At 29.6% G+C, this 72,089-nt stretch overlaps 1 protein-coding gene across 2 annotated transcripts; it reads right to left on the bottom strand.

Moving 5' to 3' along the window:
• Positions 1–13,969: 13,969 nt before the first annotated feature.
• LOC132751167 (uncharacterized) lies at positions 13,970–51,769 on the bottom strand. Of its 2 annotated transcripts, none has more exons than XM_060741303.1 (3): positions 51,252–51,769; positions 14,873–14,965; positions 13,970–14,483 (listed from the first exon to the last, which is right to left on the bottom strand). In XM_060741303.1, the coding sequence occupies exons 1-3, from the start codon at positions 51,382–51,384 to the stop codon at positions 14,365–14,367; spliced, it is 345 nt and encodes a 114-aa protein (XP_060597286.1). In that variant the 5' UTR covers positions 51,385–51,769; the 3' UTR covers positions 13,970–14,364. The 2 variants fall into 2 exon arrangements, with proteins under 2 accessions (XP_060597286.1, XP_060597284.1); XM_060741301.1 differs by lacking the exons at positions 13,970–14,483; positions 14,873–14,965 and adding exons at positions 41,616–42,116; positions 42,543–42,635 and having other exon boundaries at positions 51,252–51,766.
• Between the last annotated feature and the right edge of the window lie 20,320 nt (positions 51,770–72,089).

Here is a 72,089-nt window from a genome sequence, read left to right as displayed (position 1 = left end):
TCGAAATTAAATTTAATGAAATCTTACAACTGTTTGGCCTTTGGCAATTAAATAAGGCTACACATCTAATAGAGATAGGGAAAGAAAACTCACTTTACAGCACCAGATATACGATAATGCTGTTTGTTGTATTTAAATTATCGCGACTAACGAAGTGACTTTCAGATATTAAAATGGATTGGTCTGCAATGGGCACATTTCCTATAAAAATACAAATATTGAAAGGAAAATCAACAACATTACAAATGTATCATTTGGTTATTCTTATAAAATATTGCTAGAAACAATAGTTGATAAAGTTATAAGTGATATAGTGTAAATAAATAATATTTGTTCTAGAACATTTTAAAAACAGTATTCTGCTTAATATCGGATCATGTATTTCTCACTTGCAACAATATCCATATATAATAAGTTCATGGTCTGTTGTTATGTCTGATACTAAATACGATCAACGTCATCATTTATTATTTGACAGAATATCCATTATGTACAAATTTACTTTATACGAAAGCATATATATCGCATCATACATGATATTTAAATCTAATACTAAACGATACTTAGTACAATGTATGATTTATACAATTACATGGTATATCATTGCGGTCATAAAATTAAAGGTAAGTTAACAAAATGATTGTACAAAACATCAATATAGATGTTTGTAACAGTAATTTTCGGTTGATCAAAAGAGAGAAAAATGAACGAGACATGTTTTAATGTATATTAGGAAGCATAAAGTTGACCACAGAATTAGATATTAAACAAATGTTTTTTGACTTTGATAATTTGAAGCCTGCTTATTATGAAGGGTTTGTTCATATACTTATATGTTTCTCTTTATTTTTATTCTACAATATAGCTCATATTAAGATTCGCATGAATATGTGTTATCCAAGACAATAAGTTGCTTATTATGAAGGGTTTGTTCATATACTTATATGTTTCTCTTTATTTTTATTCTACAATATAGCTCATATTAAGATTCGCATGAATATGTGTTATCCAAGACAATAAGTTCGTTATGTAAATATACGTTCATGGAATTCATACGGAGAGAAAAAAACAATGAGGGATAGAATGAAACAAAGCATCAATAAGGAAGGAAAAACGGATAAAGTAGGAACACGTTATAATTGAAATGAATAAGTTAATTCGAACGGTCTTTAAAACTTTATTTACTTATACATTGTACTTCAATGTCTTCGATTGTCAATGATCAATTACATACTGCTTTTTTTATAAGTTTATTGTGATAATACACGATAAACACATGTTTCAGTTAAACCTCCTTACTAATGGTAATCTAATAAGTAAAATGCTACAATCAAAAATTTAAATATTTAAAAGCCGAGTTTGGTCATTGGTGTTGTGTTTGAATTACTCTCAACAGAAATCAGCGCTCAATGACTTTCACTTTTGGCTAATATTGTTTTAGTATTGAAACAAAGACAACAGGAGGTAGGTCACTTTCTTGTACACTCAGTCTTTATGACCAAACATTTATCTTAACAATTATTACATTAAACTCTCACTCTTAGTACTATATTTCATAAAACAGCTCTATAAATAGTTCATAATGATATCAAATGTTTTATCAAAATTTTATCTTATTTTATCGTGAGAACATTTACTCATATTAGGAATCTATGAAAATAAATCAAACTATGAAATAAATCAAATGCAATCAAATATGAATTATTACAGAAAATATGCTCGTAGATAGACATATCCCATTTTCATTTCATATTGAAATTGATTGTTAGTATGTGCCAATTAAGTAATAGAAAGAGCATCGAAACACGAGGCTATCTGATTTCTACGAGGGGCGTAGCCCCCGAGTATTAATCAGATTGCCGAGAGTTTTGATGTTCTTTCTCTTTTGTGTCATAGTCACACGTTCCCTATTGTCACAATATGAAACCCCCCAAAAAAGTAACCAATCAACGTGCATCTGAATATGATATTTCGATCGCTTCCCCTGTCTCTACCGTCACAAGATGTAAATCCCAGCAAAAATGAGTCAATGGGCATACTCTAGAGTGCAGGTAACTAATACCTGCACTCCAGTTAACGTGCTGTACAACTGTGCATGTATATGTATGTATACGATTTAACTCTGACACATTTTCAACAGAAAGTTCCCCAATATGATACAATGATATGTTATTGTTGTAAAAGTTTAGCATTTTACCTCAAGTCAGCTGTATTTTAGCCGTCAATCAATTTGTGTAAACATAACAAAACAACACTGATTTTCCGAACAGATTAGATTATACTTTCATTATTTATTACAATGGCATGTATATACTGACTATCTGATACACTTACATAAGTAATTCACGCGAAGCGCATATAAAGTACAATTTACAGTTATATATAGTCAAAGTCTAAAATTTAACTCACACAAGACGTCAAAATGACTGATATATAGTAATTGCAAGTCAATGCAATGAGAGTGGATGAAAATGATACTAGCTAAGACAAAAACAAAAACTGCAGAAGAAACCGCATCCTTTTATGTATTACAATATTTTACTTTAAGTGTGGTAAAGCCTGCTCATGTAGATATTTGAATGATATTTATATCGACACATTCCGATTAGACTTAAAGCATAAGCCAAGTTTTAGGTAAGATATTGTTGTTGTTTTTTCAGTATCACAATTGTGTACTCTCAGAATATTTTGACTCACCATGATAAATGAACCAATTTTGTGTCATACAGAACGGAAATTACATTAATTTGTCGCTCCTCAACCATGCAATTATTTGATTTGACGTTTTCTGGATTTGTAAATGTGCAATGCTTATTTACATGATAGGTTCAATAACACTTATTTAGGATAAGCTTTGGTGGATACAGATAAAATTATCGTTCGACTAAAGTAGTTGATGATTATTGACGTAAGATAAGAAAAAAAAATCATTCTGCTTGCTGACGCAAATTGTTCACATTTGTTTAAATTTGTCTCCTAGTTTTCGCACACTTTGTTTGTTCATTATCAGTATTAACATAAAACGTCGACTTTACATCACTTGCCCCTCGCCTTTTTGGGTTTGAATTCAGTCAAAAAATGTCGGCTTCTCTCATGTAAAGATGTAGCCAGCTATCTTACGGATTGTCGGTTATACTACTAAGGTGTTCCTGTGTTTATTATTTCAGGAACTAATGGGCACCTGAGTTGAACAACTAGCCTTTCATACAGACCGTCCTTCACCAGTGAAGTTGAAAAGTCGCCGTATGACCTATACAGTGTCGATAGGACTTTAAATACAACCATGACAACAAAACAAACAAAGAAACTTTCTCAACATTTAGAAGGTATGTAAGTTATGTATTTTGTGCCTAGAATATTATATACCAGTAAGCAGCAGTGGAAGCAGCAATAAGACAAAAACAACGAGATAAAAAAAACAACTTATAAACAAACAATAAAATTTTCAGACAAAAAACAATACAGAAACAAACCCCAAAGTCAAAAACCAAATAAAAAAAGGAAAATAAACCTATAAAAACAACAACAACAAAACCAGCAGAAGGCATAAATGTTGTGATACCACAACGCGTGATTTATATCTGTAGCAAGAACACTTTATTTGGAATTTCATGAATGAGTGGATTATTTGTAAATGTCAAAAAGAATTTGTTTTCTGATCTTTACGAGCACGAGTATTACGACTGATTAAAACATAATGATAATATAAAACCTCAAAAACCCGGGATTTCAAAATATGAAATATTGTATGATAATATTTCAACAATCATGTAAAATTAAAATTATGCAACGAAGTAACAAACATACAAATATTCTGAGGATGTTTCATCTCTCATTTAATATATACAACACCGGGTTAATTTAAGTGAAATTGTTTCCCTCTGAATATAAAACACAAATATTTAAATTTTTGTTATTCTAAATTTGTTTGTGAATATTTTAATGAAAATCTAGTCCAAATAAGTTTTCCTTCTGAGATGTCAAGTAGACAACTTGTCTATATTGTTTCACAGTTAAACTGTAAACGTTAATCTTCAAAAGCGTTTAACATTTTGCCAGGTGTGAAAAAACGTGGGTTTTGGATAAGTTTACATGTTTTTTTTTGTCAGGGTTATGTACAGGTCTGCTTACAAATGCTAAATGTCTCAAAATTCATATTGAATTGATTGACAAATAGAAGTGCACTCTCAATTTATTGTAGCTTTCTATGCAACACGTTCTTTGCATTCTACAGAAAATGCCTTTTATAACGAATCAGCAAATATCAAAAAACTATTTTGCAGTACGTTTTTATCATATTTGTATTAACTCAGCATTTATATGCTGAATTCTTTTGGTGCACTCGTCAAGCTTTATTAAAGATGTGCGGATATCTAAATGAAAACAGAAAATCAGCCAACGTTATAGAGCCTGGGTAGACGACATAGATGTGCTAGCTTGGCATAGACCAATCATTGTAATTTCCAGCAGGGAAATGGTTAAAATCTTTGGATTTCAAGTAGTATCATTTTGTATCATTTGTGATTAAATAGAATTGTAACATGTTTTCCGTGGAAATGCATATTAAATGTATGGTTAAATTTTATCATAGATTTTCGACATTTTCAGAAGAATGTCCATTTTGCATGCGTTTTTATACAATTCAAACAAATTTTTCATGGTCAAACATAAAGAATTAAATAATAATTATATAATAATAATAATAATTATCTCTAATATTCCAACTTTAACTTCCAACATTGCTGAATCTAAGGAATAAAGAATACTTGATATCATTTGAAATTACAGCACATATCGTTCTAAAATTTAGAGGTTTGTGCATAATATCTGTTTGCGATATGTTTAGTAATTTTCTCTTAACACTTACACAATATAATTCAAGTATGTTTTCTTGTTTATTTATTAATATTTCTCCATGTTTAAATGTATATTTATATTATTGATAAAAAAAGGAAAAAAAACGAAAGAAAAAGCAATGACAAAACTTAAATGAGACAACTTTTTCATGGTTTCGTTTTCAATTACATTGTGTGTATTTTAGTTTATTTATACCCACCACCGGTTGCCCATATTGGCAAGTCCTCAAGAAGAGTATTATTCATTTGATATATTTATGAGGAAAGTGCAACATACAGATACAGAAAGATGCCCAAATTTTCAGAAGCTTCCCCTGGTGGTTCTTTAATGTCCCAAGTGTTTAAGCACGCATACACAGGACCTCGATTTAAAATCTCATCCGAAAGATTGATAAGTAATTTTAGTTGGCCAGCTCGGAAATCGAACCCAGAATGTCTAGATAACAAGTCTCAAGCTCTAAACGATTGAGCTATGCGGTTACACGTATGCCTTTATCTTTGTTTCCTTTTTTTCTTTCTAAAGAATGTATCAAAGGTAATTATTGTTATCAATTTATTCTTCAACATTTTATATCATATCTAAATATATTCGTATCTGTTTTCCTTTATTATTATTTATGTTACTATGCAGAATGGAACATTACATGTTAAATTATAACTTATAATACCTAAAACACTGTTAAATTTATCACAAACACAAATGCTTGTTTTCCAATCCATATATATTGTGATGTAAAATGGTACATGCTTGTAAAAGATTAATAAATAAAATATGTTTAAACTAACATCCCAATCATTTCACCAAATGTGAATGATGAACTTTGATGAAAATTCTATATACTACCTGCGGATATTACTAAATTCAAAATTTCACCATTTTCATATTAAAATGCTTTGAACAGGCTCAATCAAACTGAGCCTGCATCATTTTCAATTTTGCCGATTTGGACTTTCTTTGTGGATTCTTATTTGTCTTTATTTTATGAAATAATACAAAAAGGAAGGCACTTAGCTTCACCTTTGTGCAAATTATTACACAAAACACACATATTTTTCTATTGTTTGCCAAGATTAGTTTCTAAATTCCACTTATCAATAACAAACAATACAAATATGTTGGATAATTTACAAAAAAGTCTACACAAATAACTTTATGTAAACAACTACAAAGACAATACGTTATAAACACGTACTTATGACTCATAATGCGCTGTAAGAAACAGTGTGCATATTACCAAGAATATAAGATCACTTATATAATAATTTCTTTAACTGTACCGTATATTTTCAAAGTAAACCTTTTGACAAACATGTCCCTTTTTCGTATAACATTTCCTTTTTATTTGACGTCATTTATAAATACATATTGATATTGAGATGGAACCTTGAATTCAAATTGAATTCAAATTGGTAATACCATTATAATATCAGGAACAGTGCACTTAAAAAATTGAAAGCAATGACCTATTTACTACAGTATGTACAAACTGGTGCGTGCAAAACGAGAACAAGTAAAATGGTTTCCTGCGGGAACCATTTTTAATGATATAAAGATATTTCATTTAACTATTTTCAACATTGTTTGGGGAAAAAATAAATTAACGTTTGTATCAGGAATATAGTTGAAAATAATCGATGAATAGAAGGAGGTCTATGGAGACTGGTGACCGTTAAAGACCGGAGGCCGGAGAGAATGTCGAACATAAAATTACGGTATTTCTTTTAAAAAAATTGATTAAATACCATTGTATGAATAATTCCGTTCAAAATTTACACAAATTTACGCAGAAAATATCTCTATTTATTATGGCAGATGCCACTACGAATGTTTTGTAGATTTTCACTATATAAACAATTTATTGTTTGTAAAATTCGAGATATATATTAAAGAAACATTGATCATTGATAATAATTTTTTTTCAAACACATCATGCAAGATTTTCCACCTTAAACGGTAAAATAATTATAGAAAATTGGAAATATCACGTAATGGTTCTATGTTCTTAATCAGATGTAACTCGAGGTAAATCTGTAAAGTCCCGGCTAACGGTATTTAGCTAGGTTTTCGAAAATGTCAATTAACCAATCATGTACGGTTAATAGATCACATGCTCCTCCATGTACCGAAAACAGGTCACGTGCTCCTCCATGCATCAAAAATTAAACGCGTACCAATACCCTGCGGGCTCCGGCCCGCAGGGAATAAATAAGAATTCTACACAGCAAGCTCAAATAAGTCCCAAAGCCATTAAAGTTATTGCCGAGTAACAAAATTTATCTTTATCAAAATATCCAAGTGAATAAAATATGGCAATTTCAAGTCACTGCCTTGATTGTAAATAAAAATAAGAGCTATGAAGCATTAACAAATAAAAATCAGACGAAACGTATTTAGCTATCTATTTCTTTCTTAAGTTTGCGGTTAAACTTCAATTATTTATTTGAATATAATGACATTCATTTGACCCTTTACAACCATTCCACCATTTAATATACTGTCTTTTCTAACGTTTGGAAAATGAATAATAAAATAGTTCAGTTTAAATTTCCCTTGTTGAGATGAATATGTTATGCTTTAAGAATCTGGCGAATCATGGTACAGTATTGAACAGTGAAAAAACAACTAGAATGTTTCTAAAGACTACATAAAACATATTATCTTGAAAAAAGAAATGATTTATCTGAAATTTCGTATTTGATTTTAGACAATTTTTGGACAATCTCAAGTAGAAGTTATTTGTGTTATTTGTCATGGTTTCGTTGAAAGAACATAGTTTTCAATACTTCGTCAGATTATACTCCTGAAATATCCGGTAGTAAAATGTTTTATGATAGCAGTATTTTAAATTTATATTTAAGTCAGTCAAGGAAGGGAAATAAACTTGATTATTCTGAAGCCGACATTTCTGTATACACGTAACACTAGTTGTATAGTTATGGAAACACGAAGCTCGAACGTAAGAAATCTACGATGTAATATCAAACTAGAGGCTATAATATAACAGTGTATTATCAAACAGGTATAATACTTCAAAGAAAATTTAATTGAAAATTGTGATGCATTTGGCAGTGGTACGAACAAAATATATATTCATAAAATATGTGAACTTACTTTAGAGTTTCTTTCTGTACGTACTTATTTAAAGTAGAACCTGAGACATAGAATGTTCGTAAAAAGGAATGATGGTTGACTTTTATTAGTATGGGTAAGTTTTCATTAAATTGACAGACAGGAAATTCCACCCACACACTTTGTTATCCATATTGTTATGATATCGCTTTGCTTTCATTATAATTCTTTGAATACAAAAAATGATGAATTCAGTAAATCAATGACACTATTATTCTTTTTTATTATTATCATTTTTGTTATATGCTACATTGTTCCACTCATTTGCCATTTTGGAGTATATTTTTCTTATGTAAATCAATACAGTAGTTTTAAACACATTTTATAGACCAGAAAAGAATTTAAGTGAGAAAAATATCAAACGAAATGAAACGCTGTCAGTATCATACAAATAATGCTCTCATTTGAAGTTTGTAACATTCTCTAAAGAAATTGAACGTCATTATGTTTATTAAGGTTCAAATATATCACCGTATCAAATGAAGTTATTTGATATCAATGCCTTACGATATATAAACGCATATTACATCAAAAGCCTTGTTCATATATCGAATAAAGACTAGCGGAACAAATCAGTGTATGTTATTTATTGCAGAGCTGCATGACTTGCATATTTAATTCCATACAGCATTTCTTTTAGTAACATAAGTTACAAAACTGTAATGAAAACATTCTCGCATTTTACAATAAATGTACTTAATTATTTTGGCATCTCTTTTCTGCATAGTAAAGTACATGTAGTAGATCAATGACACATGCCTTTTTATCAGCAGAATCAGCGAAATACCATTGCGGCCAATGAAAAGGAGCTTAGTTTTAACATAATTATCTTATTCCAGAACATACACAAAACATTATGAACATTCAGCTATATACACTGTGGAAATGGATTAGAACGAAAGATATCAACTCTTGTAAAGTTCGTCTCCAAATAGATTATAGATCATATGATGACATCGATTTACCGGACAAATGAATGTATATGGCAAAAAGTGAAAATTTAAAGAAAAATTATCTTTAAATTAAAGTTCAATAACATTGATTATATTCAAATGTTTCTTACAATTAGTTTATATTAACATTAAAATAATCAAAAAATGAGATTGTTATAACTTTAATTAAAGAAAAGTAGTCTAAAAATTATTTTTACAGAGGAATTAGTGAAACATTTCTGTTAACTGTTTCTAACATCATTTCTTTTATTTATCATACGAATACATTGATGATCATATCGGTAAAACGTATTATATATGATATAAATGATATTTAATAGGAACCTTAGAAATAAAACTGCGTTGATTTGACCTTCAGTACCCTAAATCAGAAATAATGTGGGAGTCGTAGTTTCGCTTGACCAACACTATCATATTGAAATTTCAATATTTTAATCGTTGTATTTGTTGAAGGAGATGTGGGCTGTAAGCGAAGAACATAATCAAGCTGGGAAGGGTAATGAATTGAAATTCAGGTTTAATATAGTTTTGATCTGTTTAACAAGAATGTTATATAATTTTGGAAAAGCTCCTGGGAGCAATGAAATCAAAAACAAACAGAAATTTACAGACTCGATTTTTATGAATCTGTTCATGGGAGATTTACAAGCTACAGATAAAACATCGGAAACAATAGCCCAAAAGGACCAGAAAATATAGATTTATTTTATCAGGAAAATGCAATTATTAAAACACATTGCAATGATTTATTTTATTTTTATATATACGTAAAGTCATTAAAAAGGAAGTAATCATAATATATAATGTCTTCTGTTTTAGCATATTATTATACTGGGCTGACCAAGGTTTGGTTTGTTTGATCAGCTCAATGCTTATGTTCTATAATCCACTAGCACTAGTTCAAAAGTAAAATGTTTACTTTATATATACCGGGAATGGATAATACAATGGAATTTTATAAAAAAAGATGTGTCAGATGTGTTTATACCACATTGAACACGTAGTATTTAATGTGATATTATCTTGATTGTGGTTCCCATTAAAAAGGGAGTTTATGTGCACTTGTTATGAGAAAAAAAAGAAAATTAGCAAAACATTATTTTCAGTTCCGTAGCGTTTTTTTTTCTGAAATGTTATTAGTTCTTGGACGAAATTTGTAATTTCAGTATTGGTAATTCCCATGTAATGCCGACAATTTGATTGCTGATTTTTTTAGAATATTGTTTTCATTCTCATTTTAAAATTGTCGAAAACCTTAAAGTTTCATGGAAATCGGCAGGTCCCTATTAACACATTTTGGTTCCAATAAAAAAAGTAAGGTTAATATTTTTATATAAATTTTAATTAACTTCCGAATAAAAAAGCAAAACTCGTTATGTATCATTTTAAATATAGTATAATTACACAGTCAGCAAAACATATTATATTATAAGGGAGATGTACTGGTTTGAGGCTTTCCGTACGTCAGGATGATTGGCTAACATTATGGGATTAGTGTACGTTCTCATACATAACATATTGCAGTTATTGGAAAAAGTTACATAGTTTGTGAAAATTGTTGCTGCTGAGTTTCTAGAGAAAAACTCAAAAACATCATTGAACTAGTTATAATAAAACTTGGAGAAATTTTAATACATCTTCTTGTGCTTAGTGTGAATATTTTGATCTTGATCCACAAACGACATTGGTTTTCAGGGTTAATGCCTTTGATTTGATAAAAAAATATATTTGCGTTGATATTAGATCTTGGCAGGAAATATATCTTAATAATGTACATAGGCAAAATACCCCGGGCCCAATTAGATGAAATGCCTTTTTATTGTAGTAAATATTGCAAAAACGACAAAACAAAGAAAAGAAAAACAACAAAAAGATAATGAAAAAAGAGAAAACTTTAAGTTTGTAAAATGATGTCATCTAACCTTACATTACATGAGGAACAATTATAAAGTTTTCTGGCATCGGGTGTAGGTAGTTTTATTTTATATTTAGCGTCAATGTACCGATTGCAAGCATACATAGCGTCATAAATAGCAACACTATTCAAATTTATTCAGTACTTTTAAACTACACTGCCTGATGTAAAATTCAAGTTGACATTATCAATCGTTAAAACAGCTGCGGTAAAGATTTAAGAAAATTTAACCGAATGTGTTTATAAAACATTACTAGGAAAACAATCAGAACTACCATTATTCCTTTACTTATTTTCCAATATTTCATTTCATGCAGAAGGAAGTATAAAAACATGATTGTCTCATTTAAATTTGCTCTAAATGATCAATGACATATATTTAACGTCATTTCTAAAAACATTACTTTCGAGTTAAAACCAGATGCAAGAAGCATAGTTGAGAAATTATGTTCTGTTCAAACCAATGTTAAATAAGTTTAAAAAATATGATGTTTTAACGCACGCTGTCCTTTACCCTATAATAAGTATGTTATGTTGGTTTGTTCCAATCATGTTTTTATAAAATGATTTTTTTTTCAAAAATGTTCTCATTTGTTAGTTTCTATTTTTTTAAAGAAAAAATGTTCTTGATATTAAATAGCGCAACAATTCATTTTGCAGTTTCTGAACGCTACAAAAAACAATCACAAAACATATTTAGTATGAAATACAACTTCTTTTTTCCTGATGCTTAGGTTGATTGCAGTTTGCCGTGTTGATTTACTTTCAGCATTTCAGTTATGGTTTTAAGACAAACGGAGCTCTTTTAACCAGTAAAGTACTCAACATAAGCAGAACTGTTAAAGGTTATAAATATAAATGCTTCGAATTTAAGATTCAACATGCTAACTCCAATTTAATAAATAGTGCACTGTTTCAAAGATCTTTTTCCATAGGTGTCTTATTTTATTTCTGTGGTTGGGTTTTATGTCGCCCCAACAAGTTATAGATCATATAGCGATATTCCAGAACTTAACTGGAGGAGGAAGACCTCAGGTGACCCTCTGTACATTATTTCAGACATAAACGGGCACCAGAGTGGGACCAACGACATTCCGTAAGCTAACTTGGTAGCTTTCTCACATGAAGAATAATTCGAAACTAGAGCGGCTCGAACCTACAGTGTTGTAAGGCAAATAGGATGATATATGTACGTCTTCTGAATTACATTTTCTCAATTATATTTTATTTATATCTGTTGCGCATCTATTAATTGTAAAAATAAATGTTGTGTAAAGACACTTTATGAAGATGTGTAAAAACGTCGACCTTTCGCCTGTGATGATGCACCATCAAATTACTTTAGCTACACAGCAAGACGTGTTTACGACGCTGTGCTTGCGCGCACAACTTGTCAACAAAGGATGAAGGCAATTGCGAACCACACCCATCGTTTTATAGTTCTATTGACTGATAGAGACCACTTTATCAGTCTTGTGCACATTTTGTTCTTTGGGACTTAATTTCGTGGTTGACCTGAACTACGCAATCAACAAACATTAATCCCCAACGAATGAAAATGTTTTCAAAGAATGTATTTTTGTTTCGTATTTGAAAATGCTCAAGTTGTATGTGATCCTTACTGAAGAAGAAATAAAGATAGAATCTGTTCAAAAGGAAGCAGCAAAAGTAAACGTACTTGGGTGGGAATAATTTAAAAAAAAAAAACAGGAAAAATAATCATGAATCTTTTTTTATGTCGTAACATTAATCATATATAATCTTTTTATCTTCCCCAGTCCTTATAAACACATTACATATAACCTCAGATATATGGATGAACAAAATATATATGCAGCCTCCTTAATACCCACTTCCAACTCTCTTCGAAGAACACTTAGATCAAGGCCAACCTTAAGCTTATTTAAGAGGTCCACTTTATATATAACATTGAGTTGGAAAAAATCCAGTTACTGTCCATTTGAACTCAGAGACTAAACTAGAAGGGAAAGGTCGCTATAAAAATGTTTGAACATTGTTTGTCGCCGCCCAAACGATATGTATTTCCTGACAATTCACAATTAAAATTTCTGTTACTTTATATTGACGTCGCGTGTTCTTTATGATTATGTTTAAAATCTACCTGAAATACTGTATTCCTAGAAACTTTGCGGAACAATAGTTCGCGTTTTTCATAAGGATTGTTTTTGCACGAAAACAAACTTTCACGTAAACATAGTGACTGCAAATTTCGCGAGTATTAAGTCGCTTTGGTAAAGAGCAAAGGTATTACTAATGTCACAATTATGTTTCTGTATGTGTTCTCTCTATACCCGCAAGACAAAACTTAGGCATAGAATATGGACAAAATCTTTAAATGTTACATATCTATATAAAATATATAATAAAAAATTATACTATTCTGACGTGACTCTCTGGCCCCAGAAAATATGAAAATACATTCGGAATACTTTTCTCTTTTATGTTCGTAACCAAACTTCATCATCTATCTGCATATAAGTTTTTATATTGTCAATTATGAACAGTGGCAATTTAAAAAACCAAGTGCATACATATTTTAGTCCTGTTTCCTCTCCGGTAATCTGTCTTTTAAAAACTGTTTTCTCATGATAGGTCTTAAGAGAATTTCTTTTATGTCTTTGAAGATTTGGCTTCACTAAAAGTATACGGATGCTTCTTCGTTTGAAAAAATATATCGTATTTTGAATACAATAGAAGGAGTTTAAATGGCATACGATGATTATGCATATAAAAATCTGAAATAGGGGAAAATCTCACATGAGCATTGAAAACAACAACATGAAAATTGCAAACTTGGTTTGATTGAAAGTAATTTGCATATTTATTGTTTGAATAATGTGAATTATATTTTTTATATCTTACTTCTGTGTCATCAAAATTGTTTTGAGAAATAATACAATTTATCAAACTTTATTTGTGTTCAGTCTTATCATGTTTTGTAAACATAATCTGTTAATACATTAATAAAATTGAACACAATATATCTTATTCAAACCAGAATGGCCCTTTTTGATGTCCTATTTTAGCGGGGTCTTATTAGTTCTTTCTGTTTAACCCCTAAATTTAAAGACAAAATAAAGACAACACGATGTGGTGACTTTCTCTTTGACTCTACATTTTTATTCAAACATTTCAAAACAATAAAATATCAACATTTACATCTCAATACTTACAAAGAGCTTTGCACGATACAAATACTTTAGAATGAACAAGATTAGGATTAGATAGAAATGGAGAGTGTCCCTGTAGTTGATAAAAGATACAGTTTTATGACTTTAAGTACTTAATTTTACACTTTTAAAACAAATTTCTGTGATGTACGTATAACCTAACTTAATACGAGCACATACTCTCATCATGTCTGTCACTATGAAACAGAAATGTAAAGAAATAATATTCTTTTTGCTCACAAGAACTTGATCATGTTCGAAAGGCGTGCTTTTGATATCACATTCTAAAATGTGTTGCAGTGCTTAGCAACGAATGGTGTCATCGGCCTCCTGCGCCAAATCGCACATGAGATGATCTGCCAGAGAATGCTATGTCATTGTTTCCATATAAGGCAATAAGGCGTCTTAAAAGTTGATTAAGTGTTGCTCTTTTGTTCACTGAAAAAATAAATGAGTACATAGATAAAAAGATAAAGATGTATAATAATCTTAATGTAAATGTTTTGATCAAACTGAATAAAAATAAATTTTAAACGTCTAAGAGATACCTACAAATTTCATCTTATTTTTTAAGTTATTATTTTTCTCAGTTTTCTTTCAAAAACGTTGCACCAGACGTAGAAATGGCAGTTTCTTAAAAATGATACAGCCTTATAAATATGAACTGTTTCAGAGATTTGTATGTATGACTGATAATAATCTATACCTCGTAAGTGAATATGAATATAGTAAAAGAATATAGTTAAATTAAAAAAAAATACATATTTTTGATGCAACACATTCAAATGTAATATATGACTATTGTGAAGTTGTGATATTGAACTTACCGTTAACATTGCGAGTGTCTTGTCGTTTTGAAAGTGATAATTCTGGGTATACAATAACTGGAGATGGATACGAGGTGTAGGGCAGGATCACCTCTGAAACGATATTAGATTTAATACATGAATAAGGAAACAATACAGTTCATAATTATATGCACAGTACACAAATAAATGTAGTTTACGTATTATATAGTTTTCTCTTAACTATTCATTAGGCTATTTTATTTTTTACCTAAAGCTAATCTTTTTATTCATTTACGTGATAAGTTCCAACAAAAAAAATTTCTAAAAGCGTGGAAACTTGTAGTAATCTTTGAAATTTTATAAGCCTTTTGAATATCTTTTAACTGTTATTTGCGTGATAGTTATCTTTGAAATTTTTAAGACCATATTCATATGGTAAAATTAGTGTAAACATGTTTTAGAGGGGTACTTATTGTTAATTATGCCGGAGTTTGAAAATAAAATTCCATGCAGAAATTTGTATGTAAAACGATAAAGCGTTGAATATAAGGCATATCTTTATCGTTTTACATGTAACACCATAATAAAGTGCAAACTGTTTTGATAAATAGTCATTAACTTGAGAAATTTTTGAATTCATGAATATCATTTTCTCACTGATCAGTCGACAGCTTTAACATTTCGAAATAAAATTAGTTTTTCAAACGTTTAAATAAAATATATGGTTAGTAATATTCTTTGATCGTAGTTATGGATTATTTCCCAATTGTTTGCATTTTTTATTTAAAAATAAAATTGATTTGGTAGTTTGTGATTTATTATAAAAAATTTCCGATTGTTTAGTATCCCCAGTTATTGTACCGGCTCAAACGGATAGGTTCATAGAAACAAGTAATATCCCGTTAATTAAAGAAAAACTTTTTACAGACAGAATTGTGTGATGCTTTACTTGAAATCTAATATATATATATGTATATACATTTGTCATATAATATTTTTTTACATCAAGCATCGTCCAATTTGACGTACTTCTTTTATATTTTTATTTGATATTTTTATTACGATAGTAATGGACATGACAAAGAAATATGATACATGTTTAATTACAACCACTCTCTTTGCTTTTATTAAATGGTATTTGATAGCTCTGTACAAAAGTTATTTAAAAGTACATGATGCTATTGGATTGCCTATAAAAAGTAACAGTAAACTCATTTGAAAGCTATGGGACTAACACGAGCGGTACTTGAATACATATTATGGTAAATGTTACACGTGTTTGACTAAAGCCATTATCTAAATCACCTGAACTTTTGTCCAAACTAATACATGGAGATGAAGAACTCATTGATTCCGCTCCAAGCAACAATAAAGTTGTAGCAAAAGTGTTCCATTTGTTTTAAGTATGGTGTTTGTAGCTTGGACTTGGCAATTAACATTTTTTTTAGTATAAACTAAAGAATAAAAGAGATAAAAACATAGGAGAGTGAAACATAGATGTAAAATATATCGAAGTGCACTTTATTCCCGATGCTTTATAAACAGTTTAGAAATAGAATAAGGTCAATAAAATTATTGATCGCATGTTCCATGAATTTTCTCTTATAATATGCATTAATTTTTGAATGGAGTTAGAGTCATTGTTTGAAGATATTGGAACACAAATTCCGCTAACAAATATATTTAAGATTTCAACTAAATGAAGCAAATTCCTGATATCAGCAGATAATAACAACTATTTTTATTCTTTATTTCAGTCCTCTTTGAATTTTCAGAAAATTGAAAATAATATAAAACAATATATCTAAACGCCCACATAAAGGATTGCCAAGTAGAATGTCATCTATATTTCAAGACGGATATCTATATCACAATTAATAAAGTATCACACACAAAACCTGAAAATTGTATTGAATTGTCATGTCATGATATAGTTAAAGCTTTATAATTACATTTTAAACTGTTTGTGCAACAAATTAAATATCAGAAATAAGACTTGTCTAAAGAAGGTAAGATATCAGCACAATGCCAAAAGAATTTCCACCCTGTAAATGAGTCAGTTTGATTCTATGGTTCATGATAAACAACAGAATTGTCCAACTTCACGCTACAATGAAACAGCATAGCCAGTCTTGAGCACTAAATTTAGTAACATCCACCGAAAATGTAGAAAGTTTGACCCAATTATTGCTTTCATTTTTTCAGCAGTATGGAGTTGAGATAATATTCATCAGTCTTGGGTTTTTATTCAATCTTTAAATCAATACTTATAACTCAGGTTTTTGTATCAATAATCTTATCATTGTATTCTTAAAAAACTGTACAGGGACTTTACGTTTTGTTTCGGTCCAAACCATTAGTAGATTGATTTTTTAAACATGGATTAATTCTCTTAATAGATAGTAAGCAAATTTTGAATGTATTTTAAACTAATATATATCTGTATATCAAACTTTCAGCAATCGTGACGATTGTTTAAATATTTTATTTATTATGAAACGTTTTTATAAAAGCAGGTATTGATAATTAAAGTGACAAAGTGCTTATTTTTTACACTCTTAAACTTTGTTGAACAAGAAATATATTTCAATTTCAATACATTGGCTATTATAATGTGGGAATGAGCAAAAAATGATATAATAATTGATAATTGATAATGAAAAAAATGTTTAGAATACTATATAGAAACTACCAAAATTATAAAAAGCACCAATATTTTTTGAAAATGGGATGTTACCGATACATGTACATTCCGAACGATACTTTGAGAAAAGTCCGAGTTTCACGTGGATTTTTAATAGTAAAATATTAAATTGAATACAATCATGGCAAGATATAAAGTTATATTTTGACTCAACATTTACACATTTTATTGTATTCATGACAGATTTTCACCATGACTTGGAATATCATTCTCTATTCATTTCTAAATTGGCTGCTACATCTGATTGTTGAGACAGCATGGATCAATAGTTCTCAAATGTTTCTTTAATAGAAGTGATGTCTTTCAGAGGGATAAGTTACTTAACGTGTAAATTTATAACTTTTTTTAATTATTATCTAAATGTTTATCTGAAAGAAATATTCAACGCTGATATTCTACTATTATAATTTATGCTTAATTGAAGAAAATCTGGAAAAAAAATAAAATAAAGAAAACGGAACCCCAAATACCCCCCCCCCGAAAAAAAAAAACGAAAAAAAAACGGAAAAATTATAAACAATCCAGACTCGGTGCTACTAAGTTGCAGGTTGCATGTTTGATTTACACTATTTATTCTGCAATATTAAAATCTTATTTGCTTGCTTTTTTTTTGTTATTTAAGGTTCTTATATGTTTTAATACTTAGCCACTTTTATGAAGATAATATATTACATTTTACTTCTCATAACCATAACATGAGTTAAAATATGAATAGACGTTTGTTGATTTTGACAAATTATTTTGCTAATTGAAAGAGAAATATATTTTTGTTATGGTTTTGACTGATATTTACGAAATACGATTTATGTGTTTGTTCCAATATAGTATAGTATTTCCTTCATGACCAAATACATTGTTCATCAATTGATAAATAAATGCATCGTAGAATGAATTGCTTTATTTGTCGACATTTGAAATAGTCCGAAATTTAATGCCAAAATGTAATAGCTAATATAACTTAAATACTTTAATTTGCCCAATAAAAGTGTTATTACTTTTAAGGGTTTAAATGGTCATTTTGATATCATTCTCATTTTTTCGAAACAGTAAGGAACAAATCTAGACTTTTAATAAAACAAAATTCAGCCAAAAAGTCATTTGATTTTTCAGTTAAAACACTTGTGGCGTTAGAGAAGGAAAAATGAAATAAACAGTTTAGAAATTTTAAAACATATTTCACTAACAACTTGTAATAATGATACATATTATGATTATTTCTGGAAAAATATATACCTCTGTTAAGCTCTTAGAAGAGGTTTCAAATGCTCAAGGATTGCGTCATTTACATTTGATAAGAAAAGGGTTTTTATTATTATAATAATATATCAACAAGCATAATTATGTTTTTTCATCTTACAAGAACTAAGTAACATAAGTACTTCTATTGAATGTGAGGTTTGAAATATTGTCATGATTTACACATCTTTATCAATGAATTATCTTGGATATTATTTTGAGACATTTGTTTCATTAAAAAATGTTTACTGACAAACTAGCATTCATACTTCTTTCTAAATAAAATGTCATGACGAAATTATACATCTAATTAATTTTGTTAATATCAACCTGAAGCCGCTTACTGTGTCATTTGGTTTTTACTTTTAAGAAGCTTATAGACACACCCTCAAATCTATTTCTGGAACCATCCAGTACTGAGCAATTAGTGTCCAGTTCTCGCTCAGCCATGCCTGCCACTTAAAGATACGTCATGCTGTGCAATGACTAAACTGATCCGATGGCTCATTAGCAACATCATGTTTCTAAATGATTTATTTATCATTTCAAAAGACTAATTTGACAATTAAAACGTTTAAATGTAACTTTGTATTTTTGATCAAACTTGTAACACATTAAATTTTGTAAAGCATATAGTCGTAACATACATCTATATTCATTAATATCATTCCAATGTTATTGATAAAGACATTAAAATAGCATCCGTAAATATGTTATTTTAACTTAATGAACGAAACTGGTAAATTGATATCTTTGAAACATCATTATTATAGAAAATCTAAAATTAAATTTGTTTCTATTTTGATTGACGAAACATGAAGACAAGTAAAATAAATTGAATACATTGATTGTGACAATGTAAGTTTGTCAATAGGATAGGCAACTTTAATTTAGACATTATAATCGTACATTTTTAGCGTGATATTTACATTTATACATGTAACGAGAAACTTTGACAGGCAGATCTAATTTAGAGTATTACTTTCAGATTAAACTGACGTTATTATTGACATTTCTTTAAATGTTTTCTTTTTCTGCTTTGTCGTAAAATCTTGATCTGGTAAAGAAACACAAAGAAAATAGATAAAAAGATAAACAGAATATTGTTGAAAGAAATCGGTATGACAATACAAAAGTATTGCTAAGAAAATTAAAAAAAATAAAAAATACCACAACAAGCTTAATATTAAGTAATTTGATGTATAGATGGGTGAAAAATATAAAAATGTGTTCTTTTGAATTCCAGATCATATTCTCTAAAAGTTTTTAAATTAAACATTTTTAGCTCAAAGACAAATTAACATGGCTTCAAAGTTCCATTTTATTTAGTTCCGCCCATTGTTTTCTCGTTTAGGGCACATGCATTTTTTTACTTTGGGACCATATGCCGCCACTAACGTGTCACATTGAAGGTTCCATGGTAACCGCCATATGAACACATCTGCGGGTGTTTCAAAGTTCTAAATATTACCAGTTCATATTACATGTTGAATTCTGCTTAAGCTGGTGCTAGGGAACGTGGGCGGTAGTTTGAACTTGACAGTATTTTTTCGCCACATCAGCGTTGTTTGTTCCGTGTGAAGGCCGTAAAAAGTCGCCCCGTACATTCAATCAGGGATGTTATTTCCAATCCTTAAAGATCGTTCAGCACGAGATAATTGTTGTGCGTGTGGTATTTTAGTCATCCATCCTTTTTGTTGGGTGGTTCCAGTATTCCTTACTTGAATACTGTTGAATCACCCTTAGGATATGTGGCCTGCTTTTTAAATTTGTCTTTTGACGTCATATATGTGATATGCAGGCTTCATAACCTCAGATCCTCTTTCAAAATTCCATTTTATTTAGTATCGCCCATTGTTTTCTCGTTAAGAGCACATGTATTTTTTACTTGGAGACCATATGCCGCTTTTCATGGAATGGCACTAACGTGTCACATTGAAGGTTCCATGATAACCACCATATGAACACATCTGCGGGTGTTTCAAAATTCTAAATATTACCAGTTCATGTTAAATGTTGAATTCTGCTTAAGCCGGTGCTAGGGGGCGTGGACGGTAGTTTGCACTTGACAGTACCGTCCATGAACAGGCTCAATCAAACCGAGCCTGCAAATTTTCTATTTGCCGTGTTGGGCTTTCTTTAGGGAGTCTTATTTATCTCTATTTAACATTTTAGTGTTTAAATTTCACGAAAAAAATATCACTTTAAATAAAAAAAATCACAAAATATTTTTAATCAAAGCTGATACATTTTACACTTTGTAACTAGCGAAACTTATAATTATGTACAGTACAGTATATTACAGTATATTACAGTACGGTACAGTTCTACTCTACATCTCTACATAGCAACAAACTTGGATTCTTGGAACTTTTTTTTTATTATGATCCAAATCAGAAATTACCCTAAATGAAATGTTTGTCCTATATTTTTTTTTTTAACTTGCAACAACAATTGTTTTGATTTGCTTGTGCTAATTCAGTACTAAATGAAATACTGCTTTCATGATTTTGTATTGACATTAATTCAAAACCTTTAAAAGGGTATGCAAAATAGTTTTCATTTCGTCGAATGTACTATATGCGATAGTTCTTCAATTCAAATCGAATATTTAACTACAAATTAAAGTTTAGTTCAAAATTTCACCTTGCAACAGAAATTTAGGCTAATGGATTTTTAGACAAATATTATCAATTATCTATTCCAACACATTAATACCATTTGAAATATATACAGGCAATTAACTATAATGCATCTTAAAAGTATCTGTGCTTATCAAATAGAAAATTGGTTTTGTCTCGAGAGTAGATCTTGATAAAATTGTTAGAGGAATTAAACTACATGATATAACCTTCAATATAATGAAATTAAAATCCTACTATTAACTTTAACTCAAACTGTGCGACAAAGTGCGCTAAATTAGCGGTTTCTGAGGATGTTGATTTATTGAATTCAATATCAGAAAATCTTATTATGCGCTATTATCTCAGCTTGTTTAACACGAAACTGTGTCATTTGCAAGATGATAAATTCATATATTTTTCAATTTACACTATTATTGCTATGCGTGTACAAGTAACATATGGATTTTAAAATCTTAGTACCCAAAATTGAATTTGAATTTAAACAAGCAAACACTATACCGGTATGTATCTGTTTTGAATCTTTGTCTTAAAGCTTGAACATTATTTTGAATAGTTTTTGGTTCCATATCAAAATGGTTTTATTCCCAAAGTTTACCAGACATCTTTCATTCTGACGTTATTAGATGCCGTGTATAATTATATTAAGTCTTATATACTTAAAGACATAAATCTTATTACAAAAATGGTTATTTCTACTTAAACAACTAGTGTGCCTTCGATTCCTAATAGTTTTACTCAAAATGAAAAACTAATGAAAATACACTGTATTTTAATTAATGTCTAGACACGTATAATTGTATTAAGACGGAATTAAAGGGATGTCACATATAAATAGTTTGTTTTGAATTGCATGGCAAATATCATCATGTCATGATATTTTAACATCGTGAGCTATTGTTTTTTTATTGATTGTGAAGTCCCTAGGTGCTAGACAACCGGATTGTAAAATATTATATTCTGAAGATAAAAATAAACTTGTACGCCTATGATATATTGAAACATTTCAGTTTTTTTCACTAAACAGACGTCAAAGATATATTGACATTATACAAAGTACTTTATAACTGATATTGTTTATTTGTTGCGGTTTTTTTGGTGGGGGTCTAAGTTACAAATATTGGCAATAAATATAAAGACATGGTTGTATATAAAATCTGGATTCTTTTGCTTTGATAAGAATAGTGTTTGTTTGCGCACAGATGCGATATCATATTCAGAATATCAATTACAATTTAAACACCATTATTGTTATTGTGCTGCTACTCTTTCGTCATGTAGTTCATTGCATGGATAGTTTGATTAAAAATTATAAAACCTTTACCGTAACCATTGATCTGTCTTACTTTAAATTGTTGCTAAAAGCGGCGACGGGCAGCCGGACTCTAATTAATTTTAAAGGGAGGAATTTCAATTATAGTAATGAACTAAATTTTTCTGTGAATAGCACACTCTTTACAGGTATCTCTTTTGATATTATTCTCTTGGATCAGATCTTCTTAACATTTCCATTTATTTATAATCCGTTCCATGTAAAGTCACCTCTCCCATAAAAAATAAAACAAAGACAGTGTATGATATAGATCCTTTCTCATCAGATTTGTTGTCTATTAGCAAGCTGAAGAAATGGAGCGATAAAATGATAGAGAAAAAAAACAGAATCACCAAAGAACGCCAAAAAAATCAAGGCAAAGTACAATGAATTTGAATGGACGAGATATACAGTTTAATGGATGTTTTATCTTTAAGATGTTTTCTAAAGAAGCTGTTTGATGTTTCCGCAAACAGATGTTATCAAAAGACATTAGCTTAAAGTTGTTTATGTTTCCGTATGACAAAAACAAAATAAAACAAATTTAGCTTTAACATCCTTGCTAAAGATTTGTCCTTGTATTATTCTTGTGAATACTATGAGGAAATGAAAAATATGTAGGGTATTACCTTCGAAGGACAAAAGTTTGAAGAAAGTCTTTCAAGGGGTACTCAATTTATACTATGGAAACACATTTGACATTTGACGTTAAAGGGTGGCTTTGACCTTAATCACGGGGAGATGGAATCACACTTACATAAACATTTGATTAAGAACCGATTAAGGGGAAATCTCTCGGGAACAAAAGTAAAGGTAAAACATTACAGACCCGGTTAAATTAAGTCTGTTCATGAGATGTAATGAAAGGTGCAACACACATCTGTCATAATCCCATGGCAGCGTTTGTAGAAGCATTCTATTTTTGTAACTAACGTATTAGAGTCACTCATCTCTCTAGAATAACAAGAAAGTCATATTAACACTGATGTGAAGTACTTTGCAGTAAATCACTAAATGGGTATAGGATTTCTAGAGAGGACACAAAATTATCTGACAATCGACCTGGCGAGCTATCATAACACTTTTTATTATGTCATTTAACAGACAGACATAGGGATGAATAAAATGCGTTTTATTGGCATAAATAAAAAGTGTGGTAAATAGAGGATATTGAATGAGTGTAAGTTCAATACTAAATTTATTGCACGAGTTGAATAAAATTATATTATGCGAGCCTCTGGCGAGCATAATATCATTTTTTTCAACGAGTGCAATAAATTCAGTAATGAACTTACACGAATTTAATATAATATTTATCACATACCAAAAATAAAGACCGTTTAAAGTGAAATAAGAGTCTTTTTTCATTGACGCGCCTATAGTATAACGCTTACATTAAGCGCGACTTTGCACTATGTTTGTATAACGCTTATGACATCACGTCAAAATATATGCACTGCCGTGCAATACCATATTTACGGAGTCGCAAAATCGGCACGGGTGTGTGGTAAAGCTTATTTTTATACGAGCATAGTAGAAATATGTAAAGCCAAGAATGTTGTAATTGTTGGTACAAATCACGCATTTCTTTAATAATTTGCTTTCGTTGGTTAGTGTGGGCATCTTTTAGCTCCAGCAGGTGAGGTGGTTTTGACCTCTTGCGTTGCTTTAAGTTTGTAACACCCAAGGTTAGCCAAAATCATCTTTCCTGTTTCGGCGCCATATGACCTAAATTGTGTTAGTGCACCATAAAACCAAACAAGAAAACTTGCATTCTTGCATTCAACCACACTTGGATAAAGCCTTACTCACATGAAATAAGTATTTTTTCCAAATAGTTTATTTATTATTTTTCCTGAATATTTTACCGGGGCATTTTTTTATTCATGAAATACTTAAAGGTAGATTATGCCTCAGTAGAAAGGGCAAGCTTGAACTTTATAATGTTCAATGATTGGATTTAGAGCATGGCAGATGCCAGTTATCTGAAGAGAGAAGTGCAAAATGTGAAATAATTTGTCTTAAAAGTAGCAAGATGTAAGCAAGTTGTGTTTCGACTTCCTTACAAAAACTTAAACACTATAACTGCATTAATTGCCTAGAAGCAACACACTCACACACGCGCGCACACATACAAGGCAAGGAAAACATTCCTGAAGCATAAAAGGCCTTTAAATACCAATATGGCCATAAATGTACGGATTTCTATTCATCACACTCCCTTTTTATAGACCTTATAAATTAGTTTTATCTGGTAACAGGTGTACACTTTATAACAAACGCTTTGTATATCATATAAGTACTTTATTGCCCTTCTTTAAACGAACTAATTATGTCTTGTTATAAAAGAGTCTATATATGAATTAAAAAACAGAAATATGAAGAAAAAAGTATATCTTCGCTCTGAAGCTATTTTCATTTCAATATTGGTTTATGACATCAAATGGTCTTCAAGTTGTTTTGATAGTATACTTAGATTAATAATTGTGTGTATTGGAAATGACTTATCAGAACAATGAGATGAATAACGTTACATAACAAGGACTTTTTCTTTATTATAGCACGGAAATAACCATTTCTGATTTCATCCTTTCAGACACATCCTGTCTTCCGACATTAAAAAAAATATCTGAAGAAAAAAACACTGGTAAATATGTTAATAAAACTAAATATTGAGACAGTGTACGCTTTTAAATATTTTTAAAGATGAATTGCAAGACATTAATCTTATATTAAAGAAGAAAAAAGTTTTTAAATCGGCATGATTATACTAAGTTATGCAAAACAATATGGTAACATTTTAGTTTATTTTGTCTTAAAAGGGTTATTATTATTTTTCTATCATCATAATCAGTTGCTTGTGATACAGTAGAGAAAAACACGAAGGTTTTGTCCCTGAACATGATGTGTCGAATGATTACTCTTTCTGAATATGTATCTATTTAATAGGAGAACTTTGTTTGAGAAGCTGCGTTCCCTTTTACTTGTCAAATTAATTTGGTGTAATCTTATAGAAACTACCAGGGATTTTTTAATGACACTATGTAATCATATTGTGATTACCTGTAGTGTGTAATGTTTAAAACGTAACATTTTTTCTCTGGTTGTATTTAAAATATGTTTATTTAACATTTCAAAAGAGACTGTATCTTATAGTTATTATTTTTGTTTTTTTTTTCAAATATAAAATTTTAGAATAATATGTCTTTCAGCTTGTAGACTTTTTTTAAGGACGTCTCTTACATGTACATGTAATAATATACCGTCTTGAAGTATATTCCAACTGAGATGGCTTTCCGTATATCTTATATCATTGTTAAATGTCAATTGATTTCATTTAGAATTTTATACTTGGTGAACTATACATAAATGCCAAATAGTAACTCCTTCTGTTCTTTTATTATCTAAAAATTATAAAAACATGATGAGCTGCACGTTGCGTACATATTTTCATATTTTTCAAATTTTAAATTGATTTAGCTAATGTGGCTTTGAATTATAAAACACTTTTGGCTATCACGTGAATTGACTGTGTTTGTTCGGAAGGTAACAGTTTTTAAAATCAAGTACGATATCGGTGAATTTAATAGAACTGTTTTCTCTTGGTATGTGAAACACGAACTTTCTAATTCTTGAACACAATGAATCTAATTCCAGACTTATATTAAAGCTAATTGCATGATAGTATATTCCAAACAGGTATCCAACTTCAGACATAATTAAATTAAAAAAATATAAGAGTCTCGTCTACGTTACAGTGGTACTGGGGTTCTTATATACGTACTTGTTGACAGAATTTTTATACCTATTAATTACATTAGGTTGTATTGTTTCTGAGAAATTATTCTCTAGGCTTTCTATATCGTTTTTTTTATCAGACGTCTGTTTTAATTGTTTAATATATACATTGTACATCAACGTTTAGCCAATGATAACATATCATAAAATATCTATGAAAAAAACCTGTTTTGATTGAAAAACACTAGACAAGAACGGTGATATCGTGACGTTTATATTGAGAACATTTAAATGGTTGTGTTGTACTTGATTTTTTCAACATAAAGCCAGGTAGCTTTTTTAAAGGTCATTATTCCCTTGCATTACATATTAAAACTCAAAATTAAGACAAACTTTCAATTAAGAAAAGACCACGTCAAGTTTAAGTGATTTCACTAACAAAATACAAAACATTGAGCTTCCGACAGAACGAGCGGACAGATATCATTTTAGCATATTTTCCATCGATAAGTAATGTGCCAATATTTATGCTATACTTATATCGAGTTTTTAATTCGCTGCAAAAGAAATCTAAGAAAATACACAAAACTATTTCGGACATTGCCGATATAAAACAATATTTATTCTAACTTATTACATAAATCCGTGTTTTAATCAATTAATTAACATTAAAGTTCCATTATACCTCAGAAATGCCATGAATTTTATTTCTCAAACACTTTTTATTTTGGGTATCTCCTTAATGTTTCCAATAATATACCCATTTTCCACATATTTGAACTATCTTTTGTTACTTTTACTTTTTCAGCAATCGGTATAATTATACTGAATTAGTATTTTGTATATGGAAGTCAAAATACTACTTTGTTTACATTTTGCTACCTAGCTAAACGACATATAACTGCACGTTCAGCGCTACTTTCTTCAGTATTTAAACATGTGTCATGCTAAACCTTTAAACACAAGTTAACTTTGATATTTCTTAAGAACTAAAAATATGCATTTTATGTATTAAATCAATTCATTTGTCGAAGAATAGACTTTTTCAAGAGATACTTCTAAAGGTTTGTTTCGCCCTTAAATACAGTTTCCCCGTTTCCCGGAAATATTGCTCAAATACATTTAAATGAATATGACGCGTTCTGATATCTCGGAATTAAATTTAAAGAAATCTTACAACTGTTTGGCCTTCGGCAATTATATAAGGCTACACAACTAATAGAGATAGGGAAAGAAAACTCACCTTACAGCACCAGATATACGATATTGCTGTTTCCTATATTTAAATTATTGCTAGTAAAACAGTGACTTTCAGAGGTTAAAATGGATTGGTCTACAATGGGTCCATTTTCTATAAAAGAAAATTAAATATTGAAGAAAAACAAAAACATTACAAATGTATCATTTGGTTATTCTTAATAAATATTGCTAGAAACAAAATGTTGGTTTGTTTGTTTGTTTGTTTCATTTTACGCCTTTTTCCAACAGTATTTCAGTGATATAGGTGGGTAGTTTATTAACCATCGTTCCTGGAGAGTTTCACCAGTACTAGACTACCTTCCTTCGCGCTAAACTGCCAAAGCATCTCCCGGGATCAAACCCACGCCAGAGAGGTAACTGGATAAGAAGTCATCGACTCTAACACCTCGACCACGGAGGCGGTTAAAAAAAATTGTTGGTAAAGTTTTAAGTGATATAGTGTAAACATTATTACGATGATAATTGATATTTTGTTCTAGAAAATGTTGTTATCTGCTATATAAATATATGCAATATCGGATCATGTGTTTCCCACTAGCAACAATATCCATATATAATTAGTTCATGATTGTTGTTATGTCTGATACTAAATACTTTCAACGTCATTATTTAATATATTACAGTATTTCCACTGTATACAAATTAACTTGAATACGGAAGCTAATATATCACATCATACATAATTTTTAAATCTAGTACTAAACGAAACTTAGTATGATTTAAACAATTAAATGATATACCATTACGGTCATAAATATGAGCTAAGTTCAAAAACATATGTCCAAAAACATCAATTTAGCTGTTTGTAACAGTAGGTTTCGGTTGATCAAATGAGAAAAAAAATGAACGAGATATCTTTAAAGTATATTGGGAAGCATAAAGTTGACCACAAGTATAAGATATTAAACAAATGTTTTTTTGAACTTGATAATTTGAAGCCTGCTAATTATGAAGGGTTTGTTCACATATTTATCTGTTTCTCTTTATTTTTATTCTACATTATAGCTTATAATTGAATTCGCATGAATATGTGTTATCCGTTATGTAAATATACGTTCATGGAATTCATTCGGAGAGAAAAAAAAACAGTGAGGGATAGAATGAAACAAAGCATCAATAAGGAAGGAAAAACGGATGAAGTAGGAACACGTTATAATTGAAATGAATGAGTTAATTAGAACGGTTTTTAAAACTAAGATTTACTTACACTTCAATGTCATTCGGTTGTCAATGATAAATTATATACAGCTTTTTAAAAAATCTATTGTGATTATACCCGATAATCTGCTATCTGTTGGTTATCTAATAAGTAAAATGCTACAATCAAACATTTAAACATTTTAAAGTGGATCTTGGTCATTGGTTTCGTGTTTGAATTGTTCTCAACAGAAATCAGCGCTCAATGACATGCACCCTTTGCTCACATTGTTTTGGTATTGAAATAAAGACAACAGTTGGTAGGTCATTTTCTTTTACACTCAGTCTTTATGACCAAACATTTTTTTTAACAATAATTTCTTTAAACTCTCACTCTTACTACTATTTTTTTTAAAAAAAACCAGCTCTAAATGTAGTTCATAATGATATCAAATGTTTTATCAAAATTTTATGTTATTTTATCGTGAGAACATTTACTCATATTTAGAATTATGAAAATAAATCAAATTATGAAATAAGTCAGTGCAATCAAATATGAATTATTACAGAAAATATGCTCGTAGATAGACATATCCCATTTCCATTTCATATTGGTATTGACCATTGATTGTTAGTATGTGCCAATTTAGTAATAGAAAGAGCATCAAAACACGAGGCTATCTGATTTCTACGAGGGGCGTAGCCCCCCCCCCCCGAGTATTAATCAGATTGCCGTGTGTTTTGATGTTCTTTCTCTTTTGTGTCATAGTCACACGTTCCCTGTTGTCACAATATGACACCCCCCCCCCCAAAAAAAAAAGAAACCAATGAACGAGCATCTGAATATGATATTTCTATCTATCGCTTCCCCTGTCTCTGCCGTCACAATATGAAAACCCCAGCAAAAATGAGTCAATCAATGGGCATACTCTGGAAGGTAACTAATACCTGCACTCCAGTTAACGCACTGTGCATGTATATGTATACGATTTAAGTCTGACACATTTTCAACAGAAAGTTCCCCAATATGATACAATGATATGTTATTGTTGTAAAAGTTTAGCATTTTACCTCAAGTCAGCTGTATTTTAGCCGTCAATCAATTTGTGTAAACATAACAAAACAACACTGTTTTTCGATCAGATTAGATTATACTTTCATTATTTATTACAAGGGCATGTATATACGGACTACTAGTATCTCATACACAAACATAAGTTATACACGCGAAGCACATATAAAGTACAATTTACAGTCAAAGTCTAAAATTTAACTAACACTAGACGTCAAAATGACTGATATATAGTAATTGCAAGTCAATGCAATGAGAGTGGATGAAAATGAGTCTAGCTAAGACAAAATTAAGAACTGTAGAAGAAACCGCATCCTTTTATGTATTACAATATCTTATTTTAAGTGTGGTAAAGCCTGCTCATGTAGATATTTGAATGATGTTTTACGACATAATCCGATTAGACTTAAAGAATAAGCCAAGTTTTAGGTAAGATATTGTATTTTTTTCGGTATCACAATTGTGTACTCTCAGAATATTTTGTCTCACCATAATAAAGGTACCAATTTTGTGTCATACAGAACGGAAACTACATTAATTTGCCGCTCCTCAACCATGCAATTATTTGATATGATGTTTTCTAGATTCGTAAATGTGCAATGCTTATTTACGTGATAAGTTCAATAACACTTATTTAGCATAGGTTTTGGCAAATACAGATAATATTGTCGTTCGACGTAAGTAGTTGATGGTTATTGACATAAGAAAAAACACCATTCTGCTCGCTGACGCAAATTGTTGATATTTGTTTAAATTTGTCTCCTAGTTTTCGCACACGATGTTTGTTCATTATCAGTATTTGCATTAAACGTCGACTATACATCACTTGCCCTTGCTTCTTTGGGTTTGAATCCCGTCAAAAATGTTTTTCCAGCTATCTTACGGATTGTCGGTTATTCTACTAAAGTGTTCCTGTGTATATAATTTCAGGAACTAAAGGGCACCCGAGTTGAACAACTATCATTTCATACAGACCGTCCTTCACCGTATGACCTCTTCAGTGTCGATATGACTTGAAATAAAACAAAACAAACAAAGAAACTTTCTCAACATCTAGAAGGTATGTAAGTTATGTATTTTGTGCCTAGAAAATTATATACCAGTGGGCAGCCGCGGAAGCAGCAATAAGACAAAAACAAGAATAAAAAGAACAACATACAAACCAACAACAAAATCTTTAGACAAAAAGAACACACAAACAAACCTCAAAACCAAAACCCACATTAGAAAAAAGAAAAAAAGAAAATAAACCTATAAAAAGACCCAAAATAACAAGACCAGCAGAAGGCATCAGTTTTGTGATACCACAACGCGTGATTTATATCTGTAGCAAGAACACTTTATTAAGAATTTCATGAATGAGTGGATTATTTGTAAATGTCATATAGAAACTGTTTTCCGATCTTTACGAGCACGAGTATTAAGACTAAAGCATAATGATAATATAATTCCTCAAAAACCCGAGATTTCAAAATATGAAGTATTGTATGATAATATTTCAACAATCATGTAAAATTAAGATTATGCAACGAAGAAACAAACATACAAATATTCTGAGGATGTTTCATCTATCATTTAATATATACAACACCGGGTTAATTTAAATGAAATTGTTTCCCTCTGAATATAAAACACAAATATTTAAATTTTTGTTACAATAAACTAAATTCTAATTTTGTTTGTGAATATTTTAATGAAAATTTAGTCCAAATAAGATTTCCTTTAAAACTCAATTTAAATCGAAACTCATTAGAATCTAGTCTTTATGTCGGCGGTTATACTAATCCTGCAATTAACTATGTTTGTAGGCGAAATAGTTTAATCAAGTTGTTCCTTTGCTGTCGTGAATCCCTACATGGCAAAGAACGTGGTTAGTTATTAAATTATATTTTACCATTAGTGTGATATATTTAAAGATCCTGTAGCTCAATATTTTATGATTTTATATCATAAATATAATGCTCAAATGAAGATTTATCAATATTGTAAGTTCCAAAAAGCATTATTTGTAAAGATATTACCGAATTTAAATTTCATGTTAATAAAGGGAGGTTATAAGGAATTTATTCTTTTTAAAGTCTAAGTCAAATTCTTCTATAAGAAATGAATGCATATATTTTAATGACTACATATAATGTGGACAAAAACTGCAGTACATATTTTACATATTCTTTGATGTTCAAAAATTGTTTTAGAAGCATAATTACAAGTCATACTTGTATAATATTTGTGTGGTAACAACTCTAATTACAACATACAGGATCTTTGATATCGTACACTGCAAATTGACTACATTTACTCTCAGAAATAATAAAAAATACTGATACTCTGTTACAAAGTGTTTTCATACAAATCAAATTGCTATGCTACTTTATTTTATTTTATTGCTATTAGGGTATAACGAACACATATAAAACGGTCAGATAATATATCATTATAATAATTATAAAATATTTTTGTTCTTAAAAAATGCCAGCTTCAATTCAATATTAGCTTTATCATTCGTTTGATAAAAGAATATATCTTTTCATACCAGAGACCTAATACATGTACTTGGGGAATTAGTTTCAAAAACATACATTGGTCTTACATATATCTTCCTCAAATTTGAGTCTTGAAAGTCAAGACTCTGAATTTGTAACGTTGCTGTAGTTATACAAATTATTGTTAATGTTGATTTGTTTAAGAAAGCTTCAGTTAACATCAGAAACACTATTCACTAAGACATAGGCTATGTTGAATGGATTCCACTGAAGTTTTCCAACATGACGGAACTGAAAATATTTTTTGAGATTAATGCTCCAATTGATGAAGGTCTAGACAAATAACTTCTATGCAAACTATCTGAGCATTCGCTTCGTTTTTCCCAGAAGCATTATTCTAATTGTGAAAAATGATCCAAACAAAAATCGTAGCATATCTATTTACTCAAATCGGGCTAAGAATAGCACAAAAAGTACGATTTTCAATTTTTTTCTAGTATATTTCCTATTCTTTCTGTTATTAGTGCCTGAACTAAATTATGTTAAAATTAAATATCCTATTTCTTTAAGCGTGTAGACCTCTCTGGAGTTCCTTTAAGTCTTTTGATAAACTTAATGGTATATAATCATATAATTTTATATAATTTACAAATTATTAAAGGAAAACTGAGTCGCGTTTAGCTTTCAAAATAGAGTCAAATGTAAAATGTTGCAGCTTGAATTTTAAATCATTTTCTACTGGAAATTACGATTCAACTTTCCTCTTTCCCCTTATGCTGTCCAAACTAAAAATGTATGAAAACATTTTTTTAGAAATGAATATACATTAACATTGACAGATTTAAAGATCAATGGCACCATTCAAATACTAAAATAAAACTCAATATGTGAAGTTAAGAGCATTTGTGGTTATTGGTAGAATTCATCTCGGATGTAGACAACTTGTTAAAATTGTTTCACAACTTGTTAAAATTGTTTCACAGTTAAATTGTGAACGTTAATCTTCATAAGCGTTTAACATTTTGCCACATGTGAAAAAACGTGGGTTTTGGATAAGTTTACCTGTTCTTTTTTGTCAGGGTTATGTACAGGTCTGCTTTCAAAAGCTAAATGTCTCAAAATTCATATTGATTTGATTGACAAATAAAATTGCTCTCTCAATTTAGTGTAGCTTTAAATACGACACGTTATTTGCATTCTACAGAAATTGCCTTTTATCATGAATCAGCAAATATCTAAAAACTATTTTGCAAGTACGTTTCCATCATATTTGTATTAATTCAGCATTTATATGCTGAATTCTTTTGGTGGACTCGTCCAGCTTCTATTTATGAAACTGTAAAAAATGTGCGGATATCTAAACGAAAACAGTTAGTTAGCCAACATTATAGAGCCATGGTAGACGACTTAGATGTGCTAGCTGGGCAAAGGCCAATCGTTGTAATTCAGCACGGAAATGGTTAATAATCATTTGCTTTGAAGTAGTATCATTTTGTATCATTTGTGATTAAATAGAATTGTAACATTTTTTTTTGTTGAAATGCATATTCAATGTATGGTTAAATTTTATCATAGATTTTTGACATTTTCAGAAAATGTCCCTTTTGTATACGTTTTTTAATTCAAACAAATTTTCATGGTAAAACATAAAGAATTAAATAATAATAATAATAATAATATTTATAATAATAATAATAACAACAACAATAACAATAATAATAATTATCTCCAATATATCCAACCTTTCAACATTGCAGAATATAAGGAGTAAATAACACTTGATATCATTTGAAACTACAGCACATATCGTTTTAAAATTTAGAGGTTTGTGCATAATATCTGTTTTCGATATGTTAGCCGAATAATAAAATTTATCTTTATAAAAATTTCCAAGTGAATAAAATATGGTAATTTAAAGTCTCTGCCTTGATTGTAAATAAAAATAAGAGCTAGGAAGGGTAAACAAATATAAAGTAAACGTATTTAGCTATCTATTTCTTGCTTTAGTTTGCGGTTAAACCTTCTATTATTCATTTGAATATGATGTTTTCTCAAAGCTTGGATACGACATAAGGCATAAGAACATTGTTTTGGAATATCATGGTAATAAAACTGATTGTCGCACTGTGTCGTCTCGTTGAATATATCTTGATCTACTAGGGATCTAGTAGAATCACAATTCTGTATCCTACAGATAGCAAATGACATTCATTTGACCCTTCACAACCATGCCAGCATTTGATATACTGTCTTTTATAACGTTTGGAAATGAGTAATAAAATAGGTCAGTTTAAATTTCCCGTTTTGAGATGAATATGCTATGCTATAAGAATCTGGAGAATTATGGTACAGTATTGAACAGTTAAAAAAATACTAGAGAGTTGCTAAAGACTATATAAAACATATTATCTTGCAAAAAGGAATGATTCATCTGAAATTTCGTATTTAATTTTAGAGAATTATTGGACAATCTCAAGTAGAAGTTATTTGTGGGTACAATGGTTTCGTTGAATTAACATAGTTTTCAATACTTCGTCAGATTATGCTCCTGAAATATCCGGTAGTATAATGTTTCATGATAATAGCAGTATTTTAAATTTAGATTTTAATCAGTCAAAGAAGGGAAATAAACTTGATAATTCTGAAGCCGACATTTTAGTATACAGTAACACAAGTTATACGAGTAGTTATGGAAACAAGAAGCCCGAACGTAAGATATCTATTTTCAACCTCACGCAAGAGGTTGTAATATAAACAAGTATAATACTTCAAAGAAAATTTAATTGAAACTTGTGATATAATATTAATATTTGGTAGTGGTACGAACACAATATATATTCATAAAATATGTGAACTTACTTTAGAGTTTCTGTACGTACTTATTTAAAGTAGAACCAGAGACATAGTATGTTCTTAAAAAGGAATAATGGTTGACTTTTATTATTATGGGTAAGTTTTCATTAAATTGACAGACAGAAAATTCCACCCACACACTTTGTCATCCATATTGTTATGATATCGCTTTGCTTTCATTATAATTCTTTGAATACAAAAAATGATGAATTCAGTAAATCAATGACACTATTATTCTTTTTTATCATTATCATTTTTTGTTATATGCTACATTGTTCCACTCATTTGCCATTTTGAAGTATTTTTTTATGTAAATCAATACAGTAGTTTTAGACACATTTTATAGACCAGAAAAGAATTTAAGTGAGAAAAATATCAAACGAAATGAAACGCTGTCAGTATCATACAAATAATGCTCTCATTTGAAGTTTGTAACATTCTCTTAAGAAATTGAACGTCATTATGTTTATTAAGATTCAAATATATCACCATATCAAATGAAGTTATTTGATATCAATGCCTTACGATATATAAACGCATATTACATCAAGAGCCTTGTTCATATATCGAATAAAGACTAGCGGAACAAATCAGTGTATGTTATTTATTTCAGAGCTGCATGACTTGCATATTTAATTCCATATAGCTTTTCTTTTAGTAACATAAGTTACAAAACTGTAATGAAAACATTCTCGCATTTTACAATAAATGTACTTAATTATTTTGGCATCTCTTTTCTGCATAGTAAAGTACATGTAGTAGATCAATGACACATGCCTTTTTATCAGCAGAATCAGCGAAATACCATTGCGGCCAATGAAAAGGAGCATAATTTTAACATAATTATCTTATTTCAGAACATACACAAAACATTATGAACATTCAGCTATATACAATGTGGAAATGGATTAGAACGAAAGATATCAAGTCTTGTAAAGTTCGTCTCCAAATAGATTATAGATCATATGATGACATCGATTTACCGGACAAATGAATGTATATGGCAAATAGTGAACATTTAAAGAAAAATTCTCTTAAAATTAAAGTTAAATAACATTGATTATATTGAAATGTTTCTTGACAATAAGTTTTATTTACATTGAAATAATCAAAAAATTTGATTGTTATAACTTTAATTAAAGAAAAGTAGTCTAAAAATTATTTTTACAGAGGAATTAGTGAAACATTTCTGTTAACTGCTTCTTACATCATTTCTTTTATTTATCATACGAATACATTGATGATCATATCGGTAAAACGTATTATATATGATATAAATGATATTTAATAGGAACCTTAGAAATAAAACTGTGTTGATTTGACCTTCAGTACCCTAAATCAGAAATAATGTGGGAGTCGTAGTTTCGCTTGACCAACACCATCATAATGAAATTTCAATATTTTAATCGTTGTATTTGTTGAAAGGAGATGTGGGCTGTAAGCGAAGAACATAATTAAGCTGGGTTTGGTAATGAATTGAAATTCAGGCTTAATATAATTTTGATCTGTTTAACAAGAATGTAATATAACTTTGGAAAAGCTCCTGGGAGCAATGAAATCAAAAACACACAGAAATTTGCAGACTCGATTTAATGAATCTGTTCATAGGAGATTTACCAAGCTACAGATATAACATCTGAATCAAAAGTCCAAAAAGGAGTTAATGCAATTATTAAAACACATGGCAATGATTTATTTTATGTTTTTATATAGTCATAAAAAGGGAAATATTTAAAGTCTTCTGTTTAGCATATACTGGCTCGACCTAGGTTTCGTTTGTTTTATCAGCTCAATGATTATGTCTTATAATCCACTAGCACTAGTTCAAAAGTAAAATGTTTACTTAATATATACCGGGAATGGATAATACAATGGAATTTAATTAAAAAGAAGATGTGTCAGATGTGTTTATACCACATTGGACACGTAGTATTTAATGTGATATTATCTTGATTGTGGTTCCCATTAAAAAGGAAGTTTATGTGCAATTGTTATGAGTGAAAAAAGAAAATTAGCAAAACATTATTTTCAGTTCCGTAGCGTTTTTTTCTGAAATGTTATTAGTTCTTGGACGAGATTTGTAATTTCAGTATTTGTAATTCCCATGTAATGCCGACAATTTGATTGCTGATTTTTTTTTGATTTTTTTCATTCTCATTTTAAAATTTTCGAAAACCTTTCATGGAAGTCGGCAGGTCTTTATTAACCCTTTTTGGTTCCAAAAAATAAGCAAAGTTAATATTTTTATATAAAATTTAATAAACTTGCGAATAAAGAAGCAAAACTAGTTATGTATCAATTTAAATATAGTATAATTACACAGCCAGCAAAAGATATTATATTATAAGGGAGATGTATTGGTTTGAGGCTTTCCGTACGTCAGGGTGATTGGCTGCACGCTCTCGGGTAACATTATGGGATGAGCGTACCTTCTCATACCTAACATACTGCAGTTATTGTAAAAAATTACATAGTTGGTGAAAATTGTTGCTGATGAGTTTCTAGAGAAAAACTCAAAAACATCATTGAACTAGTTATAATAAAATTTGGAGTTTTTAATACATCTTCTTGTGCATAGTGTGATTATTTTGACCTTGATCCACAAACGACATTGGTTTTCAGGGTTAATGCCTTTGATTTGATAAAAAAAATTATATTTGCGTTGATATATGATCTTGGCAGGAAATATATCTTAATAATGTACATAGGGAAAATACGCCGAGCCCAATTAGATGAAATGCCTTTTTATTGTGGTAAATATTGCAAAAACGACAAAACAAAGAAAAAACAACAAAAATAGAATGAAAAAAGAGAAAAGTTTAAGTTTGTAAAATTATTTAATCTAACCTAACATTATACATGAGGAACAATTATAAAGTGTTCTGGTATCGGGTTCTATATTTAACGTCAATGTACCGATTGCAACATACAAGGCGTCATAAATAGCAACACTATGCAAATTTATTCAGTACTTTTAAACTACACTGCCTGATGTTAAATTCAAGTTGACATTATCAATCGTTAAAACAGCTGCGGTAAAGATTTGAGAAAATTTAACCGAATGTATTTATAAAACGTGACTAGGAAAACAATCACAACTATCATTATTCCTTTATTTACTTTCCAATATTTCATTTAATGCAGAAGGAAGTATAAAAACATGATTGTCTCATTTAAATTTGCTCTAAATGATCAATGACATATATTTAACGTCATTTCTAAAAACATTACTTTCGAGTTAAAACCAGATGCAAGAAGCATAGTTGAGAAGTTATGTTCTGTTCAAACCAATGTTAAATAAGTTTAAAAAATATGATGTTTTTTAACGTACGCTGTCCTTTACCCTATAATAAGTATGTTATGTTGGTTTGTTCCAATCATGTTTTTATAAAATGATTTTTTTTTCAAGCATGTTCTCATTTGTTAGTTTCTATTTTTTTAAGGAAAAAAAGTTCTTGATATTAAATAGCGCAACAATTCATTTTGCAGTTTCTGAACGCTACAAAAAACAATCAAAACATTTTAAGTATGAAATACAACTTCTTTTAAATGTTGCACTGTTTTAAAGATCTATTTTGACAGGTGTCTTATTTTATTTCTTTGGTTGAGTTTTATGTCGCTCCAACACGTTATAGATCATATAGCGCCTTTCCAGAACTTTACTGGAGGAGGAAGACCTCATGTGACCCTCTGTACATTTTTTTTCAGACACAAACGGGCACCTGAGTGGAACCGACGACATTCCGTAAGCTAGCTTGGTAGCTTTCTCACATGAAGAATACTTCGAAACTTGAGCGGCTCGAACCTACAGTGTTGTAAGGCAAATAGGATGATACATGTACGTCTTCTGAATTACATTTTCTCAATTATATTTTATTTATATCTGTTGCGCATCTATTAATTGTAAAAATAAATGTTGTGTAAAGACACTTTATGAAGATGTGTAAAAACGTCGACCTTTCGCCTGTGATGATGCACCATCAAATTACTTTAGCTACACAGCAAGACGTGTTTACGACGCTGTACTTGCGCGCACAACTTGTCAACAAAGGATGAAGGCAATTGCGAACCACACCCATCGTTTTATAGTTCTATTGACTGACAGAGACCACTTTATCAATCTTGTGCACATTTTGTTCTTTGGGACTTAATTTCGTGGTTGACCTGAACTACGCAATCAACAAACATTAATCCCCAACGAATGAAAATGTTTTCAAAGAATGTATTTTTGTTTCGTATTTGAAAATGCTCAAGTTGTATGTGATCCTTACTGAAGAAGAAATAAAGATAGAATCTGTTCAAAAGGAAGCAGCAAAAGTAAACGTACTTGGGTGGGAATAATTTAAAAAAAAAACAGGAGAAATAATCATGAATCTTTTTTTTATGTCGTAACATTAATCATATATAATCTTTTTATCTTCCCCAGTCCTTATACACATTACATATAACCTCAGATATATGGATGAACAAAATATATATGCAGCCTCCTTAATACCCACTTCCAACTCTCTTCGAAGAACACTTAGATCAAGGCCAACCTTAAGCTTATTTAAGAGGTCCACTTTATATATAACATTGAGTTGGAAAAAATCCAGTTACTGTCCATTTGAACTCAGAGTCTAAACTAAAAGGGAAAGGTCGCTATAAAAATGTTTGAACATTGTTTGTCGCCGCCCAAACGATATGTATTTCCTGACAATTCACAATTAAAATTTCTGTTACTTTATATTGACGTCGCGTGTTCTTTATGATTATGTTTAAAATCTACCTGAAATACTGTATTCCTAGAAACTTTGCGGAACAATAGTTCGCGTTTTTCATAAGGATTGTTTTTGCACGAAAACAAACTTTCACGTAAACATAGTGACTGCAAATTTCGCGAGTATTAAGTCGCTTTGGTAAAGAGCAAAGGTATTACTAATGTCACAATTATGTTTCTGTATGTGTTCTCTCTATATACCCGCAAGACAAAACTTAGGCATGGAATATGGACAAAATCTTTAAATGTTACATATCTATATAAAATATATAATAAAAAATTATACTATTCTGACGTGACTCTCTGGCCCCAGAAAATATGAAAATACATTCGGAATACTTTTCTCTTTTATGTTCGTAACCAAACTTCATCATCTATCTGCATATAAGTTTTTATATTGTCAATTATGAACAGTGGCAATTTAAAAAACCAAGTGCATACATATTTTAGTCCTGTTTCCTCTCCGGTAATCTGTCTTTTAAAAACTGTTTTCTCATGATAGGTCTTAAGAGAATTTCTATTATGTCTTTGAAGATTTGGCTTCACTTAAACTAGACGGATGCTTCTTCGTTTGAAAAAATATATCGTATTTTGAATACAATAGAAGGAGTTTAAATGGCATACGAAGATTATGCATATAAAAATCTGAAATAGGGGAAAATCTCACATGAGCATTGAAAACAACAACATGAAAATTGCAAACTTGGTTTGATTGAAAGTAATTTGCATATTTATTGTTTAAATAATGTGAATTATATTTTTTATATCTTATTTCAGTGTCATGAATATTGTTTTGGGAAATAATACAAATTTTAAAAGACACAACATCAAACATTCTAATTATTTGTGTTCAGTCTTATCATGTTTTGTAAACATAATCTGTTGATACATTTGTCATGTGGTCGATATTCGTGTTTTTGAATATCGTTTTTATGTATCATTTTGTCCTTGTATTTGTATATATATCTTTTGTATTTGTCTGTTTACAGTCCGATATACAATCCATTATCCCATATCATTCCTATATCATTCCATTTCATCATCTCATTACAACAACTAATTTCTCATATTTCATTTGACATAATTTGCATGCCGGGCCTCAGTTTTTACAAACTTCCCGGAAAATCCACCTCACGCATGCGCACTTTGGTATAAATATTTCTCTTGGTTTGCGCCAGAAATTGTTTATCTTGTTTATTTATTTATCAAGGCGTATGTTTTATGTCCTTACAGGTAATTGTTGTTATTCATTATGTTTCATTATCATGCATATTTCCATTGATCGTTTATGTATTTCGGAACTGTATTTATGCACTTTGGTATAAATATTTCTCTTGGTTTGCGCCAGAAATTGTTTATCTTGTTTATTTATTTATCAAGGCGTATGTTTTATGTCCTTACAGGCATAAACAGACCATTCCTACATTTGAAAAGGACCATACGACACATTAATAAAATTGAACACAATTATCTTATTCAAACCAGAATGGGTCCTTTTGGATGCCCTATTTTAGCAGGGTCTTATTATTTATTTCTGTTTAACCCCTGACTTTAAAGACAAAATAAAAATAACACGATGTGGTGACTCTCTTTGACTCTACATTTTATTCAAACATTTCAAAACAATAAAATATCAACACTTACATCTCAATACTTACAAAGAGCTTTGCACGATACAAATACTTTAGAATGAACAAGATTAGATAGAAATGGTGAGTGTCCCTGTATTTGATAAAAAGATACAGTTTCATGACTTTCAGTACTTAATTTTACACTTTTAAAACAAATTTCTGTGATGAACGTATAACCTAACTTAATACGTGCCCATACTCTCATTATGTCTGTCACAATGAAACAGAAATGAATGAAATAAGATTCTTTTTTCTCACAAGAACTTGATCATGTTCGAAAGGCGTGCTTTTGATATCACATTCTAAAATGTGTTGCATTGCTTAGCAACGAATGGTGTCATCGGCCTCCTGCGCCAAATCGCACATGAGATGATCTGCCAGAGAATGCTATGTCATTGTTTCCATATAAGGCAATAAGGCGTCTTAAAAGTTGATTAAGTGTTGCTCTTTTGTTCACTGAAAATATAAATGAGTACGTAGATACAAAAGATATAGATGTATAACACTCTTAATGTAAATGTTTTGATAAAACTGAATAAAAATAGATTTTAAACGTTTCAGATCTATTTAACATCTAAGAGATACCTACAAATTACATCTTATTTTTTAAGTTTCTTTTTGTATTTTTAGTTGAAATTAAATGTTTTCTTTCAAAAACGTTACACCAGACGTAGAAATGGCAGTTTCTTAAAAATGATACAGTTTTATAAATAGGAGCTGTTTCAGAGATTTTTATGTATGACTGATAATAATCTATACCTCGTAAATGAATATGAATAATAGTAAAATAATATAGCAAAATATAAAAAACGAAAAATAGTTTTGATGCAACACATTCAAATGTAATATATGACTATTGTGGTGTTGTGATATTGAACTTACCGTTAACATTGCGAGTGTCTTGTCGTTTTGAAAGTGATAATTCTGGGTATACAATAACTGGAGATGGATACGATGTGTAGGGCAGGATCACCTCTGAAACGATATTAGATTAAACACATGAATAAGGAAACAATTCAGTTGATAATTATATGCACAGAATAGAAATCAATGTATTTTACGTAATATATAGTTTTCTCTTTAGCATTCATTACGCTAATATTTTATTTTTTACCTAAAGCTAATCTTTTTATCCATTTACATGAAAAGTTCCAACAAAAAAAAACTTCTAAAAGCGTGAACACATTTACTTATCTTTGAAATTTTATAAGCCTTTTGACTATTTCTTTTATTTAACCTTTAGTTATCTCTGAACATTTTAAGATCATATCTATACCGAAGAATTAGTGTAAAACATGTTTTCGAGGGGTATTAATTGTTAATTATGTTAGAGTTTGAAAATAAAATACCATGCAGATATGTGTATGTAAAACGATAAAGCATTGAATATAATGCATATTTTTTAGCGTTTTGATTTCTAATATTACATACAACTCCATAATAAAGTGCAAACTGTTTTGATTAATAGCCATTAACTCGAGAATTTTTTTGAAATTATGAATATCATTTTCTCAGTGATCAGTCAAACATAAATATTATGACAGCTTTAACATTTCGGAATAAAATTAGTTTTTCAAACGTTTAAATAAAATATATTGTTAGTAATATTCTTTGATGGTAGTTATGGATTATTTCCCAATTGTTTGCATTTTTCATTTAAAAATAAAATTGATTTGGTAGTTTATGATTTATTATAAAAATTTTCCGATTGCTTAGTATCCCTAGTTATTGTACCGGCTCAAACGGATAGGTTCATAGAAACAAGTAATATCCCGTTAATTAAAGAAAAACTTTTTACAGACAGAATTGCTTGATGTTTTACTTGAAATCTAATACATATTTATGTATATACATTTGTCATATAATATTTTTTTTACATCAAGCATCGTCCAATTTTACGTACTTCTTTTATATTTTTATTTGATGTTTTTATTACGAGAGTAATGGACATTACATAGAAATTTGATATATGTTTAATCACATGTACTCTCTTTGCATTTATCAAATGGTATTTGATAGCTCTGTTCAAAGTTATTTAAAAGTACATGATGCTATTGGATTGCCTATAAAAAGTAACAGTAAACTCATTTGAAAGCTATGGGACTAACACGAGCGGTACTTGAATACATGTTATGGTAAATGTTACACGCGTTTGACTAAAGCCATTATCTAAATCACCTGAACCATTGTTCAACCTAATACATGGAGATAAAGAACTCATTGATTCCGCTCGAGGCAACAATAAAGTTGTAGCAAAAGTGTTCCATTTGTTTTAAGTATGGTGTCAGTAGATTGGACTTTGCAATTAACATTTTTTTCTGTTAAAACTACGAGTATATACTAAAGAATAAAAGAGATAAAAACGTAGGAGAGTAAAAGATAGATGTAAAATATATCGGAGTGCACTTTATTCCCGATGCTTTATAAACAGTTTAGAAAAAGAATAAGGTCAATAAAATTATTGATCGCATGTTCCATGAATTTTCTCTTATAATATGCATTAATTTTTGAATGGAGTTACAGTCATTGTTTGAAGATATTTGAACACAAATTCCGCTAACAAATATATTTAAAATTTCAATTAAATGAAGAAAATTCCTAATATCACCAGATAATAACAACTATTTTTATTCATTAATTCAGTCCTCTTTGAATTTTCAGAAAATTGAAAATAATATAAAACAATATATTTAAACTTCCACCTACAGAATTGCCAAGTAGAAAGTCATCTATATTTCAAGACCGATATCTATATCACGTTTAATAAAGTATCACAAACAAAACCTGAAAATTGTATTGAATTGTCATGTGTCATGCTATAGCTATAGCTTTATAATTATATTTTAAACCGTTTTTGCAACAGATTTAATTATTAGAAATAAGACTTGTCTATAGAGCATATCAGCACGATGCCAAAAGAATCTCCACCCTGTAAATGAGACTGTTTGATTCTATGGTTCATGAAAAACAACAGAATAGTCCAACTTCATGCCACCTAGAAACAGCATAGCCAGTTTTGAGCACTAAATGTATTAGAATCCACCGAAAATGTAGAAAATTTGACCCAATTATTGCTTTCATTTTTTTCAGCAGGAGTTGAGATAATATTCATCACTGTTGGGTTTTTATTCAATCTTTAACTCAGGTTTTTGTATCAATTATCTTATCATTGTATTCTTAAAAAAACTTTACAGGGACTTGACGTTTTGTTTAGGTACAAACCATTAGTAGTTTTTTAAACATGGATTTGAACGCCGCCTTTCCTTGGTGATCTTGTTTATCATATCTTAGTTCTCTTAATATATGGTAAACAAATTTTAAATGTATTTTAAACTAATGTATATCTGTATATCAAACTTTGATCAATCATTACGATTGTTTTAATATTTTATTTATGATAAAACGTTTTTATAAAAGCAGTTATTGATAATTAAAGTGACAAAGTGCTTATTTTTTAATACATTGGCTATTATAATGGGGGAATGAGCAAAAATTGATATAATAATTGATAATTGATAATGAAAAATGTTGAGAATACTATATAGAAACTACCAAAATTATAAAAAGCACCAATCTTTTTCAAAATGTGATGTTACCGATACATGTACATTCCGAACGATACTTAGAGAAATGTCCGAGGTTCACGTGGATTATTAATAGTAAAATATTAAATTATACAATAATGGAAATATATAAACTTATTTTGACTCAACATTTACACATTTTATTGTATTCATGACAGATTTTCTCCACGTGACTTGGAATATCATTCTGTATTCATTCCAAAATTGGCTGCTACGACAGAATTCGATCAATAGTTCTCAAATGCTTCTTTAATAGAAGTGATGTCTTTCAGAGGGATAAGTTACTTAACGTGCGTCTATTTATAAGATATTTGATTCATATGATGAAATTCATACTAAACAACCGTTACGGAAAAGAGATGTTCAATGAATATCCGGAAAAGTTTATAACCTTTTTTAAATGATTTATTTAAATGTTTATCTGAAAGAAATATTCAACGCTGATATTCTACTATTATAATGTATGCTTAATTGAAGAAAATTTTTTGGGGAAAAAATAAAGAAAACGGAACTCCAAACAGCCCCCTCCCCTCCAAAAAAAAGCGGCAAAATAATAAACATTCCAGACTCGGTGCTACCAATTTGAAGGTTGCATGTTTGATTTGCACTATTCCTTCTATAATATAAAAATCTGATTTGCTTGCTTTTGTTATTTAAGGTTCTTATATGGTTTAACATTTTGCCACTTTTATGAAGATCACATATTACATTTTACGTCTCATAATCATAAAATGTGTTAAAGTATGAATAAAAGTGTGTTATTTTCTGTATTCTGTCTTATATTTCAATATCTGAGCTTGAAAATTACAAAAGGATAAATCATAATATATCATAGTTGCACGTTTTATGAAAATGAATACTGTTTTACAGTGCAATTATATCAATAGTTTCAGAATGCAAGTGGCGTTATTTACTTTCTCTTCAAATACGCCTACATTTCCTTCATGACCAAATATATTGTTCGTCAATTGATAGATAAAGGCATCGTAAAATGATTTGCTTTATATGTCAACATTTGAAATAGTCTGAAATTTAATGTCAAAATGTTAGAGCTAATAGAACTAAAATACTTTAATATGCCCAATATTAGTGTTATTACTTTTATGGGTTTAAATTGTCATTTTGATATTATTCTCATTTTTTCGAAACAGTAAGGAACAAATCTAGACTTTTAATAAAAAACAAAATTCAGCCAAAAGATGGAAAAAAAATGAAATAAACAGTTAAGAAATTTTAAAACATATTTCACTAACAATTTGTAATAATGATACATGTTATGATTTTTTCTGGAAAAATATTTACCTCTGTTAAGCTCTTAGAAGAGGTTTCAAATGCTCAAGGATTGCGTCATTTACATTGGATAAGAAAAGGGATTTTATTATTATAATAATATATCAACAAGCATCATTAAGTTTCTTTCATCTTACAAGAACTAAGTAACATAACTCCTTCTATTGTGAGGGTTGAAATATTGTCATGATTTACACATCTTTATCAATGAATTATATCTTGGATATTGTTTTGAGACATTTGTTTCATAAAAAAATGTTTACTGACCAACTAGAATGCATACGTCTTTCTAAATAAAATGTCATGACGAAATTATACATCTAATTTATTTTGTTAATATCAACCTGAAGCCGCTTACTGTGTCATTTGGTTTATACAGACTTTACAGAGGCTTATAGCTTATAGACACACCCTCAAATCTATTTCTGGAACCATCCAGTACTGAGCAATTAGTGTCCAGTTCTTGCTCAAGGAAACAAAGGTAAGAATGACCGCTCAGCCATGCTGCCACTTAAAAAGATACGTTATGCTGTGTAATGACTCATTGGCAACATCATATTTCTAAATGATTTATTTATCATTTCAAAAGATGAATTTGACAAAAAAAATGTTAAAAATTAACTTTGTACTTTTGATCAATCTTGTAACACATTAAATTCTGTAAAACATATATACGTAACACACATCTATTTTCATTAATATCATTCTAATGTTATTGATAAAGACATTAAAATAGCATCAGTAAACATGTTATTTTCAGCTTCATAAATGAACTAAGTAATGTAATATCTTTTGAACATCATTATTTTAGAAAATCTAAATTTAATTTTGTTTCTATTTTGATTGACGAAACATGAAGACAAGTAAAATAAATTGAAAACATTGATTTCGACAATGTAAGTTTGTCAGTAGGATAAACAACTTGATTTTAGACATAATTAACGTACATATTTAGCGTGATATTTACATTTTTACATGTAACGAGAAGCTTTGACAGGCAAATCTGATTAAGCGTATAAATTTATTTTTAGGTTAAACTGACGTTATTATTGACATTTCTTTTGATGTTTTTTATGCTTTTCTTTTCAAACCTTGTTCTGGTAAAGAAACACAAAGAAAATTTAGATAAAAAGATAAACAGAAGATTGTTGAAAGAAATTGTTTTTGTTTGTTTGTTTGTTTCATTTTACGCCTTTTCCCAACAGTATAGAAATTGGTTTGACAATATAAAAGCATTGCTAACAAAATACAAAAACTACGACAAGCTTAATATAAAGCGATTTGATGTATAGATGGGTGAAAAATATAAAAATCAAGTTTTTGTTCTTTTGAATTCCAGATCACATTCTTTAAAACGTTTTAAAAATTGAACATTTTTAGCTCGAAGAAAAAATAACATAGCTTACATTTTAATGTTGTAGTTTTGCAAAAAATATTATTTTAGATAAAAGTGTTGCAAAAATATATAGTATATCTTTAATCAATGCTTATACATTTAACAATTTGTAACAAGCGAAACTAGAAATAATGTACCGTACAGTACAATACAGTTTTACTCTACTCTACATGGCATTAACATAATTCTTGGAACTTTCCCATTAATTATGATCCAACAGATGAAATGTTTATCCTTTTATAACTATCTGACTTGCAACAACACATATCTTCAAATTCAAATCGAATATTTAACTACAAATTATAGTTTGGTTCAAAATTTCACCTTACCATACAGATTTAGATTAAATGATTTATGCAACAATATTATAAAGTATCTATTCCAACACATTCATATACATTTTATTAACTAAAATGCCTCTGTGCTTATCAAATAGAAAATTGGTTTTGTATCGAGAGTAGATCTTGATAAACTTGTTAGAGGAATTAAACCACATGATATCACCTTCAATATAATGAAAGTGAAATCCTGCCATTAACTTTACCTCAAACTTTGCGACAAAGTTCGGTAAATTAGCGGTTTCTGAGAATGTTGATTAATTGAATTCAATATCAGATGTATATCAAAATGCCATATTATATTGGCTTGTTTAACATGAAACTGTGTAATTTGCAAGATGATAAATTCATTTGTTTTTCTATTTACACTGTTATTGCTATGCGTTTACAAGTTAAATATGAATTTTAAAATCCGAGTACCCAAAATAGAAATTGAATTAAACAAGCAGGACACTATACCGGTATGTATCTGTTTTGAATCTTTGTCTAAAAGCTTGAACATTATTTTGAATAGATTTTGGTTCCATATCAAAATGGTTTTATTCCCAAAGTTTATCATACATGTTTCATTCTGACGTTATTAGATGCCGTGTATAATTATATTAAGTCTTATATACTTAAAGACATACAATCTTATTACAAAAATGGTTATGTCTACTTAAACAACTAGTGTGCCTACGAATCCTAATAGTTTTACTGAAAATAAAAAACTAATGAAAATACACTGTATTGTAATCAATGTCTAGACACGTATAATTGTATTAAGACGGAAATAAAGCGAAGTTACATATAAATAACATGTTTTGAATTACATGGCAAATATCATCAAGTCTTGATATTTAAACGTCGTTAAGCTATTGTTTTTTTATTGATTGTAAAGTCCCCAGGTGCTAGACAACCGGATTGTAAAAAAATATGTTCTGAGGATAAAACAAACTTGTACGCCTATGATATATTGAAACATTTAAGTTTTTTTACTAAACAGACATCAAAGATATATTGAGATTATACAAAGTACTTTATAACTGGTTTTGCTTATTTATTGCGGTTTTTGGTTTGGTAGGGGGTGGGGGGAGGCTGAGTAGAAATATTAGCAATAAATATAAAGACATGGTAGTATGTAAAATCTTGTTTCTTTTGCTTTGATGAAAATAGTGATTGTTTGCGCACAGATGCGATATCATATTCTGAATATCAATAAAAATTTAAACATCATTATTGTTATTGTGCAGCAACTCATTCGTCATGTAGTTCATTGCATGGATAGCTTGATTAAAAATAATAAAACGTTTACCGTACCCATTGATCTGTCTTCTTTTTAATTGTTGCTCAAAGCGGCGACGGACAGCCGGACTCTAATTAATTGTACTTCTAAGTTTGAAAGGGAGGAATTTCAATTATAGTAATGGACTAAATTTGTCTGTGAATAGCATACACTTTACAGGTATCTCTTTTGATATCAGATCTTCTAAAGAATGACCAATACAATTAAGATATTGAAAAACAAACGAAGTGGAAAAATAAGCTTTTAATGGACGGAAATAGACACGACATTTCAAGAGCTTGGTAAATGATACAATGAGAATTTACAATTATCATTGATAGGATTTTTGTTCATGTCAATGAACTAAAAGAAATTTAGCAAATTTCTTATAGTTAGAAATTGTTTAACTTGTTTATCGAAGTTAAGACTTTACACGATTATGGATGTTATACTTTAATACCCATTATTCATGCTTTACAAATATCAATATTGAAAAAACTCTAAAATGTTACAATTATCATTGATAAGATTTTTTTCATGCCAAAGAAGTAAAAGAAATAAAGCAAATTTCTGATACTTAAAAATTGTTGAACTGGTAAATCGTAGTTAAGACTGCTATGAATGTTTTTAAGTTGATACCCATTAGTAACGTTTTGTCACGCCTTACAAATATCAATATTGACAAACTATTTGAAGGCATATTATGCCTCAGAAATTCATATTTTTGAAATACTTTCGAAATGGCAAATATGTGTTTGAAAATATTTTTTGTAATTGATTAACAGCATGTTAGATATTCAACAACTGAAAATGTAGCACTGAACATACAGTAAGGTGTTATCAAGGTAGCAAAATGTAAACAAAGTAGTATTTTCACTAAATAAACCATTCGCAAACAGAGCAAAATAAGCCAAATATACTTTATATATATGGCAGTTGAATATTTTGGGTAACTGTGCCAAGATACCAAAGATAGAAAGTTTAAATTTGATAAATAAAAATTACAGCATTTTTAAGACATAATGGCTTTAAATATAAAATTTATCTAAAATGATACAACCAGGGATACACATAAATTACTTCTTTATTCCAATTTTAAAAGTGAAAGTCACGCTTTTTTGTATATTAAATGAATTATAAATACCAATATCCTCAAGTTATTATTTTAATATCAAAATTCCAAATCTGATTGTAGCAAACAAAAACTGAAGTTGTGTGATTATTTTACATTAAATTTTCCCTTTTCCCAATTTATTACCTAACTGCGTTTGTATTATATGTTATTTTTCCTGTATTAAAATTAAACACTACAATCGTTATGATTCTCCACACAATAACTTATTTGCACGCTCTATCACGAAGCTTGCTGATTAAACTTATCAAAAGCATAAATTGTCTCCTATATATCAATAAAATAATTAAATAAAAAGGTAATACTATAAATATGTAAGTTTTATAGTTTGTTTTTAAAATAAAACAGTAATGCCGCAAAAAGCGAATAAAATGATAAAAAAGGTAGTGAGTGTTCATTTAAAAAAACTGTTTTTTTTAATTTCAGAAGGCTACATTAAAAATAAGATATAATTTTATATGATTGCTGTTGTATATTCTTAATGTGTTACCTTCTCTAAAAAAATATATTATTATTATTCACTTTTATTATTACTATTATGATTACTATTATGATTATAAATATCATTATTATTATTATTGTCTTACCTGGATCGTACAAAACCTCTGGGTAGTCCGTTTCTAGCATTTCCTCTTGATACAGTGGTAAATTGTCTAGTGGGTACATAGTTACACTGTAAACACATGCCAACATGGAGAAAACTATGCTGATTATATTCATTATGAAGTTTTTATTATATGCTATACTTGTATTAAACTACCCGATCTTTTCCGTTGCTTCTTAAATATCTTTGAAATCAAATGTTTACTTGCGATTCTTATATCAAGCATATGATAAGCTTTGACAGAAATTTTTTCTATCCTGAATTATTGAATAAATTTCAGTTATTTCCGAGGCAGTGCGTAAAAAACTTATATTCCAGTTCGGTTTTTAAAAACTTTAATATTTTCATTAAACTTAATGGTTTACTATAACTAAAAACGGAAAGACGTTATTAAACGGAATTATCGGTATATTTTCCACGAGAAGTCAGCTCATGCTAGTGTAATTTTGTTAGTTCTCGATTAAATAGCCAACTTCTACTAGAAAGACAGAACGCGGAATTCCAATATATATATCATTTCCTGCTGCTATACATTACTATAACAGATATCTGATCAGCTTTGACAACTAGCTGTGAGGTTACGTGTTATCTATGTACGTATTTTACAGTTCATTTTTCTAACATTTGAGACAGATTTGTCATTTATATAACGGCTTCAGATTATATTTTTTATGTTGGATATAATTAATATGTTATTCCATATTCAGTCGGCAGAAATGATAATTTGATTTCGACACAAAAACGTTAACTTAATTGTCACTAATAAATTTCTGATTACGTTAAAGGCTAAGCTTTGCTTTAAATAGAAGTGGAAGGAGCAAGTGCCCTAATAGGTGTGTTTGTAATAATTATGACAGAGGACAGTAAATATAAAAATACAAGTTAAATCTTAAAACCACAAACTATTTTTAAACACAAACATCTCAATTGTGAAAATGCTGCCTCAAAAGGGGTCCGTTGTTATTAAAAATTATAAAACTATGATAAAGTAAAACTAAATAAGAAAACAGAAAACTGTTGAAATTTAAGAAATAATATCGTTTTTGCGGTGTTTGAGAATAAGTGATCTCCTTTATTTTGTATCATATTGTTAGAATCGAAATAATATCGGTGGTTTCATCGATGTTCATCGACTATTTAACACCGGTTTTCATGCATATGATTGACCACGAAGTACAGGGTTCTTGGTTTCCTTTTCGCATCAAAACGACAAAACCGGTGTTAAATAGCCGATGAACACCGATGAAACCACCGATATTATTTCGATTCCAACAATATGATACAAATTAAGGGAGATCACTTACGCTTTTATTCTCAAGCAGAGATTATTTCCGCTGTCAATTTTGATATAACGCTGTTCTATTCGCAACCTACTTTCGCTAAGGTATGAAGAATTATTAACAAAAGAAGTAATAAGAAATATGATTCACATTTATTTATTATTCAAGAATTATTTACAATTAAAACGTGACAGACTGGATCGTATTGAGTTCTCATTGGTGCTCAAATAATCATTCTTCAAAACCCACTCATGTCAGTTTAAAATGACGTCATTCTGGCGCCTTTTTAATGAGTTGCATACCAAGGATGACGTAATTACGCTGCTTACGAATTGAGTTTTTCACTATACTCAAAAAAGAAAAACCCGGTGTTAAACAGCCAATAAACACTTGTTATGGTTACACTACGTGTACATGCAGCTGTTAGTTTTTCTCCCTCGGTAATATAGCTTTCAAAGCCATTTTCAAGCAACAATAATAACGCAATTCTATTGATATTTCCCGTTCTTATTATATTATCTTTTCGTATAATGCTAAAGATATATCACACATACGCTAACGCCAGATTTGATCAATATCAGTTGATAAAATTGATACGACAAATCGGCGCCAATTCGTAGGCAGCGTAATGACATCATCTTAAGTGTGCAATTCATTTATAAAGGGTCCATAACGGTTTTGTCGTTTTATTATTTTAATTTCGTTTTTAAATACAATATTTGAAGTCAATACTTTAAAGTGACTTCGCATAAGGCGACTAGAAATCATTAAAATCAAGAAATGGCCGCCATCTACAAGTTGATGTTCCAATGTTAAGGGCGGCAGAATTTTAAGAATAAAAATCCCCTATATACAATAAAATGTCAATGAAATTGAAAGGGTGACACGATAGAAATAAAACATAAACACATTCTATTGTCGTTTTTATATATCAGTTTTATCAGGTTCTGTATAACTGATATGGGCGGAAGAAACAATTCAAGCCTGGCACCTTCGAGCCCATATCAGCATTGCCTGTCAATATTGACAAAAACAAAAGAATGTGTTTCTCAATTCCTTCAATTAATAATCACGTTTAGTCGTCTTCAAGGCTGTTGCGTTTTATTTTTCGTTTTTAAAGCCCATCATTTTTTCTAATGCTTTGACATACAAGTAATTGATGGCATACAATCTTGAAAGTCTAAGTCTTACAGTTCAACTTCAGGTTATTTAATGCCAAGTAATTGGTTTTGGGCCAAATAAGCAGCAGGGTTCGACAAGTTTAACATTACATGCAAGGAGATCTGTATAGCTCAAATAGCTCATTTGATAACTTGTATTTTATTTATTTTGATTAACAGGTTATATTGCACTTTACAGTTTGGGTTGAAGACGAGTGCTGTGTTTATCAGCGATCATATAACAAATTTTAACCCCTTAAATTTATACTACTGCAGAAGTGCTTTAATGCGTTTCTCTATAATTGTCGTTCATATGATTCTTATAAAATAAGAGACTATATATTGATAGGGGAAAGTCATATTTATTGAACGCAGACCCCACAATATAAAGCAATGACGTCCAAAGGAGGAGCCGAAGTACAAAGCAAGAGGAAAAGACATCAAAGTGAACTCCATGTTACAATCATTTGCAACTTATAAACTCCATAAAAACAACTAAAACTTCAAATGTTTCTTTTCTTCATTTTCCAAAAATTAACGACTGTTTTAATTTCTAAAATTATATTCAATGGCCATTTAACTGCACCATGGTAAGGTTTACTTTGCTTTTTGGCCATTAGTAAAGCTACTACCGTTATACCCGAAAAACATCTAACAAGGTCTAATTAAAAAATATTTTTAAACACATGTTTGCCCTTTCATGAGAAGAGATATTATTACCATCTATGATGGCTAATGTGCCTATTATATAATTTTTTCCAAAGCACTCATGAAACATTTTTATTCATACAGAATTAGTCATTTTATACTTATAATCCCAAGTTCAATACGTTTATTGACATCACTTTATGTTCCTGATAATTGACTGCATTTGCAGTAACTAGTATTGTAGAAAGACTGGTCTGACATGGTCATTAATTGAACAGTCTGACATGATCATTAATTGAATAATATCTTAATATCAATAATGTCGTATCATAATAGCTACAGTTATATCAAAGTTACATCGGCTTTAAATTCATTATATTTTCTAGTGAATTGACATATTTAAAGCTGTAGGTTTTTATTTGATGACATGTGAACATTACCTTTAACATAAGTAATCAAGAAAGGTTTAAATTTAAGGAGAATGGTTCTTAAAAAAACACTTGTAGCATGCTACTCAATCCTTTTTGCATTTGATTGTAAATATATTGCGTAGGTCTGATTGAAATTGAAATAAAATATTGTTTTAACTAAACAAAAAAGTATCTTTCATAATACCATAATGTTTATTTATTAGGCTACTAGCTGTTTGATAATTCGAATCCTTATCTTAGAATATTTGAAAGATTTCACATTTCAAAGTGTCCTTTGGAAATAGATATATATTTAATTACATTTAATTTCACACTGGCATAATCAAGGATTCCCTCTTTCTGCTTACAAAATTTGTATGGATTTCAAATGTAAATAGCTTAAAATATTTAAAATACTTAAACAAGCTGCGCCCTGGTTTCGCTGGTTAAAATATTTTAGTGTTAAAGTGATGAAATACAAATGTCATCTTACATTAGTTGTAATATCACATACTCTAAAATATTCTAAAAGCTTAAAAAATCATTCTTATTCGTGATGCCGAAATTCGCTTGATTTTCTAAAGACTTAGGTTTAATTATGTTGTTTAACATACAAATGTAACATCAAGAAATGGGTTCTGAGTTTATATCACATTGAAAACAACTAACATTGGTAATATGCCCTTTAAGCACACTCTGGAACAATCAAATACCACCATATACATTAATCAAATGTTCATCAATTATCATGAATTGTGGGCGTTTCCATTTATTTCTATAGTTTTGTTTCGATACATGATTATTGTATACAATATTTGCGGTTGCTTCAACAAGTGCAATTATATCAAACCCTCAGAGAGAGCATTATTGATTATATAATATCTCTCCTCTTTCCAGAAATTTCATGTAAATCAGCCAATAATATTAACAATCAATTTTCGTCTATTACTGGGAGTCTGTTGTTTGTCCTTGTGACCAGACGATATTTTTCACCTGACCTTCTCATTAATTTATTACAAGATACGCCATTTACGATCATTTTGTGCAATTATTTTGTTAATATCATTTTCTTTTATGGCTTAAATAGTTTAAATAGCGTTTTGTGATGTTTTCAATTGTTTTCATACAAAAATATTTGTAGTTACTTTTGTAATGGTTAGCTCATTGCCCTATTGTATAAATTAATAAAAACCATCAGGTTCATTATATTTATTGTAAACTAATGGTATTTAAGAATCAAGATCCAACGATGTTGGGGCGGGTTAAAGGGGCAATACCTGATCTTAAGTTCACTTAATTTTGAAAAGCATTTAAGACAGTTGGAAAGCCTTTTCTATGTTTTATCTAGAGTTTGGTCGTTCTGTGTGATATTTTCAAAGTAAGCCGTTATTCAGGTGTGTAATTTGTGATATTTCTAATACACTTTCGTTATCATTGGCATTAACATTTTTATTTATTTATTTTTATTTGAAATTAGAGCTTTTTGCAGTTAGTTGCTATACTAACAGAGACTAGTCTTTGACAAATTGGATGAATGAATGTAAATTGAACATCCTAACTTGAAAAGTGATGACTCATTCGAGGTTATGTTACCTTTTTTATTTGTCTTTTGTTACCAGAGTTTATAACATTGATGCCTTCTCAAAATACCATTTTATTTTGTTTCGCCTGTTGTTTTGCTTCCTTAGGTCTCAGGCACTGTGATAATATGCTATTTTTACCGAATTTCACAAAAAAAGTTACATTCATATCGAAGGTTCTATGATTGCTTTTGTGTGAAGAATTCTGCCGTGATTGCTTTAACAACAATTTCATGATGAATGTTTAACTTTGCTTAAGCTGGTGCTAAGTGGTTTGAACAATTGCTGTGCATTTTTTAAAGTTTAAGCGGTCCGATAAAAGCATTTTAGTGGCAGCGTAGGCTGTCTCTTAACTGTTTTGACGGAACGCTGAGGCCGCCGAACAAATTGTACTATTAAAACTTTAAATTTCATGATATGAGATAAGGTTGTAATAGTAAGATGATAAAAAGATGAGAATATTAACTATTGAAAACAATTGTTGTACTTGAAGGGGCTTACTTTTGATATCAAGTTATTGGCCTGATTTCAGGTAAGTGTTAACAAGCATTTGTCATGAATTTGCATGATAAATAATTATATTAATAATAATAGTAATACCAAGTATTAGCATTTCCAAAAATGCTTGGAATCGCAGTTAAGCCATGTATATAGAAATAATATTTCAACACATAAAGCCAACAAAAGTTCTTGCTTTATTCTACCATTCCGTTCTAGTCAAAATACTTTGACGTGCTAAGCTATGACTAAGCGTGTAGTACAATTAGTTGGACTACAAACGCTACTTAATGAGTGCATCAATTCACACAAAAATTTAGCTTCTTGCATAATTAACAACAATTACTTGCTGCACATTAAAATTCATGTCTGCGAATGTTTTAATTCCTGCATTCTATCTACATGTATACTCCGTCGACTGCTTTGCGAAGTTTTTTGTTTTTGTTTTGATTTTTTGGAATGGACTATAACTGACATAGGCATGACGCAATAAAAACTCTCATGATATTAAACTCGCCCGGATGAAAGCATTTTTTTATTTAAGTGCAATCTGAAAAGGAACAAAATATATTCTTACTGAGACTACATTTTGTTATCAGAAATGACATCTAGCCAAAAATACTGCAATTTGAGGTGTTTATCCTGCATAAGCCTACACACTGACACTTAGTTTGTACATGGTTATGGTATTTTTCAGTTGTACGAATAAGTAACCTGGCAAAACATGGCGGTTGCGCGAGTCCATTTAAGCATCTTTCATTGAAGTTTCTTACGTCCATTTTGTATCATGTTATATTGAATTATTCGCTTTGATTGGCTAAAGGCATGTGGTGTACAGGTAGAACTGTTAAATCTTGTCAATTGTATATATCGCCGTCCAGGAACGGCGATAATAATGATAATGACATATGGTAGTTTAATACGTTTTTAAGCACTTGCTGGTGAATTTGTGAAAGCGGACAATATAAGTATATTTGTCACCGGGTATAACTAGGCGGATTGTAGTAAATGTGAGTTCGAGAGATGAAAAGTATTTTATTGTCATAAAAAGGGGTTTCTATTAATCAATGACGGTGGACATCACATGTTCAAATGAAGTAATTACACACATATACAAAGTTATAGATCTGAAAATAAACAATACAATAACAATGTATTTAAACATTACAAATATTAATATCATTTCACAGATGACAGCTGTCAAAAATGTAAACAACGAAACAATATATGTAAGCATGGACGAGTGGAGCGACATGAGTTTTCCAGTCCGATTTTTTACAGTACTCTAATGTTCCAAGCATCTTTAGTAATGTAGAATTAAATCTTTCTACTTTTCCATTACTGATCGAATGGTATGGTGTGGTATGACTCTTAACAATACCTGCTTACTCATATAGGTTTTCGATTAGTAGAGATTCAAAGTTGCTCTCAGGTCACTGTGAATTTTTGAAGTGAAGCCGAAATAAACATTGAATTAGTCGAATTAAATTTCTGTAGTTGTTTTAGCTGTTTGATTCTTTGTTGGTCAGCTTGCGAATGATCAGTCTTAACTGAGGAAGTCGACGCAAAAAAAATCCATTCGAGCTGAAGAATGTATGTTTACTAATGAAGCTGTAGTTGGTAAGGTCGTCCAATACATCTCGGACATTGTTTAACGCTTTCTTCAATCCACTTACGCATACCTGGGCAATTAAATCGTTGTTTGAATAAGGATATAGTTCGATCTCATCTTGGGTGGCCTACGTCATCATGTATTGTTTTGAGTATATCATCACGAAGGTTTGCTGAAGGTATTTATAACTATTCAATATACCTCTACGGCAGACGCCATTGTTTATACGAACCAAATTATCCCAATTTTTTTTGTATTTTTATACACCCGAATCTATGGACGAGGTTCGCTTAGCGAAATGCCTAGTTTATTCTTCGTGATGTTTAAATACTTGAGATATAATGTTGCCATTATGTTGTGCCTTTGTCAAGTCTGGAACAAAATGATTCTGATTCAACTAAATATTCCGGAGTAAGTTCTTTAGAACATTATTTAACCTCAGGTAAGTTTTCAGGAATAAGATCACTAAAAGCAAGTGGTGTTTCTTGTGCGCGGAAGAAGGAAGTAACGGTTAGTGCATTTATAGCATCTTTATTGTATTCTTTAGTTTGTTTTGGTATTGTCTGCATTCTTTTTTCCACTTCTTTATGTGATGATGTAAAGATATACTGTTAAAGCGGCTGACCAACGATGTCCTGTTGCGTCTAGCTTTGCTGTCGTTTAAACGTATGTAAGTATGTAATACGATATTTTTCCATAGAAGTATGCTTATCATTGTATTGTTCAGTAACAGCCCACTTAAGTGCCAAAAAATCAAGTTTATATGCCGGATAATGCTTTTCAAGTGGTTTTAAACTTCTACTGACGTAGGCTACGACTCTATCTATTCATCCAAGAACGAACCAAGATCTGTTGATGCGGCATCTGTATGGACCACAAACGGTAGATGAAAAAATTTGAATAGGCTGGAACAGAGGGATTCGTTCATTTTTAAATGATAGTGTCAAATTCTTTCTGTTGTTCTTCTTCCCATATAAAAGGTACTCTTTTGTTTGAGAATTTTTGTTTCTTGTTTATTTTATATCCAATTAGCTGATCAGTAAATGGTTAAACTAATTAAACATATCCTCGTATAAACCTGCTGTAGTATCCAGTGAAATCAAGACATTGTCTACTTTCTTTGTATATTTTAGTACTGGCCATGATTTAACATATACGAGTTATACTGTATAAAATTTATTTGATACAATTTAGTTGACTTCCTAAGTAACGATATTAGTCTAAATAAATAAATGGCACGTTTTAAGTTACATTTTTAGGCTGTGAGTTTTGTCTATAAATATGTCAATCCCACGTGTATAGTATTAAATTTAATCAATAACAATGCTGCCTAATATATACATTTAGATCGTGGATATTGTAAAAGAAATGCTTGACAATGTGACTTTATCTTTTTGCAAGCAATCAAGTAAGGTGCAACTTCTGTCCACGTAAAAAACGTCACGTAAAACAGATATTTGAGGCAAGAAAAAAACAACACTTTCTCAAGCTTTGTATTTGACGTAAGCATTAAAGTGCCAAACTCATTATCCTAACAATTTTAAACGCTTAAGTATTCTTTCATTTATAACTTCAATGACGCTAAATTGAACTGGTTTTGGCTTGCAATATAATATAGTCTATTGCGTCTAATGCCCGTAAAATATATGTGTTATAAGCATAAACGGTTTACAGACATGCATTCAAAAACTTTCATTTACTTTGGATTTGTTTTCTTTCCAAATCTGTAATTGAGCAACTACTCATCACCTGTGAGCCTTTGTGCATATTTTCAAAGTTTTTTATTTGATCATTCTTGGCGGATTTATGGCAATTTCTTTCACATATGTTATTTTATTTAATTTTATGTATTTCTGTTTAAACATATTTTTTCTATATATATTTACATTATGGCAATATTTACACAATACATTTTGTGATAGGGAAGAAAGCTATGAAAGCTTTATGAGTGTCCTATCCCAAATGTTTTCAGAACAATAGTTGTCATAATGTGTCCTGGTGCAGGGTTTTCTGAATGAGTGGTTTTTGCAAAATTAAAATGCTTGTTGCTGCAAGAAGTAAAAATAACGTTTCGTTGCACATAACTTTTGTCAAGGGATTTAAATTACTTTTTGCGGAAAACCTGGAATTGTATGTTATAATCAGGTCTCTCGTTATTTATTTGTTTTATTACATTTCATGTGCATGCTAACTGAATATAATTTAATTATTTCAGGAAGATGCTCTTTAATATGAATATAATTGTGATCTTAAAAATAACAATAAATAATGCAATATTAAACAACACCGTTTTTTAATACAAATGTAAAACGATTGTTTCCGCATCGAAAAATATTTTCATGCGTGGGTAAAATATGATATCAAAACACCCCGGGAATCTTTACAAATATAGTAATATTACAGTCGTCGATGATTGTTTTGAGGTCTTGTATGATGGCGATTCTCGTTACGAAGAGTGTAATGTTTCTACTGGGTCTATTTCAATTATTGCACGGAAATCACGGTTTTTGCTTTTGCCTTAGAGACACATTTCGTTTCGTTGGAGAGAGAATATAAATCTATCATTTATTTTTTCACTTTTCTATTTTTTCTACTTTGTTAACTTTTGAGGAGTTTTCAATTCAACAAGGCAGACAATGAAGGGCCATTAGATGTCTAAATTTACGTTTAATGGGCAGTAATAATATGAAAAGAGAAAAAATAACATTTTTGTCCAAAGTGAATACTTTACTTTCACGTATTTAAAGGCTGATCAGTGTATTTTTTTTAACTGTTGGGTAATACTATATGTGATTTTCACGATATCAAGACATTACGACATCGCGCGTTAACAACCACTGGGAAGCCCACGAATCTTTTAGATAAATAACATTGAATAAAATCTTTTATTCCAAAAATGATAAAATCTTATATTCCTCTAAACAATATCCGAAAAAATGTGCTTAACTAGGCAATATTTAATTATTTTTCTGACTTTTGATGTTGTGAAAAAATGCTTCAGTCATAAATGATTTGATTGGTTGGCTCAAAAAAGCCTAATCGGAAAAATCAAATTGAATAAAAGTCGAGAATGAACAAGTGGCGATCAAGTCTACATAAACGTTTTTTTAATTAGTCAGATTAAATGAAAATGGCTTTTTCCAAGTTTTTAAATAAACATTTATTAAAAAGTGTTATTAACTTGTTTAAAAATGAAACAAGTTAAAAGATTTAAACTAAGAGTAAGTGAACAGTTCATTTGTCAATGAAATAAGTGCATTAATTTTGGCATTACTTTGATTAATATTCACGTTATATGTTTACAGCTTTAAAGATATTTGTTTTCTTTAGGGAAAAAACAACCCTTTGAGAATTTCTGGTGTACATGAGCATTAAACAAACATTTTATCAGTTTGTGGATCAAATGTAATACATACAGTTCATTTAAAGAAAATGAAAAGAAACATATCAAATAAAAATGATTCAGTTCATTAGAACAAAACTATTTGGTAAAAGATAGACGCCACAAACATGTGAAGGATACCATATTACATATTACCATGTTTGTATAAATATACGAGTTGAATTTTAGTATGCATATATGGCAACTAGTTACCACATTAAAAGTATAAACCAAATACCCTTGTTCAGTATGAAATTTTGTTCTTGGAACATCTTTTTAAGTAACACATGGTTATAATATATTTTGAATAAGTTGTACAATAAAATTGATCAAAGTTAACATAAAAAATACAACTTGTGACCCGACACCCCCCCCTCCCCTCGTCAAAAAAAAACATTGAAAATATTATAAAATGGATGATATGGTAGGTTACCAGGACACAGATTTAGAAAGGACTAATTCGTAATTATCTCATCAATCTCATTATCTCAACAAAACAAAACTTGTGTATATTAACTTGGTCACTGAATAATGCGATAAAATGTCATTAATTTTGTTGAACTCTTTTAAACTATATGTATTTACTTATATATTTCAGCTATGCGTAGTTATTTCTATGCTTTATATTTAACAAGAGTGGCATCAATATCAATGATGCGACCCTTAATTAAATTGGCAATAAAGTGCTTAAAAGTTCACTTGGTTGCCCAGAAATTCTTTCACAGTCTTCATAATTTAAAAGATATTTTTGCGAAGCAATTCTATAAGATATTTGTATAAATTCGTTCGTCTGCTGCACGCATAGCTTTTAAGAATCTTTTTATTTGCAGTTAACCTTTTGCTAAATTGTCTCGTCACAATAAGTAATTGCTATCCTTTAAATCTTAATAACTATTATATTTCTTAAATATTTGTTTTCACCTATTCGTACCTTTTAAGTCATACATAAAACACGCACCATAAAATATATAATACGTACAGTTGCTGCATCCATTAGACGTCACGTAAGATGACATATACGTAAAAACCTTAGTTCATCTGGGACAGTCTGTGGTCTAAATCGTGTTTATATTATTGCGCCTATATATTTACAAGGCAATGCATATATTATAATGCATAAGTTTGTATATATAAGAATGTTCTCTAGATCAATTACTTTTATAAATTATGAAAATTGAAAAAAATGATTAAAATATAAAATGAATACATTCCGTTCGTACATTCCTTTATTCACATAAACATTAATTTTAAACTAAAATAACCATTTTTGTTTTTGAGAAATTTAGCCATATTCAGTCAAATGACAACTGACTGAATGTTTTAATTCTTCTGAGGAACAGAGAGATTCATTAAACATATTGGAATACTACACTTAGCCAATATCTGCAAACCTGCTTACTGGTATTTCACAGTTGCATGACTGTGTTGAACATTTAAATTTTACATGACTCAGTGCAATTGCATATGTTGAATTTCTATCTTTTTTACAGGAAGTAAAATGTTTTTAGAAATAAATTTTTTTTAAATGTTTATAGGAAATAGAAAACAACTTGTCATTCATAATTCATATCATTCAATTTAACACATTAAACACCTCAATATCAACGTGTAAGAGATAAGGGGTTCTTCTGTGCATTGTTTGATGATTTATTATTAAGTAGAATATGAAAACAAGACCAACAAGGAAATATGGAATTAAATGTACGCATCTCTTAACACAGGACCAGCATGACACTTAACAAAACAGGACACAGGGACAAAAAAAAAACAAAAAAATAAGATGGAATGTCATAACAAAACAAGTAATCATAGAAACTTAAAATGTTACCAAAGATGATTAATTTAATTAAAATCAATTAATGAAAATCAATTAAAAGACAAAGGACAAGGGGGAAGAGGAGGCAGGTGGAGGGCAAAATTGAAAAAATAAAATATAAGAGAAAGGAGTGATACTTATCGAATACGAAACAAGTGTCACCACAATTGTATGTAACAATTAACCAATATATGGAAACGTGATCCCTCGAAAGCATTAACATCAGAAACATGGCATGGAAATTGCAGACTCGGTTTGATGGAGTCTTCACATATATCTAAGTAACATAGATGGACGATCAGCAACATAAGCACTTCTGGGGAGTTTAAACCTATTAATGGTGCACTTAACCTTACTCTTAACCCCAGTATGTTTCTTTCAAACAAGAAAGTGTAAATAAAATGAATCCCCGCCGAGCGAAATTCTGACAGTTGTTATTGTTACAAAAGGTGATATAAACAAATCACAGAAATGCTCATGTAGATACATATGAACGGTAAACCAAATGACCATAACAAAAGTACTCAATATATTAAGGGAAGACAGAGCAGTAAGAATATCACCTTCATTTAATGTGACATTATGCAAATCCATTATAAATTGATCGGTGAACAGGTAAAAATAACTTGACGTGTTAAATTTTAGATTTTACCATTATGAAAAATAAACAGTAATATAGATGATCAATTGAAATGTCTATAAATAACATTAAAAACCTATCGGAAATGTGTAATTCATAAAAAAGTGGGGCAGTCTTTTAATTATTTAAATCGTTTATATCTTGTATCATGAAACATTTTTTCTAATCAATTGTTGACAACAAAAATAAACGTAAACCGATCCTTAAAATAAAACGGATATCTGTTAATATTGTTACAAATTGTAGTATGAATAAAAATAATTTCTTTATCTTTAGCCTGAAGTAATTTCTAATTTTACTAAACGAATTGACTGTCTTAGTTCATTGTCAAGTAATGCTTATCAATTATCCCACTCCCTCTCAGTTTGTGTGTACAAACAATCAAATATTTGTACAGCGAATCTTTGGAATTTCAGCTGTTACTATTAATTTGTTGGGTTTTTTTATCTAAAAAATAATAACCAAGACTGCGACAACGCTATCTAAGTCGTCAGGGAAAAAAGGCATTTCTTCAGTACTGCTTTGTGGTTTAAGTTTGCAGATATTTAAGTTTGCAAAGGTTTTACAATCATATTAATTAATAAAATGCCAATGATTTCCTTTTCACAAACTTGGATTATTGCACTGTATATCAAATATGTTTATATCTTACATCAGCATTAATACTGTTCTTTGGCTATATTCCCCAAGTCAAAAGGTGTTATTTCAAAGTTTTAAACGAAGTGAAATGTGAATGAACGTACAAAGACAAGGTATTAGATATTTCAATTACTTATAATAAATGTTTCATAATTGTTGGTGAAGAGTATATATTTACCTTTAATAACTTATTACATGATTATTAAGAACATTGCCTTGTTTACTCGTAAATAAAGAAAAACATTGACCGCAGAATGTCCATAATAAACTTTTTCTTATACATACAATAAGTTATTATATATTTCATGGTGCAATTTTATGTATGATGTGCACAAACAGATATACAGGTAATCATAACAGGGTAGCAACAATCGAGGTTTTATGCATGCAAAGGAATGATCAGCTGTGTACTGCATACCTTTAGAAGAGACGAATAAAATGCTACCTAGACGAATGTCTGTATAGTATAGATCTCCGCAGTTGCTAAAATTAAAGGGGAAGCTGTACGACACGAACATTCTATTACTCGTTTTATACTGTGACAGGACGGGTCCGCTTCCGTAAATGTCGTAATGTGACACCGGCACCATATCTTCCTTATATGTAGACAGTGTTGCTTGTAATGGTTTATCACAATGCTTTGGACATTAATTAATGATATCCCTATTAAACGATATATAAACTTTTAATTAGCAAAGGACCAACGATAAAACATCAAATTTTACAGATCCCACACCATTAAGCCTATTGTTGATGAACAATGAAATCAAAATTGTTTTAAGGTTATAATGTATAAATCATTACACCAATCAAATACTTTTTATAATGTTTTCTCTAGTAAGGGATAGCCAAAGCTATACTGTTTGCTTAGAGTCGCGCTCTTAACAAAATGTTTCAACTTATCCATTTTAGCGTAATATATATTTACCATTTGTTGTAGATGACAAGCCAATTACATGAATGTCAAAATTCTGGAAACAAAGTATACCTATAAAAACCTATAAAATCGACTAGTTTCTGCATAATATTATCTTATTAACAGCAAAATTTACGTTGTGCTTTTCCCCTCATTAAAAGTGATATGTTAAAGCATTTTCACTTTAAAGCGTTAAAAAGTGGCTTGAACTTTACAAACTTTAATGAAATTAGAATTTGGCTTTATGTATCATTTGTGTAAAATTAAAAATGAAACAACAACCGATAACGCTATTAAAACAACGAAATAAGCTTGTATTATCACAGATTTACTGTTCTATTCCTTACACTAGGGTTAACAATCCTTCATTTTGAATTGAGGCATCATGCTTTTTCCCCTTTTTAATTCTAAGATTTTGGAAGGATGTCACAAATTTCGATTAAATTTCATTTTTTCAAACAGACGAATATCATTGATTAATCAGATTTTTTTCATTTAATTGATTAAAAGATACTTTTATGACAGTTACACAATGAAAGCAATGTTGTATTAAAAAGTAAGAAATTACTACTTATTAACTGCATTTGTCAATTGTGATTTTTTTTATTTTGCATTAACTTCTTCTTATTACAATACCTCTTAATTTTTGCTTTACTGAATAACGCTAATTAAAATATTAGCAAGTCATAGGAATTGAAAATATTCACCTATTAAATCACCATATATAGAATATGATGTAGAAGTTATATTATCAGCTTTAAATAATCAAACGCTAAATTCAATCAAGTTAATTGATACCAAGCGCAAAGACATTTCACTTTGAAATTAAAACAGACGTTTCAATTCATTCAAGTGTTAATGAAACGGTGAAATGTGTCGTATTTATCAAATGTAAAACAACTCTCGAGTGACTTATATTAAGCGAATATGTCTGTTGAAATAATACATGGGCAAAATAAATTCAATAACAATCGTTTGCTTAAAGATTTTAAAAGAAGTTGTTTCGAATTCGAAACGATGGACAAATCAAGGTTCATTTAATAAGAATTTTTTTATTTCTCACGGAGACGTAAGTGTTTTTTTTTTGGTTTTTTATGTTTGTTTGTTTTTTGTTTTTTTGTTGTTGTTGTTTTTGCCGTACTATTTTTTTTACATACATCAGTAAAACCAAGTAAACACTCGCAAATTATATCTGGTTAGTGTTTGGACTTTTTAACTCTCTCCGTCGAAAAAAATGAAAACAAATAATATATATGCGACAAACAGGATATTACTATATATACTACTGTATTGTTTCTTATATTGTTCAATCAATATTGTTTCTAATAACTACGGAGATGCATTCACTAGGAGTAGGACAATCTTACTTTAAAACAGTTTAAAGAATGCGGAGTCATTTACTTTTTTTCAGTCTGCCGAAGATAATAGGAGAACAGTCGTAAAAACCTCTACAATCTGCTAAAACACATAGTTATACCTTGACATTGCTTTCTCATTACTAAATGTATATACTTAAACATTTTCAAGTATTCAAAAACGATTTCGTAGATTTTCGTTTTATTCGTGACGAACAATCATGCAATGTTAACAATCTTTATCACTCGGGTATTACTTGAATAAGAGCCTTTCCTGATTAATTATCTATGCAAATGATGTCTACAAGATATTTCAATCGATTTTCTAATTCCGAGTCATTGTTCAAATAGAAAAATGAATTAAAAATCAAACAATCTGTGATTAAAATCATCATTTAGATTTTGAGCAATTATCGATAACAATTAAGAGACACATTTCGTTTCGTTTGAGCTATCATTTTTTTTATATCAATGAAGGGCCATTAGATGTTTAAATTTACGTTTAATGGGCACTAATAATATGAAAAGAGAAAAAAATAACATTTTTGTCCAAAGTGAATAAATTACTTTCACGTATTTAAAGATTGATCAGTTTATTTTTTTTTATCCGTTGGGTAATCTGAAACGTATACTATATGAGATTTTCACGATATCAAGACATTACGACATTGCGGGTAAACAACCACTGGGAAGCCAAAGAATTTTTTAGATAAATAACATTGAATAAAAGCTTATTTTCCAAAAATGATAAAATCTTATATTCCTCTAAAAAATATCCGAAAAACATGTGCTTAACAAGGCAATATTTAATTACTTTTCTGACTGTTGATGTTTTGAAAAATGCTTGAGTAATAAATGATTTGATTGGTTGGCTCAAAAAAGCCTAATCGCAAAAATCAAATTGAATAGAAGTCGAGGATCAAGTCTACATAAACATTTTTAAATTAGTCAGATTAAATGTAAATGGCTTTTTCCTAGTTTTTAAATTAACATTTACTGAAAAATGTTATTAACTTGTTTAAAAATGAAACAATTAAAAAGATTTAAACTAAGACTTAGTGAACAGTTCATTTGTCAATGAAATGAGTGCATTAATTTTGGCATAACTTTGAAAAATATTCACGTAAAATGTTTACAGCTTTAAAGATATTTGTTTTCTTTGGGGAGAACACATCCCTTTGAGAATTTCTGGTCTACAGACATGACCATTAAACACACATTTTATCAATTTGTGGATCAAATGTAATACATACTCGTACAGTTCATTTAAAGAAAATGAAAATAAGCATATCAAATAAAAATGATTCAGTTCATTAGAGCAATTTGTGAAAACAAAACTATTTGGTAAAAGATAGACGCCACAAACATGTGAAGGATACCATATTACATATTACCATGTTTGTATAAATATACGAGTTGAATTTTAGTATGCATATATGTCATATAATCATTTTTACAAGGGGTAGATGCATATGATTTAGCTATATTACTATGTCAATTTAAATGAATACGTCATTTATTTTCCTAAATAGTAATTAAATAACACAATAATGTTGTCTTTGAAATAATTTGTTTAATGGGAGGACATATTTTGTTTACAGTTCTGAAAGTTTTGCTAAAACAAATGCAAAAGGCTGCAAAACAGCCTTATTACGATAATCAATCAAAAAACCATGGAAACCCCGTAGCATACATGACGTTGTAACAACAACTAGTTACCACATTAAAATTATAAACGAAATACCCTTGTTCAGTATGAAATTTTATTCTTGAAACATCTTTTTAAGAAACATATTGTTATAATATATTTTGAATAAGTTGTACAATGAAATTATTCAAAGTTAACATAAAAAAATACAACTTGTGACCCGACAATCATCCCCCCCTCATCAAAAAACCATTGAACATATTATAAAATGGGTGATATGGTAGGTTACCAGGACACATATTTACAAAGAACTAATTCGTAATTATCTCATCAATCTCATTATCTCAACAAAACAAAACTTGTGTATATTAACTTGGTCACTGAATAATGGGGCTTCCACCAAGCTTTTATGCGAGAAAATGTCATTAAATTTGTTGAACTCTTTTAAACTGTATATATTATTTATATATTTCAGTTATGTGTAGTTATTTCTATGCTTTATATTTAACAAGAGTGGCATCAATATCAATGATGCGACCCTTAATTAAATTGGCAATAAAGTGCTTAAAAGTTCACTTGGTTGCCCAGAAATTCTTTCACAGTCTTCATAATCTACAAGATATTTTTGCGAAGCAATTCTAAAGATATTTGTATAAATTCGTTCGTCTGCTGCACGCATAGCTTTTAAGAATCTATTTATTTGCAGTTAACCTTTTGCTAAAGTGTCTCGTCACAATAAGTAATTGTTATCCTTTAAAACTTAATAACTATTATATTTCTTAATATCTGTTTTCACCTATTCGTACCTTTTAAGTCATATATAAAACACGCACTATAAAATATATAATAAGTACAGTTGCTGCATCCATTAGACGTCACGTAAGAAGACATATACGTAAAAACCTTAGTTCATCTGGGACACTGCGCTCTAAATCGTGTTTATATTATTGCGCCTATATATAACAAGGCAATGCATATATTATAATGTATAAATTAGTAAATATAAGAATGTTCTCTAGATCAATTACTATTATAAATTATGAAAATTGAAAAAAAAATGATTAAAATATAAAATGAATACATTCTGTTCGTACATTCCTTTATTCACATGAACATTAATTTTAAACTAAAATTACCTTTTTGACTTTGAGGAATTTAGCCATGGATATATATTGAAAATTGTATTTCTTCTTTCTTAATCTTTCATCCGATATTTTTTTTTATGTCTTTGAAATGAATACACTAAAAAGTCTGATATACATTCTTCCCCTAAAATATAAAGAAAATCCGGTTGTTTTCCTACTTGACCCACGTGGGTCAGGTACGAAAATGTATTATTGGTGCTAAATATCGCAGTGAACTATGGGTCCGTAGAGAAGTAACCGTCAAGTGAACAAATTAGACTTGTTTTAAACTTTAAATATCCGCCATATTTCTAATTGTCACTTCCGAGGCTGGTTCTTGTCACATGACGTGTTTAAAAATAACTGCGTTTTAATTTCATTGACATAGCTTCAAATATTACTTTTAAACTGCATTATAGATTACTTATACAGACAACCATGCTGTGAAGAATCATTTATGACGTAATTTGAGTAAATATAGTAATTTAATGGTTTTGACTTTTCATTTGCCAATGTTAAATGTACACATAATTGATATACATTTTAAGTTTTGGGAAATTTAAAGGAGTGTTATTTTTATTTATAAATATGAATTTAAAAGTATTGCAAACAGAAATATCTGCAAACTTAAACCAGAAAGCATTACTGGTATATAATCCTTTTCCCCCTGATAACTAAGATAGCAGTTACCGCGGTCTTGATTATCTTCATTTTTAGATAAAAAAAAGAGATAAAAAGAAAAAAATAAAAAAATACTCGAGAGATTTGCAAATATTTGATTGCTTGTACACATATATTGAGTGGGAGAGAACGTTTAATAAGCCTATCCAAGACAATGTAATTAGACAACGATTACATTTTGTTAAATTAGAAACAATTTGAAGCTAAAGATAAATAAGTTTTTATTATTCATACAACATCTTGTTAAAGTATTTCTTGCATCCAAATCCCGATAATTATTTGTTAATGTCAAATGACAACTGACCTTATTTTTTAATTCTTCTGAGGAACAGAGAGATTCCTTAAACATATTGGAATAATACACTACATTAAATCAGGGTAATAAAAATCGGAATTAAAGAAGTGATAGTCATATTACATTCTAATGAATATAAAATATCAAATGACATGAAGGTGAAGGAACTAATTTCCCGTATTGGCGTGTTTATGAGGAAGACGAATAAAAACAACAATGACAATTTTGATTAAGGATATTTTGACATGATGCATATATAAAATTATAGCAATGAAATTAAGGCAAGTCGTCTATTTTCTGCCGTTGTATATGCAATGAGATAAAATATAATGTGTGAAAAATACTCCTGGTTTGATAAATATGTATGTTTTAGTATGTTTATGAATAATAATAAGTGTAAGACATTTACCAAATGTTGAGCCAATATCTGCAAACCTGCTTACTGATATTTCACAGTTGCATGACTGTGTTGAACATTAATATTTTACATGACTCAATGCAATTGCATATGTTGAATTTTTATCTTTTTTACAGGAAATAATATGTTTTTAGAAATATATATTTTAAAATGTTTATAGGAAATAGAAAACAACTTGTCATTCATAATTCATATCATTCAATTCAACACATTAAACACCTCAATATCAACGTGTACTTTACTCATGCCTTGTATCCCTGTATGTGTATAAACTATTGATCTGAATCATAAATATGACACATCTCTTGTTTCTGCACAGTTATGATGAATGTACTAAATACATCATCTTAATGATTGACAACTTTTGCCATAGTACCCGCAAAGGTCATACCTTATGATTACTTTCGAGGTTTTCCTGGCAGTAAAGAGATAAGGGGTTCTTCTGTGCATTGTTTCATGATTTATTATTAATTAGAATATGAAAACAAGACCAACAAGGAAATACGGAATTAAATGTACGCATCTCTTAACACAGGACCAGCATGACACTTAACAGAACAGGGCACAGGGACAAAAAACAACAAAAAACGGATGGAATGTCATAACAAAACAAGTAATCATAGAAACTTAAAATGTTACCAATTTGAAAGATGATTAATTTAATTAAAATCAATTAATGGAAATCAATTAAAAGACAAAGGACAAGGGGGAAGAGGAGG

The sequence above is a fragment of the Ruditapes philippinarum genome, unplaced genomic scaffold, assembly GCF_026571515.1.
Source record: "Ruditapes philippinarum isolate M1 unplaced genomic scaffold, ASM2657151v2 ctg1800_1_1_1_1, whole genome shotgun sequence".
NCBI classification, from domain to species: Eukaryota; Metazoa; Mollusca; class Bivalvia; order Venerida; family Veneridae; genus Ruditapes; species Ruditapes philippinarum.
This window is presented reverse-complemented; position numbering and strand designations above follow the sequence as displayed.

What these genes read in the sequence shown, in the direction of transcription:
- LOC132751167 (XM_060741303.1), bottom strand. Translation starts at nt 51,384, where the DNA reads ATGAATATAATCAGCATAGTTTTCTCCATGTTGGCATGTGTTTACAGT. An exon ending in AGAGGTTTTGTACGATCCAG is followed by an intron (nt 14,966 to 51,251) that starts GTAAGACAATAA and finishes ATATCGTTTCAG; the next exon opens with AGGTGATCCTGCCCTACACC. An exon ending in AGACACTCGCAATGTTAACG is followed by an intron (nt 14,484 to 14,872) that starts GTAAGTTCAATA and finishes TTATTTTTTCAG; the next exon opens with TGAACAAAAGAGCAACACTT.